Source organism: Scyliorhinus torazame, chromosome 20 (assembly GCF_047496885.1).
Source record: "Scyliorhinus torazame isolate Kashiwa2021f chromosome 20, sScyTor2.1, whole genome shotgun sequence".
Taxonomy (NCBI): Eukaryota; Metazoa; Chordata; class Chondrichthyes; order Carcharhiniformes; family Scyliorhinidae; genus Scyliorhinus; species Scyliorhinus torazame.
This window is the reverse complement of record NC_092726.1, coordinates 108,600,371-108,672,002: the sequence shown is the minus strand read 5'-3', so window position 1 is coordinate 108,672,002 and position 71,632 is coordinate 108,600,371.

Genomic DNA, 71,632 nt, shown 5'->3' with positions numbered 1-71,632 from the left:
GGAATAGATAGGATAGATGCGGGCAGGTTGTTTCCACTGGCGGGTGAAAGTTGAACTTGGGGGGGGGGGGGGGGCATAACCTCAAAATAAGGGGAAGTAGATTAAGGACTGAGTTTTGGAGGAACTTCTTCACCCAAAGGGTTGTGAATCTATGGAATTCCCTGCCCAGTGAAGCAGTTAAGGCTCCTTCATTAAATGTTTTTAAGATATAGATAGTTTTTTGAAGAATAAAGGGATTAAGGGTTATGGAGGTGTTCGGGCCGGAGAGTGGAGCTGAGTCCACAAAAGATCAGCCATGATCTCATTGAATGGTGGAGCAGGCTCGAGGGGCCAGATGGCCTACTCCTGCTCCTCGTTCTTATGTTCTTATGTTGTGATTCGCGTGCTCACATACAATAGGTCCCGAATTGGTCACGTGGACCGTGAGGGGCCGAAAGAGAAAATGCTAGAAAATCTCAGCAAGTCTGGCAGCATCTGTCGGGAGAGAAAAGATGGAGCGTTTTGAGTCCGATGACTCTTTGTCAAAGCTAACAGACAGAGAAAGTGAGAAGTATCTATACTGTAGAGTGACAATGAAAGATGCGTCATAGCCACAGAAACCCAGGGAAACCGGGTGCTAATGGCCACAGAAACCAAGGGGAAAGAGTGCTAATGGCCACAGAAACCAAGGGGAAAGAGCGCTAATGGCCGTCCCCAGAGAGAACAAAAGGTGTGAAAGGTCAAACTGCGGGGAAACTAACATCAGAGGGTGAACTGTAGATGTGGGGGAGGGGGGCGGGGAAGCAAAGAGGACACGGTGAAGGAAAGGTGGATAAGATTTGGTGGGTGGGGGGGGTGGATTAAATGAATATTAGGAAAGAAAGAAGTGGTAAAAGACAGTTAAAATGAAATGAAAACAAATGGGTCGAGGTGGGGCTGATCATCTGAAGTTGTTGAATGCAATGTTGAGACCGGAAAGCTGCAGCGTGCCGAACCGGAAGATAAGATGTTGTTCCTCCAGTTTGCGTTGAGCTTCACTGGAACATTGCAGTACGCCAAGAACAGACATGTGTGCATGGGAGCAGGGTCTTGTAAAATGGCAAGCAACAGAGACGTCAGGGTCCTGAATGCGCACAGATCGAAGGTGCTCAGCAAAGCGACCACCCAGTCTGCGTTTCGTCTCTCCGAGAGAGAAGACCACATTGGGAGCAGCGCACGCAGTAGAACAAATTGGAAGAGATGCAAGTGAAACGGTGCTTAACCTGGAATGAGTGTTTTGGGCCTGGGATGTTAAGCATGGAAGAGCTACAGGGGCAGGTGTTACACCTTCTGCGATTCAATTGGAAGGCGCAATGCTTGATGGGAGAGGTGAGCGGGCTCTGAATCCAGGAGCCCTATTGCCTCAGAAACTATCATTGATTGTTGTAATCATCAATATAGTTTACTGATGTCCTTTAGGGAAGGAAGTCTGCCATCCTTACCCAGTCTGACCTCTGTGTGACTCCATACCCACAGTAATGCCCCTTCATACCACCACCATCATGAGGGTACAATCATTATTTTTGTGCTTCACAGTGTGTATGTATGACTTGGTTAGCTGTTCTTCATCCAATATTGTCAACACCACCGACTGTGTGCAATGGCATGGAGGGTCAAACATTATAAATGTTTAGAATCATAGATTATCATAGAATTTACAGTGCAGAAGGAGGGCATTCGGCCCATGGAGTCTGCACCTGCTCTTGGAAAGAGCACCCTACCCAAGGTCAACACATCCACCATATCCCCATAACCCAGTAGCCCCACCCAACACTAAGGGCAATTCTGGACACTGGGGGCAATTTATCATGGCCAATCCACCAAACCGGCACATCTTTGGACTGTGGGAGGAAACCGGAGCACCCGGAGGAAACACACGCACACACGGGGAGGATGTGCAGACTCCGCACAGACAGTGACCCAAGCCGGAATCGAACTTGGGACCCTGGAGCTGTGAAGCAATTGTGCTAACCACTGTGCTACCGTGCAGCCCTGTATGGTTCAGATGTTACACTTTAGATGTCAGTTTAAGTAGGAGGACACAGGAAGTCTTTGTACTGACCTTACAAAGGGAAGTGGTTCCGATTCTGCGGGATATTAATGTCCAGCGCACGGCTTCGCGAACATGGCGGCAGTGTGGCAAGGCGGTAAATAACTTCAGTTGGGTGGTCAATGTGAGCGAAATCATCGACACATCTCATCTCACACTCAGTAAACAACACACCACTCACATACACAATGTACCAAATCCCAGTCAGTCACCCAGCAAACCACACACCCCTCACATACGCAATGTACCATAGCCCAGCCATTCACCCAGTAAACCACACACCCTTCACATACGCAATGTTCCATTGCACAGGCAGCCACCCAGAAAACCACAGCAGCTTTCACAGGTTCAATGTACATAGCCTTGGAAGCCAACCAGCAAACCATACACCCTTCAGATACGCAATGTCCAGTCAGTCACTCAGTAAATCACACACCCCTCACATAAGCAATGTAATGCACCCCAGACAGCCACACAGAAAACAACACACCACTCACATACGCAATGTGCCATTGCCCAGTCAGCCAGACAATACACCACACACCCTTCACATAATCAATGTACCATAGTCCAATCAGTCACCCAACAAACCACACACACCTCACATACGCAATGCACCACAGCCCAGTCAGCCACTCAGTAACCCACACACCCCTTACATACGCAATGTACCATAGCCCAGTACCCAGTAAACAACACACACCTCACACACGCAATATGCCATAGCCTAGTCAGTCACCCAGTATATCACACACCCCTCACACACGCAATGTACCATAGCCCAATCAGTCACCCAGTAAACTACACCCCCCTTACACACGCAATGTGCCACAGCCCAGTCAGTCACCCAGTACACCACACACCCCTCACATATGCAATGTACCATCACTCAGTTAGCCACTCAATTCACCACACACCCATTACACACGTAATGAACCATAGCCCATTCAGCCACACAATTGACCACACACGCCTCACACACGCAATGTACCTTACCGAGTCAGTCACCCTGTAAACCACGCACCCCTCACATACGCGATGTACTGCAGAACAGTCAGTCACCCAGCACATCAAACACCCCTCACAAACGCAATGTACCATCGCTCAGTTAGCCACACAATACTCCACACACCAGCCACACATGCTATGTAACATAGCCAAGTCAGTCACCCAGTAAACCACACACGCTTCACATACCCTATGTACCATAGCCCAGGAAGCCAACCAGCAAACCATACACCCTTCACATACGCAATGTGCCAGTCAGTCACTCAGTAAATCACACACCCCTCACATAAGCAATATAATACAGCCCAGTCAGCCACACAATACACCACACACCCCTCACATACGCAATGTACCATAGCCCAGTAAGCCACACAATACAGCACACACCCCTCACATACGCAAAGTCCCATTGCCCAGTCAGTCACTCAGTAAACCACACTCCCCTCACATAAGCAATGTACCGCAGCCAAGACAGCCACACAGAAAACACCACACCACTCACATACGCAATGTACCATAGCCCAGTCAGTCATCCAGCAAACCACACACACCTCACATACGCAATGAACCACAGCCCAGTCAGTCACTCAGTAAATCACACAGCCCTCACATACGCAATGTACCATAGCCCAGTCAGTCACCCAGTAAACCACACACCCCTCACACACGCAATGTACCACAGCCCAGTCAGTCACCCAGTACACCACACACCACTCACATATGCAATTTACCATCGCTCAGTTAGGCACACAATTCACCACGCAACCATGACAGATGCAATGAACCATAGCCCAGTCAGCCAAACAATAGACCACACCCCCCTAACACACGCAATGTGCCTTACTGAGTCAGTCACCCTGTAAACCACGCACCCCTCACAAACGCAATGTACCATCGCTCAGTTAGCCACACAATACACCACACACCAGCCAGACATGCTATGAACCATAGCCAAGTCAGTCACCCAGTAAAACACACACCCCTCACATATGCAATGTACCATCGCTCAGTAAGCCACACAATACAGCACACACCCCTCACATACGCAAAGTCCCATTGCCCAGTCAGTCACTCAGGAAACCTCACACACATCACATACGCAATGTACCACAGCACAGTCAGTCACCCATAAACCACACACCCCTCAGATACGCAATGTGCCATAGCCCAGTCAGTCACCCATTAAACCACACACAGCCCTCACGCACGCAATGTACCACGGCCCAGTCAGTCACCCAGTAAACCACACACCCATCACATATGCAATGTGCCATCGTTCAGTTAGCCACACAAATCACCACACACCCATTACAGACGGAATGAACCATAGCCCAGTCAGCCACACAATAGACCACACACCCCTCACACACACAATGTACCTTATCGAGTCAGTCACCCTGTAAACCACGCACCCCTCACATACGCAATGTACTGCAGCACAGTCAGTCACCCAGTAAACCACACACCCATCACATATGCAATGTACCATCGTTCAGTTAGCCACACAATTCACCACACACCCATTACAGACGCAATGAACCAAAGCCCAGTCAGCCACACAATAGACCACACACCCCTCACACACACAATGTACCTTATCGAGTCAGTCACCCTGTAAACCACACACCCCTCACATACGCAATGTACTGCAGCACAGTCAGACACCCAACAAACCACACACCCCTCACACACGCAATGTACCATCGCTCAGTTAGCCACAGAATACACCATACACCACCCACACATGCTATATACCATAGCCAAGTCAGTCACCCAGTAAAACTCACACCCCTCGCATATGCAATGTACCATCGCTCAGTTAGCCACACAATACCATACACCCCTCACATGCGCAAGGTACCATATCCCAATCCGTCACTCATTAAACTACACACTCTTCACGGACGCAATGTGCCATACCCCAGTCAGTCACCCAGTACACCACATACTCCTCACATACGCAATGGACGAAAGCCCAATCAGTCACCCAGTACACCATACACCCCTCACATATGCAATGACCATCGCTCAGTTAGCCACACAATACACCACTCACCACACACACATGCTATGTACCATAGCCCAGTCAGTCACCCAGTAAACCACACAACCTTCACATACGCAATGTACCATTGCCCAGGCAGCCACCCAGAAAACCACAAAAGCCCTCACAGGCTCAATGTCCCATAGCCCAGGAAGCCAACCAGCAAACCAAACACCCTTCACATACGCAATGTGCCAGTCAATCACTCAGTAAATCACACACCCCTCACATAAGCAATATACCACAGCCCAGTCAGCCACACAATACACCACTCACCCCTCACATACGCAATGTAGCATAGCTCAGTAGCCACAAAATACAGCACACACCCCTCACATACGCAAAGTCCCATTGCCCAGTCAGTCACTCAGTAAACCACACTCCCCTCACATAAGCAATGTACCGGAGTCCAGACAGACACACAGAAAACAACACACCACTCACATACGCAATGTACCATAGCGCAGTCAGTCACCCAGTAAACCACACACACCCCTCACGCACGCAATTTACCACAGCCAGTCAGTAACCTAGGAAACCGCACAACCCTCACATACACAATGTGCCATTGCCCAGTCAGCCAGACAATGCACCACACACCCCTCACATAAGCAATGTACCATAGCCCAGACAGCCACACAGAAAACCACGCACCCCTCACTTACGCAATGTGCCATAGCCTAGTCGTTCACCCAGTAAACCGCACACTCCTCACATCGACAATGTACCAAAGGCCAGTCAGTCACCCAGTAAACCACGCACCCCTCACATACACAGTGTACCACAGCCCAGTCAGTCACCCTGGAAACCACAAACCCCTCACATACGCAATGTACCTCAGCACAGTCAGTCACCTAGTACACCACACACCCCTCACATACGCAATGTGTAGGGCAGCACGGTAGCATTGGGAATAGCACAATTGCTTCACAGCACCAGGGTCCCAGGTTCGATTCCTGCTTGGGTCACTGTCTGTGCGGAGTCTGCACATCCTCCCCGTGTGTGCGTGGCTTTCCTCCGGGTGCTCCGGTTTCCTCCCACAGTCCAAAGATGTGCAGGTTAGGTGGATTGGCCATGATAAATTGCCCTTAGTGTCCAAAATTGCCCTTAGTGTTGGGTGGGGTTACTGGGTTATGGGGATAGGGTGGAGGTGTTGACGTTGGGTTGGGTGCTCTTTCCATGAGCCAGTGCAGACTCGATGGGACGAATGGCCTCCTTCTGCGTTGTAAATGTTATGATAATGTAACATTGTCCAGTCAGTCACCCAGAAAACCACACACCCCTTACATACGCAATGTACCATTGCCCAGTTAGCCACACAATACACACACACACCTCACATAAGCAATGGAACATCGACCAGTCAGTCAACCGGTACACCACACACCCCTCGCATGCGCAATGTACTGTAGCCCAGTCTGTCAGCCAGAAAAAAACACAAACCCCTCACACACGCCATGAACCATAGCCCAGACAGTCACCCAGTACACCACACATCCCTCACATACGCAATGCACCATTGCCCTGTCAGTCACCCAGTAAACCACAGACCCCTCACACACGCAATGAACCATAGCCCAGTAAGTCACCCAGTAAATCACTCACACACGCAACGAACGATAGTCACATAGACTAATTGTACTTGGCCCAGTCAGTTACCCAGTAAACCATACACCCCTGACAGACGCAATGTACGATCGCCCAATCAGTCACTCAGTAAACCACTCACCTCTCACGTACGGAATGTACCATAGCACAGTCAGTCACCCAGGAAAGTACACACCCCTCACATACGCAATGTACCGGAGCCCAGCGAGCCACACAATAAACCTAGCACACCTGACATATGCAATGAATCATTGCCCAGTCAGTCATCCAGTAAACCACATACCCCTCACCTACGCAATGTACGATTGCACAGTTAGAGACAATAAACCACACACCACTCACATACGCCATGTATCATCGCCCATTCAGTCATCCTGTACACCCCCCCCCATCAAATGCGCAATGTAAGATCGTCCAATTAGTCACCCATTACGCCACACACCCCTCACATACACAATGGACCATAGACCAGTCAGTCACACAATACACCACACACCCCTCACATACGCATTGTACGATCCCACAATTAGTCAGTCGATACACCACATACCCCTCACATACGCAATGTACCATAGCGCAGACAGTCACCCAGTAAACCACACACCCCTCATATTCGCAATGTACCATTGACCATAGGCTGGTTAACCACACAATACACCACACACCTATCACATACGCATTGTACGATCCCACATTTAGTCAGCCAATACACCACATACCCCTCACATACGCAATGTACCATAACGCAGACAGTCACCCAGTACACCACACACCCCACACATACAAAATGTACCAAAGCCCAGTCAGTCATCCAGTAAACCGCACACTCCTCACATACACAATGTGTCAAAGCCCCGTCAGTCACCCAGCAAACCACGCACCCCTCATATACATAGTGTACCATAGCCCAGTTCGTCACCCAGTAAATCGCACACTCCTCACATACACAATGTGCCAAAGACCCGTCAGTCACCCAGCAAACCACATACCCCTCACATACGCAATGTACCATAGCCCAGTTAGTCACCCAGTAAACCACACAACACTCACATACGCAATGGACCGTAGCCCAGTCAGTCACCCAGCAAACCACACACCCCTCACATACGCAATGTACCATTACCCTGTCAGTCAGCCAGTACACCGCACACCCCTCACATACGCAATGCACCATAGTCCAGTCAGTCACCCAGTAAACCACACACCCCTCTAATACCCAATGTACATTGACCATAGGCTGGTTAACTACACAATACACCACACACCCCTCACATACGCATTGTACGATCCCACAATTATTCAGCCGATACACCACATACCCCTCACATACGCAATGTACCATAGCGCAGTAAGGCTATATTTCGAGTACATTAGATGGTTCCGTTTTTGTCCAATGTGTGCAGGAGGGTTTCCTCGCACAGTATGTAGATAGGCCAACGAGAGGCGAGGCCATATTGGATTTGGGACTGGGTAATGAACCAGGACAGGTGTTAGATTTGGAGGTAGGTGAGCACTTTGCTGATAATGACCACAATTCGATTACGTTTACTTTAGTGATGGAAAGGGATAGGTATATACCGCCGGGCAAGAATTATATCTGGGGGAAAGGCAATTATGATGCGATGAGGCAAGACGTAGGATGCATCGGATGGAGAGGAAAACTGCGGGAGATGGGCACAATGGAAATGTGGAGCTTGTTCAAGGAACAGCTACTGAGTGTCCTTGATAAGTATGTACCTGTCAGGCAGGGAGGAAGTGGTCGAGTGAGGTAACCGTGGTTTACTAAAGCAGTCGAAACACTTGTCAAGAGGAAGAAGGAGACTTATGTAAAGATGAGACATGAAGGTGCAGTTAGGGCGCTCGAGAGTTGCAAGTTAGCTAGGAAGGACCTAAAGAGAGAGCTAAGAAGAGCCAGGAGGGGACATGAGAAGTCTTTGGCAGGTATGAACAAGGATAACACTAAAGCTTTCTATAGATATGTGAGAAATAAAAGAATGACAAGGGTAAGAGTAGGACCAGTCAAGGACAGGAGTGGGAAGTTGTGCTTGGAGTCCGAGGAGATAGAAGAGGTGCTAAATGAATATTTTTCGTCAGTATTCTCACAGGAAACAGACAGTGATGTCGAGGAGAATACCGAGATACAGGCTACTAGACTAGAAGGACTTGAGGTTCATAAGGAGGAGGTGTTAGCAATTCTGGAAAGTGTGACAATAGATAAGTCACCTGGGCCAGTTGGGATTTATCCTAGGATTCTCTGGGATGCTAGGTAGGAGATTGCTGAGCCTTTGGCCTTGATCTTTAACTAATCTTTGTCTACAGGAATAGTCCCAGAAGACTGGAGGATAGCAAATGTTGTCCCCTCGTTCAAGAAGGGGAGCAGAGATAACCCCGGTAACTATAGACCAGTGAGCCTTACTTCTGTTGTGGGAAAAATATTGGAAAGGTTTATAAGAGATAGGATGTATAATCATCTGGAAAGGAATAATTTGATTAGAGATAGTCAACACGGTTTTGTGAAGGGTAGGTCGTGCCTCACAAAACTTATAGAGTTCTTTGAGAAGGTGACCAAACAGGTGGACTCGCCAAACCAAAGGGCATTCAAACGGTCATTGGATAGAAATATGGACAATAAGGGAATAGTGTAGATGGGCTTTAGCGTGGTTTCACAGGTCGGCGCAACATTGAGGGCCGAAGGGCCTGTACTGCGCTGTAATGTTCTATGTTCTATGTTTAAACCTCACACACCTAGCACACGCAATGTACCATAGCCCAGTCTTTCACCCAGTAAACCACACACCTCTCACATACGCAATGTACCACAGCCCAGTCAGCCACCCAGCAAAACACACACACCTCACAGACGCAACTTACCACAGCCCAGTCAGTCACACTGCAAACCACTCATCCCTCACTTACGCAATGAGCCATAGCCCAGTCAGCCATCCAGGAAGCCACAAACCCGTCAGATACGCAATGAACCATAGCCCAGTCAGACACACATTACACGACACACCGCTCACATGCGCAATGTACCATAGCACAGTTAGGCACACAATACACCTCACACGCCTCGCATACGCAATGTACGATAGCCCAGTCACTCACCCAGTAAACCACACACCCTTCACATACGGAATGTACCACAGCCCAACCAGTCATACAATGAACCACATACCCCTCACATACGCAACGGACCATTGCGCAGTCAGTCACCCAGTAAACAACGCACCCCTAACATCGCAATGTACCATATCCGAGCCAGTCACCCGGTAAACGACACACCCCTCACATAGGCAATGTACCATAGCCCAATCAGTCACCCAGTACACCAACACCCCTCACATACGCAACGTACCCTCGCCCTTAGGCACACAATACACCACACACCCCTCAAATATGCTATATACAATAGCCTAGTTGTCCACACATTACACCACATACCCCTCACATACTCAAAGTACCATGGCCCTGCAGACACCCAGCAAACCAGACACCTGCCACATACTCAATGTACCATTGCCCAGTCAGCTACACAATAGAGTACACACCCTTCACATACGTAATGTACCAAAGCCCAGTCAGTCACCCATTAAACCGCACACCTCTCACCTACGCAATGGACCATAGCCCAGTCAGTCACCCAGTAAACTGCACACCTCTCACATACGCAAAGTACCATAGCCCAGTCAGTCACCCAGAGCGCAACACACCCCTCACATACGCAATGTACCATATCACATTCAGTCACCCAGTAAACCACACACCCCTTACATACGCAATGTGCCTTAGCCCAGTCAGCCACACAATTCACCACACACCCCTGACATGCGCAATGTACAATACCCCAGATAGTCACCTGGTATAACACACCTTCATATACGCATTGTACAATAGCCCAGTGAGTCATAGAACATAGAACATAGACAATACAGCACAGAACAGGCCCTTCGGCCCACGATGTTGTGCCGAACCTTTGTCCCAGATTAATCATAGATTATCATTGAATTTACAGTGCAGAAGGAGGCCATTCGGCCCTTTGAGTCGGCACCGGCTCTTGGAAAGAGCACCCTACCAAAACTCAACACCTCCACCCAACACCAAGGGCAATTTGGACATTAAGGGCAATTTATCCTTGGCCAATTCACCTAACCCGCATATCTTTGGACTGTGGGAGGAAACCGGAGCACCCGGAGGAAACCCACGCAGACACGGGGAGGACGTGCAGACTCCGCACAGACAATGACCCAAGCCGGAATCGAACCTGGGACCATGGAGCTGTGAAGCAATTGTGCTATCCACAATGCTACCGTGCTGCCCTTAAGAACAAATAAATCTACACTATATCATTTTACTTAATCCATGTACCTATCCAATAGCTGCTTGAAGGTCCCTAATGTTTCCGACTCAACTACTTCCACAGGCAGTGCATTCCATGCCCCCACTACTCTCTGGGTAAAGAACCTACCTCTGATATCCCTCCTATACCTTCCACCTTTCACCTTAAATTTATGTCCCCTTGTAATGGTTTGTTCCACCCGGGGAAAAGGTCTCTGACTCTCTACTCTATCTATTCCCCTGATCATCTTGTAAAACCTCTATCAAGTCGCTCCTCATCCTTCTCCGCTCTAATGAGAAAAGGCCTAGCGCCCTCAACCTTTCCTCGTAAGACCTACTCTCCATTCCAGGCAACATCCTGGTAAATCTGCTTTGCACCTTTTCCAGAGCTTCCACGCCCTTCCTAAAATGAGGCGACCAGAACTGTACACAGTACTCCAAATGTGGCCTTACCAAAGTTTTGTACAGCTGCATCATCACCTCCCGGCTCTTAAATTCAATCCCTCTTTTAATGAACGCGAGCACACCATAGGCCTTCTTCACAGCTCTATCCACTTGAGTGGCAACTTTCAAAGATGTATGGACATAGACCCCAAGATCTCTCTGCTCCTCCACATTGCCAAGAACTCTACCGTTAACCCTGTATTCCGCATTCATATTTGTCCTTCCAAAATGGACAACCTCACACTTTTCAGGGTTAAACTCCATCTGCCACTTCTCAGCCCAGCTCTGCATCCTATCTATGTCTCTTTGCAGCCGACACCAGCCCTCCTTACTATCCACAATTCCACCAATCTTCGTATCGGCTGCAAATTTACTGACCCACCCTTCAACTCCCTCATCCAAGTCATTAATAAAAATCTCTAACAGCAGAGGACCCAGAACTGATCCCTGCGGTACGCCACTGGTAACTGGGATCCAGGCTGAATATTTGCCATCCACCACCACTCTCTGACTTCTATCAGTTAGCCAGTTCGTTATTCAACTGGCCAAATTTCCCACTATCCCATGCCTCCTTACATTCTGCATAAGCCTATCATGGGGAACTTTATTAAATGCCTTACTAAAATCCATGTACACTATATCCACTGCTTTACCTTCATCCACATGCTTGGTCACCTCCTCAAAGAATTCAATAAGACTTGTAAGGCAAGACCTACCCCTCACAAATCCGTGCTGACTATCCCTAATCAAGCTGTGTCTTTCCAGATGCTCAGAAATCCTATCCTTCAGTAACCTTTCCATTACTTTGCCTACCACCGAAGTAAGACTAACTGGCCTGTAATTCCCAGGGTTATCCCTAGTTCCTTTTTTGAACAGGGGCACGACATTCGCCACTCTCCAATCCCCTGGTACCACCCCTGTTGACAGTGAGGACGAAAAGATCATTGCCAACGGCTCTGCAATTTCATCTCTTGCTTCCCATAGAATCCTTTGATATATCCCGTCAGGCCCGGGGGACTTGTCTATCCTCAAGTTTTTCAAAATGCCCAACACTTCTTCCTTCCAAACAAGTATTTCCTCGAGCTTACCAATCTGTTTCACACTGTCCTCTCCAACAATATTGCCCCTCTCATTTGTAAATACAGAAGAAAAGTACTCGTTCAAGACCTCTCCTATCTCTTCAGACTCAACACACAATCTCCCGCTACTGTCCTTGATCGGACCTACCCTCGCTCTAGTCATTCTCATATTTCTCACATATGTGTAAAAGGCCTTGGGGTTTTCCTTGATCCTACCCGCCAAAGATTGTTCATGCCCTCTCTTAGCTCTCCTAATCCCTTTCTTCAGTTCCCTCCTGGCTATCTTGTATCCCTCCAATGCCCTGTCTGAACCGTGTTTCCTCAGCCTTGCATCAGTCACCTGTTTCCTCTTAACAAGACATTCAACCTCTCTTGTCAACCATGGTTCCCTCACTCGGCCATCTCTTCCCTGCCTGACAGGGACATACATATCAAGGACACGAAGCACCTGTTCCTTGAACAAGTTCCACATTTCACTTATGCCCTTCCCTGCCAGCCTGCGTTCCCAACTTATGCACTTCAATTCTTGTCTGACAACATCGTATTTACCCTTCCACCAATTGTAAACCTTGCCCTGTTGCACGTACGTATCCCTCTCCATTACTAAAGTGAAAGTCACAGAATTGTGGTCACTATCTCCAAAATGCTCCCCCAGTAACAAATCTATCACTTGCCCTGGTTCATTACCCAGTACTAAATCCAATATTGCCCCTCCTCTGGTCGGACAATCTACATACTGTGTTAGAAAAGCTTCCTGGACACACTGCACAAACACCACCCCATCCAAACTATTTCATCTAAAGAGTTTCCACTCAATATTTGGGAAGTTAAAGTCGCCCATGTCTACTATCCTATGACTTCTGCACCGTTCCAAAATCTGTTTCCCAATCTGTTCCTCCACATCTCTGTTACTATTGGGGGGGTGGGCGGGGGGGGGGGGCGGGGGGGGCTATAGAAAACTTCTAACAAGGTGACTGCTCATTTCCAATTTCTTCACCAGGCAAACCATACATCCCTCACATACGCAATGTGCGATCGCCCAATCAGTCACCCATTAACACCACAAAACCCTTACATACGCAATACACCATAGCCCAGTCAGTCACCCACTAAACTACACAGTCCTCACATACGCAATGTTCCATAGCTCAGCCAGTCACTCAGTCAACCACACACCGCTCACATACGCAATGTGCCATAGCCCAGGCAGTCACCCAGCAAACCACACACCCCCACAAACCCAATCTACCATAGCCCGGTAAACCACACAATACAACACATACCCCTCACATATGGAATGAACCATAGCCCACTCAATCACCCAACAAACCTCACACACCTCACATGCGCAATGTACGATCGCCCAATTAGTCACCCAGTGCACCTCTTACATATGCAATGTACCATAGTCATGTCAGCCATACAATACACCACACTGCCCTCAATGCGCAATGTACCATAGCATAGTCAGTCTCTCAGTAAACCAGTCATCTCTCACATACACAATGTACCATAGCCTAGTCAGTCACTCAGTAAACCACAAACCCCTCACACGCGCAATGTATCGGAGCCCAGTAAGCCGCACAATAAACCCAGCACACATCACATATGCAATGAACCATAGCCCAGTTAGCCACACAGTACACCACACACCCCTCACATAAGCAATGTACCATAACCCAGTTAGTCACACTGTACACCACACACCCCTAACATAAGCAATGTACCATAACCCAGTTAGTCACACTGTACATCACACTCCCCTCACATAGGCAATGTACCATATCCCAGGCAGTCAAACAATAAAGCTCTAACCCCTCACTAACGCAATTTACCATAGCACAGTCAGTCACCCTGCAAACCACACAACCTCACACACGTAATGCACCATAACCCGGTTAGACACAATACACCACCCACCCTACGCATACGAAATATACAATCCCACAATCAGTCACCCAATACACCACACACCCCTCACATCTGGAATGTACCATAGCCCAGACAGTCACCTAGTAAACCACTCACCCTCACATATGCAATGTAACATAGCCCAGGCATTCACGTAGTAAACCACACATCCCTCACACACGCTATGTACCATAGCCTTGTCAGGCAGTCAGTAAACCACTCACCCCTCAGGTACGCAATGTACCAGAGCCCAGTCAGCCACCCAGCAAAAGACACACACCGCACATACGCAAAGTACCATAGCACCGTCAGTCAATCTGCAAACCACGCACCCCTTACGTACGCAATGCACCATAGGCCAGTAAGTCACACAATACACCACACACCCTTCACATACGCAATTTGCCAGGGCCCAGTCAGTCACACAATACACCATACTCCTCTCACATCCGCAATGTACCCTAGCCCAGTCAGTCACCCAGTAAACCACACGCCCCTCACATACGCAATGTACCATAGCCCAGTTAGCCGCACAATACACCACACACCCCTCACATACGCAATGTACGATCGCCTAATAAGTCACTCAGAACACCACACACCTATCAGAACGCAATGTACCATAGCCCAGTCAGTCACCCAGTAAACAACACACCCCTCAGACACGCAATGTACCATAGCAAGGTTAACCACAAAATACATTACATATCCCTCACATACGAAATGTACCATAGCTCAGTCAGTCACCAGTACACCAAAACAATTCTCACATACGCAATGTACCATAGCCCAGTCAGTAACCAGTACACCACAACACCTGTCACAAATGTAATGTACCATAGTCGAGTCAGCCACCCAGCAAAACACACACCACTCACATACGCAACGTACGATAGCACCATCAGTCAATCTGCAAACCACACACCCCTCACACAGGCAATGTGCAATAGCCCAGTCAGTCACCCAGTAAGCACACCAGTCACATACGCAATGTACCATCGCCCATTAAGCCATCCAGCAAACCACACACCCCTCACATACGCAATGTACCATATCCCGGTTAACCACACAATACACCACACACAACTGACATACCCAATATACCATTGACCAGTCAGTCACCAAGTAAACCACACCCCTCACAAACGCACTGTACCGTAGCCCAGTCAGTCACCCAATGCAACACACACTACTCACATACACATGGTACCATAGCCCAGTCAGTCACCCCGAAAACCAAACACCCCTCACATACACAATGTACCATCGCCCAGTCAATCACCCTGTAGACCGCAGCACCTCTCACATATGCAATGAACCATAGCCCAATTAGTCACCCAACAAACCACACACCCATCACATGCGCAATGTACGATTGCCCAATCTGTCACCCATTACACCACACACCCCTCACATACACAATGAACCACAGCCCAGTCAGTCACCCAGATCACCACAACACCTCTCATATATGCAATGTACCATAGCCCAGTCAGCCACACAATACACCACACTCCCCTCACATGGGCAGCACGGTAGCATTGTGGATAGCAGAATTGCTTCAAAGCTCCAGGGTCCCAGATTCGATTCCGGATTGGGTCACTGTTTGTACGGAGTCTGCACATCCTCCCCTTGTGTGCGTGTTTTTTTCTCCTTGTGCTCCGGTTTCTATCACAGTCCAAAGATGTGCAGGTTAGGTGGATTGGCCATGATAAACTGCCCTTAGTGTCCAAAAGTGCCCTTAGTGTTGGTTGGGGTTACTGGGTTATGGAGATAGGGTGGAGGTGTTGACCTTGTGTAGGGTGCTCTTTCGAAGAGCCGGAGCAGATTCGATGGGCCGAATGGCCTCCTTCTGCACTGTAAATTCTACGTAAATATGAAATGCACCATATCCTAGTCAGTCACTCAATCAACCCACACCCCTCACACACTCAATGTACCATAGCCCAGTCAGTCACCCAGTAAACCACACACCCCTCACATGCTGAATGTACCTTAGCCCAGTCAGTCAACCAGCAAACCACACACCCATAAGACCATAAGACATAGGAGTGGAAGTAAGGCCATTCGGCCCATCGAGTCCACTCCATATTCAACCATGGCTGATTTCAACTCCATTTACCCGCTCTCTCTCCATAGCCCTTAATTCCTCGAGAAATCAAGAATTTATCAAATTCTGTCTTAAAGAATCTCAACCTCCACCGCCCTCTGTGGCAAAGAATTCCAGAGACCCACCACTCTCTGGCTGAAGAAATATCTCCTCATCTATGTTCTAAAGTGACTCCCTTTTATTCTAAGGCTGTGCCCCCGGGTCCTAGTCTCCCCTGCTAATGGAAACAACTTCCCTACATCCACCCTATCTAAGCCATTCATTATCTTGTAAGTTTCTATTAGATCTCCCCTCAACCTCCAAAACTCCAATGAATATGATCCCAGGATCCTCAGACGTTCATCGTATGTGAGGCCTACCATTCCTGGGATCATCCGTGTGAATGTCCGCTGGACCCGCTCCAGTGCCAGTATGTCCTTCCTGAGGTGTGGGGCCCAAAATTGCTCACAGTATTCTAAATGGGGCCTAACTAATGCTTTATAAAGCTTCAGAAGTACATCCCTGCTTTTATATTCCAAGCCTCTTGAGATGAATGACAACATTGCATTTGCTTTCTTAATTACGGACTCAACCTGCAAGTTTACCATTAGAGAATCCTGGACTAGGACTCCCAAGTCCCTTTGCACTTCAGCATTATGAATTTTGTCACCGTTTAGAAAATAGTCCATGCCACTATTCTTTTTTCCAAAGTGCAAGACCTCGCACTTGCCCACGTTGAATTTCATCAGCCATTTCTTGGACCACTCTCTTAAACTGTCTAACTCTTTCTGCAGCCTCCCCACCTCCCCCATACTACCTGCCCCTCCACCTATCTTTGTATCATCGGCAAACTTAGCCAGAATGCCCCCAGTCCCGTCATCTAGATCGTTAATATATAAAGAGGACAGCTGTGGCCCCAACACTGAACCCTGCGGGGCACCACTCGTCACCGGTTGCCATTCCGAAAAAGAACCTTTTATCCCAACTCTCTGCCTTCTGCCTGACAGCCAATCGTCAATCCATGTTAGTACCTTGCCTCGAATACCATGGGCCCTTATTTTACTCAGCAGTCTCCCGTGGGGCACCTTATCAAAGGCCTTTTAGAAGTCAAGATAGATAACATCCATTAGCTCTCCTTGGTCTAACCTATTTATTATCTCTTCAAAGAACTCTAACAGGTTTGCCAGGCACGACGTCCCCTTACTAAATCCATGTTGACTTGTCCTAATCCGACCCTGCACTTCCAAGAATTTAGAAATCTCATCCTTAACAATGGATTCTAGAATCTTGCCAACAACCGAGGTTAGGCTAATTGGCCTATAATTTTTCATCTTTTTCCTTGTTCCCTTCTTGAACAGGGGGGTTACAACAGCGATTTTCCAATCCTCTGGGACTTTCCCTGACTCCAGTGACTTTGGAAAGATCATAAATAACGCATCCACTATTTCTTCGGCTGTCTCCTTTAGAACTCTGGGATGTAGCCCATCTGGGCCCGGAGATTTATCAATTTTTAGACCTCTTAGTTTATCTAGCACTTTCTCCTTTGTGATAGCTACCATACTCAACTCTGCCCCCTGACTTTCCGTAATTGTTGGGATATTACTCATGTCTTCTACTGTGAAGACTGACGCAAAGTACGTATTCAGTTCCTCAGCTATTTCCTTGCCTCCCATCACAAAATTACCAGTGTCATTTTGGAGCGACCCAATGTCAACTTTTGCCTCCCGTTTGTTTTTAAAGTATTTAAAGAAAATTTTACTATCATTCCTAATGTTACTGGCTAGCCTATCTTCATATTTGGTCCTATTTTTCCTTATTTCTCTCTTTGTTATCCTCTGTTTGTTTTTGTAGCCTTCCCAATCTTCTGACTTCCCACTACTCTTTGCCACATTATAGGCTTCCTCTTTTGCTTTGATGCATTCCCTAACTTCCTTTGTCAGCCATGGCTGCCTAATCCCCCCCTCTGTTAACCCTTCTTTTCTTTGGGATGAACCTCTGTATTGTGTCCTCAATTATTCCCAGAAACTCCTGCCATTGCTGTTCTACTGTCTTTCCCACTAGGCTCTGCTCCCAGTCGATTTTCGTCAGTTCCTCCCTCATGCCCCTGTAGTTACCTATTTTTAACTGTAACATCTTTACATCTGATTCTACCTTCTTTCTTTCAAATTGGAGATTGAATTCTACCATATTATGATCACTGACTCCTAAGTGCTCCCTTACTTTAAGATCTTTAATCAAGTCTGGCTCATTACATAACACTAAGTGCAGAATGGCCTGTTCCCTACTGGGCTCCATCACAAGCTGTCCCAAAAAGCCCTCCTGTAAACATTCAATGAATTCCCTTTACTTGGGTCCACTGGCAGCATTATTTACCCAGTCCACCTGCATATTGAAGTCCCCCATGATCACTGTGACCTTGCCTTTCTGACATGCACTTTCTATTTCGTGGTGCATTTTGTGCCCCCTGTCCTGACCACTGTTAGGAGGTCTGTACATAACTCCCATTATGTTTTTTTTGCCTTTGTGATTCCTCAACTCTACCCACACAGACTCCACATCATCTGACCCTATGTCGTTTAGTGCTAGTGATTTAATTTCATTCCTAATTAACAAGGCAACCCCGCCCCCTCTGCCCACCTCTCTGTCTTTTCGATAGGTTGTGAATCCCTGGATGTTTAAATGCCAGTCCTGAACCCCCTGCAACGATGTCTCTGTAATGCCTACTACATCATGCCTGCCAGTCACAATCTGGGCCACAAGCTCATCTACCTTGTTCCGTACACTGTGCGCATTTCAATATAGCACCTTTAATCCTCTATTGACCGTCCCTTTTTGTTTTCTTAGTGGGGTGGACCTTGGTTTACTGAGCCTTTCCATACACTGTCATATTTTGTGGGATGGGGACAATCGTAACCTCTCCTGAGTTTTGTCTTTTCGTGCTTTTTTGTATTCCTAAGCAGCTACGCTTCCCACTGATTATTTCACCTCTTGATTCCCTGATTTCCCCCTCCAACCCCCCAATCATTAGTTTAAAGTCCTATTGATCACCCTATTTACTCTTTTCGCCAGAACACTAGTTCCAGCTCGGTTCAGGTGGAGACCATCCGAACGGTATAGGTCCCCCCTGTCCCAAAACTGATGCCAGTGTCCCATGAAAAGGAACCCCTCTTTCCCACACCACTCTTTCAGCCACGTGTTAACTTCCCTTATTCTTGCCTCCCTATGCCAATTTGCACGTGGCTCGAGCAGTAATCCGGAGATTATGACCCTTGAGGACCTGTTTTTTAATTTGAATCCTAGCTCTTTATAATCTGTAAACAGGTCCTCTTTCCTAGACTTGCCTATGTTATTGGTACCAACATGGACCACAACAACTGGATCCTCCCCCTCCCTCTCCAGTATCCTTTCAGGCCGGTCAGAGATGTCCCGCACCCTAGCACCAGGCAGGCAACATACCATGCGGGACTCTTTATCCTGCTCACAAAGGATACTATCTATCCCCCAGATAATAGAATCCCCTACAACTACAACTTGTCTATTTACTCCCTCCCCTTGAATGGCCTGCTGAACCATGGTGCCTTGGTCAGCTGACTCATACTTCCTGCAGCCCTGTTCGCCATCCACACAGGGAGCAAGTGCCTCATACCTGTTGGACAGAGACAAGGGCTGAGGCTCCTGAGTTCCTGACTGCTGGTTCCCTTTACCTGCCTGACTTGCAGTCACACCCTGCTGTCCCTGGCCACTAGCAGGATTTAAACTACTTACTCTGACAGGTGTGACTGCCTCCTGAAACACCGTGTCCAGGTAAGTCTCCCCCTCCCGGATGTGCCTCAGTGTATGAATCTCAGACTCCAGCTCATCAACTCTGAGCCAGAGTTCTTCGAGCAGCCAACACTTAATGCAGATGTGGTCGGTGCAGCTCGCAATGGGATCTGCGAGCTCCCACATCAAGCAGCTCAAGCACATCACCTCACCAGACATCACTAATTAATTAATTTAATTTAATTTTATGGTGGGGGCAGATTCAGCCAATCAGACACTACCCTGCACTTTTAACTGAAAAACAACACAATTAGATTAACCACTTACCTTTCCTGGTTACCTTACTGCACCAAACTACCAAATTCTCACTGTCTGTATCTCTCTCACTCAGGCTGTGTCCCTTGACCTGCTCAATGCTAATAATATAATATAATAATGCTAATAATAATAATATAATATGGCACTTGCCTTACACCAATGGGTCTTATTACTTGTTTAGAGGAGGAGGGTGGGTGGGAGACACTACACGTGTAGTGTCTCAGGTTTCCTCTCCACCAGAATTTATTGGCAGGCGGGCGGGGGGGGCTCTTGCCAGAAGTCCGCGGGTCGAAAAAAAATAAAGCAGAAAATAAGTGTTTCTTTTTAAAGGAGAAACTTACCTCCCAGAAATCACTTGCGCACTGCTCACGCTGAAATCAACTCTATCGAATCTGTCAGTGTCCTTGCTGTTGTCTCTCAGTTACCCAGCCGGCCCAGACTGCTCCCACTGTCACTCTGTCAGTGTCCTTGCTGTTGTATCTCAGTTACCCAGCCGGCCCAGACTGCTCCCACTGTCACTCTGTCAGTGTCCTTGCTGTTGTCTCTCAGTTACCCAGCCGGCCCAGACTGCTCCCACTGTCACTCTGTCAGTGTCCTTGCTGTTGTCTCTCAGTTACCCAGCCGGCCCAGACTGCTATCACTGTCACTCTGTCAGCGACCTTGCTGTTGTCTCTCAGTTACCCAGCCGGCCCAGACTGCTCCCACAGTCACTCTGTCAGTGTCCTTGCTGTTGTCTCTCAGTTACCCAGTCGGCCCAGACTGCTCCCACTGTCACTGTGTCAGTGTCCTTGCTGTTGTCTCTCAGTTACCCAGCCGGACCAGACTGCTCCCACTGTCACTCTGTCAGTGTCCTTGCTGTTGTCTCTCAGTTACCCAGCCGGCCCAGACTGCTCCCACTGTCACTCTGTCAGTGTTCTTGCATGTTGTCTCTCAGTTACCCAGCCGGCCCAGACTGCTCTCACTGTCACTCTGTCACTGTCCTTGCTGTTGTCTCTCAGTTACCCAGCCGGCCCAGACTGCTCTCACTGTCACTCTGTCAGTGTTCTTGCATGTTGTCTCTCAGTTACCCAGCCGGCCCAGACTGCTCTCACTGTCACTCTGTCACTGTCCTTGCTGTTGTCTCTCAGTTACCTAGCCGGCCCAGACTGCTCCCACTGTCACTCTGTCAGTGTCCTTGCGGTTTTCTCTGAGTTACCCAGCCAGCCCAGACTGCTCCCACTGTCACTCAGTCAATGTCCTTGCTGTTGTCTCTCTGTTACCCAGCCGGTCCAGACTGCTCCCACTGTCACTCTGTCACTGCCCTTGCTGTTCTCTCTCAGTTACCCATCCGGCCCACACTGCTCCCACTGTCACTCTGTCACTGTCCTTGCTGTTGTCTCTCAGTTGCCCATCCGGCACAGACTGCTCCCACTGTCACTCTGTCAGTGTCCTTGCTGTTGTCTCCCAGTTAGCCATCCGGCCCAGACTGCTCCCACTGTCACTCTGTCAGTGTCCTTGCTGTTGTCTCTCAGTTACCCAGCCGGCCCAGACTGCTCCCACTGTCACTCTCTCACTGTCCTTGCTGGTGTCTCTGAGTTACCCAGCCGGACCAGACTGCTCCCACTGTCACTCTGTTAGTGTCCTTGCTGTTGTCTCTCAGTTGCCCAGACGGCCCAGACTGCTCCCACTGTCACTCTGTCACTGTCCTTGCTGCAGTCTCTCAGTTACCCAGCCGGCCCAGACTGCTCCCACTGTCACTCTGTCAGCGTCCTTGCTGTTGTCCCTCAGTTACCCAGCCGGCCCAGACTGCTCCCACTGTCAATCTGTCAGTGTCCTTGCTGTTGTCTCTCAGTTACCCAGCCGGCCCAGACTGCTCTCACTGTCACTCTGTCAGTGTCCTTGCTATTGTCTCTCAGTTGCCCAGCCGGCCCAGACTGCTCCCACTGTCACTCTGTCAGTGTCCTTGATGTTTTCCCTCAGTTATCCAGCCGGCACAGACAGCTCCCACTGTCACTCTGTCACAGTCATTTATATTGTCTCTCAGTTACCCAGCCGGCCCCTACTGCTCCCGCTGTCACTCTGTCAGTGTCCTTGCTGTTGTCTCTCAGTTACCCAGCCGGCCCCTACTGCTCCCACTGTCACTCTGTCAGTGTCCTTGCTGTTGTCTCTCAGTTACCCAGCCGGCCCACACTGCTCCCACTGTCACTCTGTCAGTGTCCTTGCTGTTGTCTCTCAGTTACCCAGACGGCCCAGACGGATCTCACTGTCACTCTGTCACTGTTCTTGCTGTTGTCTCTCAGGTTCCCAGCCGGCCCAGACTGCTCCCACTGTCACTCTGTCAGTGTCCTTGCTGTTGTTTCTCAGTTACCCAGCCGGTCCAGACTGCTCCTACTGTCACTCCGTCAGTGTCGTTGCTGTTGTCTCAAAGTTACCCAGCCGGCCCAGGCTGCTCCCACTGTCACTCTGTCAGTGTCCTTGCTGTTGTCTCTCAGTTACCCAGCCGGCCCAGACTGCTCCCGCTGTCACTCTGTCAGTGTCCTTGCTGTTGTCTCTCAGTTACCCAGCCGGCCCACAATGCGCCCACTGTCACTCTGTCAGTGTCCTTGCTGTTCTCTCTCAGTTACCCAGCCGATCCAGACTGCTCCCACTGTCACTCTGTCAGTGTCCTTGCTGTTGTCTCTCAGTTACCCAGCCGGCCCAGACTGCTCCCACTGTCACTCTGTCACTGTCCATGCTGTTGTCTCTCAGTTACCCAGCCGGTCCAGACTGCTCCCACTGTCACTCTGTCACTGTCCTTGCTGTTGTCTCTCAGTTACCCAGCCGGTCCAAACTGCTCCCACTGTCACTCTGTCAGTGACTATGCTGTTTTCTCTAATTTATCCAGCCGGCCCAGACTGCTCCCAGCACTGTCCCTCTGTCAGTGTCATGGCTGTTGTCTTTCAGTTACCCAGACAGCCCTGACTGCTCTGACATTCATTCTGTCAGTGTGCCTGCTGTTGTCCCTCAGTTACCTAGTCGATACAGACTGCTCCCACTATCACCCTGTCGCATCTTTGCTGTTGCCCCTCAGTTAAACAGCCGGCCCAGCCTGTTGCCTCTGTCACTCTGTCAATGTCCTTGCTGTTGTTTCTCAGTTACCCATCCGGCCCAGACTGCTCCCACTGTCACTCTGTCAGTGTCCTTGCTGTTGTCTCTCAGTTACCCAGCCGGCCCAGACTGCTCCCACTGTCATTCTGTCAGTGTCCTTGCTGTTGTCTCTCAGTTACACAGCCGGCCCAGACTGCTCCCACTGTCACTCTGTAAGTGTCCTTGCTGTTGTCTCTCAGTTACCCATCCGGCCCAGCCTGTTGCCTCTGTCACACTGTCAGTGTCCTTGCTGTTGTCTCTCAGTTACTCAGCCGGCCCAGACTGCTCCCACTGTCACTCTGTCAGTGTCCTTGCTGTTGCCTATCAGTTGCCCAGACGGCCCAGACTGCTCCCACTGTCACTCTGTCAGTGTCCTTGCTGTTGTCTCTCAGTTACCCAGCCGGCCCACACTGCTCCCACTGTCACTCTGTCACTGTCCTTGCTGTTGTCTCTCAGTTACACAGCCGGCCCCGACTGCTCCCACTGTCTCTCTGTCAGTGTCCTTGCTGTTGTCTCTCAGTTGCCCAGCCGGTCCAGACTGCTCCCACTGTCACTCTGTCTGTGTCCTTGCTGTTGTCTCTCAGTGACCCAGCCGGCCCAGACTGCTCCCTCTGTCCCTCTGTCAGTGCCCTTGCTGTTGTCTCTCAGTTACCCAGCCGGCCCAGACTGCTCCCACTGTCACTCTGTCAGTGTCCTTGCTGTTGTATCTCAGTTACCCAGCCGGCCCAGACTGCTCCCACTATCACTCTGTCAGTGTCCTTGCTGTTGTCTCTCAGTTACCCAGCCGGCCCAGACTGCTCCCACTGTCACTCTGTCACTGTCCTTGCTGTTGTCTCTCAGTTTTTCAGCCGGCCCAGACTGCTCCCACTGTCACTCTGTCAGCGACCTTGCTGTTGTCTCTCAGTTACCCAGCCGGCCCAGACTGCTCCCACAGTCACTCTGTCAGTGTCCTTGCTGTTGTCTCTCAGTTACCCAGCCGGCCCAGACTGCTCCCACTGTCACTCTGTCAGTGTCCTTGCTGTTGTCTCTCAGTTACCCAGCCGGACCAGACTGCTCCCACTGTCACTCTGTCAGTGTCCTTGCTGTTGTCTCTCAGTTACCCAGCCGGCCCAGACTGCTCCCACTGTCACTCTGTCAGTGTCCTTGCTGTTGTCTCTCAGTTACCCAGCCGGTCCAGACTGCTCCCACTGTCGCTCTGTCAGCGTCCTTGCTGTTGTCTCTCAGTTACACAGCCGGCCCAGACTGCTCCCACTGTCACTCTGTCAGTGTTCTTGCATGTTGTCTCTCAGTTACCCAGCCGGCCCACAATGCGCCCACTGTCACTCTGTCAGTGTCCTTGCTGTTCTCTCTCAGTTACCCAGCCGATCCAGACTGCTCCCACTGTCACTCTGTCAGTGTCCTTGCTGTTGTCTCTCAGTTACCCAGCCGGCCCAGACTGCTCCCACTGTCACTCTGTCACTGTCCATGCTGTTGTCTCTCAGTTACCCAGCCGGTCCAGACTGCTCCCACTGTCACTCTGTCACTGTCCTTGCTGTTGTCTCTCAGTTACCCAGCCGGTCCAAACTGCTCCCACTGTCACTCTGTCAGTGACTATGCTGTTTTCTCTAATTTATCCAGCCGGCCCAGACTGCTCCCAGCACTGTCCCTCTGTCAGTGTCATGGCTGTTGTCTTTCAGTTACCCAGACAGCCCTGACTGCTCTGACATTCATTCTGTCAGTGTGCCTGCTGTTGTCCCTCAGTTACCTAGTCGATACAGACTGCTCCCACTATCACCCTGTCGCATCTTTGCTGTTGCCCCTCAGTTAAACAGCCGGCCCAGCCTGTTGCCTCTGTCACTCTGTCAATGTCCTTGCTGTTGTTTCTCAGTTACCCATCCGGCCCAGACTGCTCCCACTGTCACTCTGTCAGTGTCCTTGCTGTTGTCTCTCAGTTACCCAGCCGGCCCAGACTGCTCCCACTGTCATTCTGTCAGTGTCCTTGCTGTTGTCTCTCAGTTACACAGCCGGCCCAGACTGCTCCCACTGTCACTCTGTAAGTGTCCTTGCTGTTGTCTCTCAGTTACCCATCCGGCCCAGCCTGTTGCCTCTGTCACACTGTCAGTGTCCTTGCTGTTGTCTCTCAGTTACTCAGCCGGCCCAGACTGCTCCCACTGTCACTCTGTCAGTGTCCTTGCTGTTGTCTCTCAGTTGCCCAGACGGCCCAGACTGCTCCCACTGTCACTCTGTCACTGTCCTTGCTGTTGCCTATCAGTTGCCCAGACGGCCCAGACTGCTCCCACTGTCACTCTGTCAGTGTCCTTGCTGTTGTCTCTCAGTTACCCAGCCGGCCCACACTGCTCCCACTGTCACTCTGTCACTGTCCTTGCTGTTGTCTCTCAGTTACACAGCCGGCCCCGACTGCTCCCACTGTCTCTCTGTCAGTGTCCTTGCTGTTGTCTCTCAGTTGCCCAGCCGGTCCAGACTGCTCCCACTGTCACTCTGTCTGTGTCCTTGCTGTTGTCTCTCAGTGACCCAGCCGGCCCAGACTGCTCCCTCTGTCCCTCTGTCAGTGCCCTTGCTGTTGTCTCTCAGTTACCCAGCCGGCCCAGACTGTTCCCACTGTCACTCTGTCAGTGTCCTTGCTGTTGTATCTCAGTTACCCAGCCGGCCCAGACTGCTCCCACTATCACTCTGTCAGTGTCCTTGCTGTTGTCTCTCAGTTACCCAGCCGGCCCAGACTGCTCCCACTGTCACTCTGTCACTGTCCTTGCTGTTGTCTCTCAGTTTTTCAGCCGGCCCAGACTGCTCCCACTGTCACTCTGTCAGCGACCTTGCTGTTGTCTCTCAGTTACCCAGCCGGCCCAGACTGCTCCCACAGTCACTCTGTCAGTGTCCTTGCTGTTGTCTCTCAGTTACCCAGCCGGCCCAGACTGCTCCCACTGTCACTCTGTCAGTGTCCTTGCTGTTGTCTCTCAGTTACCCAGCCGGACCAGACTGCTCCCACTGTCACTCTGTCAGTGTCCTTGCTGTTGTCTCTCAGTTACCCAGCCGGCCCAGACTGCTCCCACTGTCACTCTGTCAGTGTCCTTGCTGTTGTCTCTCAGTTACCCAGCCGGTCCAGACTGCTCCCACTGTCGCTCTGTCAGCGTCCTTGCTGTTGTCTCTCAGTTACACAGCCGTCCCAGACTGCTCCCACTGTCACTCTGTCAGTGTTCTTGCATGTTGTCTCTCAGTTACCCAGCCGGCCCAGACTGCTCTCACTGTCACTCTGTCACCGTCCTTGCTGTTGTCTCTCAGTTACCCAGCCGGCCCAGACTGCTCTCACTGTCACTCTGTCACTGTCCTTGCTGTTGTCTCTCAGTTACCTAGACGGCCCAGACTGCTCCCACTGTCACTCTGTCAGTGTCCTTGCTGTTGTCTCTCAGTTACCCAGCCGGCCCAGACTGCTCCCACTGTCATTCTGTCAGTGTCCTTGCTGTTGTCTCTCAGTTACACAGCCGGCCCAGACTGCTCCCACTGTCACTCTGTAAGTGTCCTTGCTGTTGTCTCTCAGTTACCCATCCGGCCCAGCCTGTTGCCTCTGTCACACTGTCAGTGTCCTTGCTGTTGTCTCTCAGTTACTCAGCCGGCCCAGACTGCTCCCACTATCACTCTGTCAGTGTCCTTGCTGTTGTCTCTCAGTTGCCCAGACGGCCCAGACTGCTCCCACTGTCACTCTGTCACTGTCCTTGCTGTTGCCTATCAGTTGCCCATCCGGCCCACACTGCTCCCACTGTCACTCTGTCACTGTCCTAGCTGTTGTCTCTCAGTTGCCCATCCGGCCCAGACTGCTCCCACTGTCACTCTGTCAGTGTCCTTGCTGTTGTCTCTCAGTTACCCATCCGGCCCAGACTGCTCCCACTGTCACTCCGTCAGTGTCCTTGCTGTTGTCTCTCAGTTACCCAGCCGGCCCAGACTGCTCCCACTGTCACTCTGTCACTGTCCTTGCTGTTGTCTCTGAGTTACCCAGCCGGACCAGACTGCTCCCACTGTCACTCTGCCAGTGTCCTTGCTGTTGTCTCTCAGTTGCCCAGACGGCCCAGACTGCTCCCACTGTCACTCTGTCACTGTCCTTGCTGTAGTCTCTCAGTTACCCAGCCGGCCCAGACTGCTCCCACTGTCACTCTGTCAGTGTTCTTGCATGTTGTCTCTCAGTTACCCAGCCGGCCCAGACTGCTCTCACTGTCACTCTGTCACCGTCCTTGCTGTTGTCTCTCAGTTAAACAGCCGGCCCAGCCTGTTGCCTCTGTCACTCTGTCAATGTCCTTGCTGTTGTTTCTCAGTTACCCATCCGGCCCAGACTGCTCCCACTGTCACTCTGTCAGTGTCCTTGCTGTTGTCTCTCAGTTACCCAGCCGGCCCAGACTGCTCCCACTGTCATTCTGTCAGTGTCCTTGCTGTTGTCTCTCAGTTACACAGCCGGCCCAGACTGCTCCCACTGTCACTCTGTAAGTGTCCTTGCTGTTGTCTCTCAGTTACCCATCCGGCCCAGCCTGTTGCCTCTGTCACACTGTCAGTGTCCTTGCTGTTGTCTCTCAGTTACTCAGCCGGCCCAGACTGCTCCCACTGTCACTCTGTCAGTGTCCTTGCTGTTGTCTCTCAGTTGCCCAGACGGCCCAGACTGCTCCCACTGTCACTCTGTCACTGTCCTTGCTGTTGCCTATCAGTTGCCCAGACGGCCCAGACTGCTCCCACTGTCACTCTGTCAGTGTCCTTGCTGTTGTCTCTCAGTTACCCAGCCGGCCCACACTGCTCCCACTGTAACTCTGTCACTGTCCTTGCTGTTGTCTCTCAGTTACACAGCCGGCCCCGACTGCTCCCACTGTCTCTCTGTCAGTGTCCTTGCTGTTGTCTCTCAGTTGCCCAGCCGGTCCAGACTGCTCCCACTGTCACTCTGTCTGTGTCCTTGCTGTTGTCTCTCAGTGACCCAGCCGGCCCAGACTGCTCCCTCTGTCCCTCTGTCAGTGCCCTTGCTGTTGTCTCTCAGTTACCCAGCCGGCCCAGACTGCTCCCACTGTCACTCTGTCAGTGTCCTTGCTGTTGTATCTCAGTTACCCAGCCGGCCCAGACTGCTCCCACTATCACTCTGTCAGTGTCCTTGCTGTTGTCTCTCAGTTACCCAGCCGGCCCAGACTGCTCCCACTGTCACTCTGTCAGTGTCCTTGCTGTTGTCTCTCAGTTACCCAGCCGGTCCAGACTGCTCCCACTGTCACTCTGTCAGCGTCCTTGCTGTTGTCTCTCAGTTACCCAGCCGGCCCAGACTGCTCCCACTGTCACTCTGTCAGTGTTCTTGCATGTTGTCTCTCAGTTACCCAGCCGGCCCAGACTGCTCTCACTGTCACTCTGTCACCGTCCTTGCTGTTGTCTCTCAGTTACCCAGCCGGCCCAGACTGCTCTCACTGTCACTCTGTCACCGTCCTTGCTGTTGTCTCTCAGTTACCCAGCCGGCCCAGACTGCTCTCACTGTCACTCTGTCACTGTCCTTGCTGTTGTCTCTCAGTTACCTAGACGGCCCAGAGTGCTCCCACTGTCACTCTGTCAGTGTCCTTGCGGTTTTCTCTGAGTTACCCAGCCAGCCCAGACTGCTCCCACTGTCACTCTGTCAGTGTTCTTGCATGTTGTCTCTCAGTTACCCAGCCGGCCCAGACTGCTCTCACTGTCACTCTGTCACCGTCCTTGCTGTTGTCTCTCAGTTAAACAGCCGGCCCAGCCTGTTGCCTCTGTCACTCTGTCAATGTCCTTGCTGTTGTTTCTCAGTTACCCATCCGGCCCAGACTGCTCCCACTGTCACTCTGTCAGTGTCCTTGCTGTTGTCTCTCAGTTACCCAGCCGGCCCAGACTGCTCCCACTGTCATTCTGTCAGTGTCCTTGCTGTTGTCTCTCAGTTACACAGCCGGCCCAGACTGCTCCCACTGTCACTCTGTAAGTGTCCTTGCTGTTGTCTCTCAGTTACCCATCCGGCCCAGCCTGTTGCCTCTGTCACACTGTCAGTGTCCTTGCTGTTGTCCCTCAGTTACTCAACCGGCCCAGACTGCTCCCACTGTCACTCTGTCAGTGTCCATTCTGTTGTCTCTCAGTTGCCCAGACGGCCCAGACTGCTCCCACTGTCACTCTGTCACTGTCCTTGCTGTTGCCTATCAGTTGCCCAGACGGCCCAGACTGCTCCCACTGTCACTCTGTCAGTGTCCTTGCTGTTGTCTCTCAGTTACCCAGCCGGCCCACACTGCTCCCACTGTAACTCTGTCACTGTCCTTGCTGTTGTCTCTCAGTTACACAGCCGGCCCCGACTGCTCCCACTGTCTCTCTGTCAGTGTCCTTGCTGTTGTCTCTCAGTTGCCCAGCCGGTCCAGACTGCTCCCACTGTCACTCTGTCTGTGTCCTTGCTGTTGTCTCTCAGTGACCCAGCCGGCCCAGACTGCTCCCTCTGTCCCTCTGTCAGTGCCCTTGCTGTTGTCTCTCAGTTACCCAGCCGGCCCAGACTGCTCCCACTATCACTCTGTCAGTGTCCTTGCTGTTGTCTCTCAGTTACCCAGCCGGCCCAGACTGCTCCCACTGTCACTCTGTCACTGTCCTTGCTGTTGTCTCTCAGTTTTTCAGCCGGCCCAGACTGCTCCCACTGTCACTCTGTCAGCGACCTTGCTGTTGTCTCTCAGTTACCCAGCCGGCCCAGACTGTTCCCACAGTCACTCTGTCAGTGTCCTTGCTGTTGTCTCTCAGTTACCCAGCCGGCCCAGACTGCTCCCACTGTCACTCTGTCAGTGTCCTTGCTGTTGTCTCTCAGTTACCCAGCCGGACCAGACTGCTCCCACTGTCACTCTGTCAGTGTCCTTGCTGTTGTCTCTCAGTTACCCAGCCGGCCCAGACTGCTCCCACTGTCACTCTGTCAGTGTCCTTGCTGTTGTCTCTCAGTTACCCAGCCGGTCCAGACAGCTCCTACTGTCACTCTGTCAGCGTCCTTGCTGTTGTCTCTCAGTTACCCAGCCGGCCCAGACTGCTCCCACTGTCACTCTGCCAGTGTTCTTGCATGTTGTCTCTCAGTTACCCAGCCGGCCCAGACTGCTCTCACTGTCACTCTGTCACCGTCCTTGCTGTTGTCTCTCAGTTACCCAGCCGGCCCAGACTGCTCTCACTGTCACTCTGTCACTGTCCTTGCTGTTGTCTCTCAGTTACCTAGACGGCCCAGAGTGCTCCCACTGTCACTCTGTCAGTGTCCTTGCGGTTTTCTCTGAGTTACCCAGCCAGCCCAGACTGCTCCCACTGTCACTCAGTCAATGTCCTTGCTGTTGTCTCTCTGTTACCCAGCCGGTCCAGACTGCTCCCACTGTCACTCTGTCACTGCCCTTGCTGTTGTCTCTCAGTTACCCATCCGGCCCACACTGCTCCCACTGTCACTCTGTCACTGTCCTAGCTGTTGTCTTTCAGTTGCCCATCCGGCCCAGACTGCTCCCACTGTCACTCTGTCAGTGTCCTTGCTGTTGCCTCTCAGTTACCCATCCGGCCCAGACTGCTCCCACTGTCACTCCGTCAGTGTCCTTGCTGTTGTCTCTCAGTTACCCAGCCGGCCCAGACTGCTCCCACTGTCACTCTGTCACTGTCCTTGCTGTTGTCTCTGAGTTACCCAGCCGTACCAGACTGCTCCCACTGTCACTCTGTCAGTGTCCTTGCTGTTGTCTCTCAGTTGCCCAGACGGCCCAGACTGCTCCCACTGTCACTCTGTCACTGTCCTTGCTGTAGTCTCTCAGTTACCCAGCCGGCCCAGACTGCTCCCACTGTCACTCTGTCAGCGTCCTTGCTGTAGTCTCTCAGTTACCCAGCCGGCCCAGACTGCTCCCACTGTCACTCTGTCAGTGTCTTTGCTGCTGTCTCTCTGTTACCCAGCCGGCCCAGACTGCTCCCACTGTCACTCTGTCAGTGTCCTTGCTGTTGTCTCTCAGTTACCCAGCCGGCCCAGACTGCTCCCACTGTCACTCTGTCAGTGTCCTTGCTGTTGTCTCTCAGTTACCCAGCCGGCCCAGACTGCTCCCACTGTCACTCTGTCAGTGTCCTTGCTGTTGTCTCTCAGTTGCCCAGCCGGCCCAGACTGCTCCCACTGTCACTCTGTCAGTGTCCTTGCTGTTTTCCCTCAGTTATCTAGCCGGCACAGACAGCTCCCACTGTCACTCTGTCACAGTCATTTATATTGTCTCTCAGTTACCCAGCCGGCCCCTACTGCTCCCACTGTCACTCTGTCAGTGTCCTTGCTGTTGTCTCTCAGTTACCCAGCCGGCCCACACTGCTCCCACTGTCACTCTGTCAGTGTCCTTGCTGTTGTCTCTCAGTTAACCAGACGGCCCAGACGGATCCCACTGTCACTCTGTCACTGTCCTTGCTGTTTCTCTCAGGTTCCCAGCCGGCCCAGACTGCTCCCACTGTCACTCTGTCAGTGTCCTTGCTGTTGCCTCTCAGTTACCCAGACGGCCCAGACGGATCCCACTGTCACTCTGTCACTGTCCTTGCTGTTGTCTCTCAGGTTCCCAGCCGGCCCAGACTGCTCCCACTGTCAATCTGTCAGTGTCCTTGCTGTTGTTTCTCAGTTACCCAGCCGGTCCAGACTGCTCACACCACTGTCACTCCGTCAGTGTCGTTGCTGTTGTCTCAAAGTTTCCCAGCAGCCCCAGACTGCTCCCACTGTCACTCTGTCAGCGTCCTTGCTGTTGTCTCTCAGTTAACCAGCCGTCCCAGACTGCTCCCACTATCACTCTGTCTGTGTCCTTGCTGTTGTCTCAAAGTTACACAGCCGGCCCAGACTGCTCCCACTGTCAACTGTCAGTGTCCTTGCTGTTGTCTCTCAGTTATCCAGACGGACCATGCTGCTCCCACTGTCACTCTGTCAGTATCTTTGCTGTTGTCTCTCAGTTACCCAGCTGGCCCAGACTGCTCCCACTGTCACTCTGTCAGTGTCCTTGCTGTTGTCTCTCAGTTACCGAGCCGGCCCAGACTGCTCCCGCTGTCACTCTGTCAGTGTCCTTGCTGTTGTCTCTCAGTTACCCAGCCGATCCAGACTGCTCCCACTGTCACTCTGTCAGTGTCCTTGCTGTTGTCTCTCAGTTACCCAGCCGGCCCAGACTGCTCCCACAGTCACTCTGTCAGTGTCCTTGCTGTTGTCTCTCAGTTACCCAGCCGGCCCAGACTGCTCCCACTGTCACTCTGTCAGTGTCCTTGCTGTTGTCTCTCAGTTACCCAGCCGGACCAGACTGCTCCCACTGTCACTCTGTCAGTGTCCTTGCTGTTGTCTCTCAGTTACCCAGCCGGACCAGACTGCTCCCGCTGTCACTCTGTCACTGTCCTTGCTGTTGTCTCTCAAATACCCAGCCGGCCCAGACTGCTCCCACTGTCACTCTGTCAGTGTTCTTGCATGTTGTCTCATAGTTACCCAGCCGGCCCAGACTGCTCTCACTGTCACTCTGTAACTGTCCTTGCTGTTGTCTCTCAGTTACCCAGCCGGCCCAGACTGCTCTCACTGTCACTCTGTCAGTGTTCTTGCATGTTGTCTCTCAGTTACCCAGCCGGCCCGACTGCTCTCACTGTCACTCTGTCACTGTCCTTGCTGTTGTCTCTCAGTTACCTAGCCGGCCCAGACTGCTCCCACTGTCACTCTGTCAGTGTCCTTGCGGTTTTCTCTGAGTTACCCAGCCGGCCCAGACTGCTCTCACTGTCACTCTGTCACTGTCCTTGCTGTTGTCTCTCAGTTACCCAGCCAGCCCAGACTGCTCCCACTGTCACTCAGTCAATGTCCTTGCTGTTGTCTCTCTGTTACCCAGCCGGTCCAGACTGCTCCCACTGTCACTCTGTCAGTGTCTTTGCTGCTGTCTCTCTGTTACCCAGCCGGCCCAGACTGCTCCCACTGTCACTCTGTCACTGCCCTTGCTGTTCTCTCTCAGTTACCCATCCGGCCCACACTGCTCCCACTGTCACTCTGTCACTGTCCTTGCTGTTGTCTCTCAGTTGCCCATCCGGCACAGACTGCTCCCACTGTCACTCTGTCAGTGTCCTTGCTGTTGTCTCTCAGTTAGCCATCCGGCCCAGACTGCTCCCACTGTCACTCTGTCAGTGTCCTTGCTGTTGTCTCTCAGTTACCCAGCCGGCCCAGACTGCTCCCACTGTCACTCTCTCACTGTCCTTGCTGGTGTCTCTGAGTTACCTAGCCGGACCAGACTGCTCCCACTGTCACTCTGTCAGTGTCCTTGCTGTTGTCTCTCAGTTGCCCAGACGGCCCAGACTGCTCCCACTGTCACTCTGTCACTGTCCTTGCTGTAGTCTCTCAGTTACCCAGCCGGCCCAGACTGCTCCCACTGTCACTCTGTCAGCGTCCTTGCTGTTGTCCCTCAGTTAACCAGCCGGCCCAGACTGCTCCCACTGTCAATCTGTCAGTGTCCTTGCTGTTGTCTCTCAGTTACCCAGCCGGCCCAGACTGCTCTCACTGTCACTCTGTCAGTGTCCTTGCTATTGTCTCTCAGTTGCCCAGCCGGCCCAGACTGCTCCCACTGTCATTCTGTCAGTGTCCTTGCTGTTTTCCCTCAGTTATCCAGCCGGCACAGACAGCTCCCACTGTCACTCTGTCACAGTCATTTATATTGTCTCTCAGTTACCCTGCCGGCCCCTACTGCTCCCGCTGACACTCTGTCAGTGTCCTTGCTGTTGTCTCTCAGTTACCCAGCCGGCCCCTACTGCTGCCACTGTCACTCTGTCAGTGTCCTTGCTGTTGTCTCTCAGTTACCCAGCCGGCCCACACTGCTCCCACTGTCACTCTGTCAGTGTCCTTGCTGTTGTCTCTCAGTTACCCAGACGGCCCAGACGGATCCCACTGTCACTCTGGCACTGTTCTTGCTGTTGTCTCTCAGGTTCCCAGCCGGCCCAGACTGCTCCCACTGTCACTCTGTCAGTGTCCTTGCTGTTGTTTCTCAGTTACCCAGCCGGTCCAGACTGCTCCCACTGTCACTCCGTCAGTGTCGTTGCTGTTGTCTCAAAGTTACCCAGCCGGCCCAGGCTGCTCCCACTGTCACTCTGTCAGTGTCCTTGCTGTTGTCTCTCAGTTATCCAGCCGGCCCAGACTGCTCCCGCTGTCACTCTGTCAGTGTCCTTGCTGTTGTCTCTCAGTTACCCAGCCGGCCCACAATGCTCCCACTGTCACTCTGTCAGTGTCCTTGCTGTTGTCTCTCAGTTACCCAACCGGTCCAGACTGCTCCCACTGTCACTCTGTCAGTGTCCTTGCTGTTGTCTCTCAGTTACCCAGCCGGCCCAGACTGCTCCCACTGTCACTCTGTCACTGTCCATGCTGTTGTCTCTCAGTTACCCAGCCGGTCCAGACTGCTCCCACTGTCACTCTGTCACTGTCCTTGCTGTTGTATCTCAGTTACCCAGCCGGTCCAAACTGCTCCCACTGTCACTCTGTAAGTGTCCTTGCTGTTGTCTCTCAGTCCCCTGCCGACCCAGACTGCTCCGACTGTCACTCTGTCAGTGTCCTTGCTGTTGTCTCTCAGTTACCCAGCCGGCCCAGACTGCTCCCACTGTCACTCTGTCAGTGCCCTTGCTGTTGTCTCTCAGGTTCCCAGCCGGCCCAGACTGCTCCCACTGTGAATCTGTCAGTGTCCTTGCTGTTGTTTCTCAGTTACCCAGCCGGTCCAGACTGCTCACACCACTGTCACTCCGTCAGTGTCGTTGCTGTTGTCTCAAAGTTACCCAGCAGCCCCAGACTGCTCCCACTGTCACTCTGTCAGCGTCCTTGCTGTTGTCTCTCAGTTAACCAGCCGTCCCAGACTGATCCCACTATCACTCTGTCTGTGTCCTTGCTGTTGTCTCAAAGTTACCCAGCCGGCCCAGACTGCTCCCACTGTCACTCTGTCAGTGTCCTTGCTGTTGTCTCTCAGTTATCCAGACGGACCATGCTGCTCCCACTGTCACTCTGTCAGTATCTTTGCTGTTGTCTCTCAGTTACCCAGCCGCCCCAGACTGCTCCCACTGTCACTCTGTCATTGTCCTTGCTGTTGTCTCTCAGTTACCCAGCCGCCCCAGACTGCTCCCACTGTCACTCTTTCAGTGTCCTTGCTGTTGACTCTCAGTTACCCAGCCCGCCCAGACTGCTCCCACCATTGTCACTCTGTCAGTGTCCTTGCTGTTGTCTCTCAGTTACCCAGCCGGTCCAGACTGCTCCCACTGTAACTCTGTCAGTGTCCTTGCTGTTGTCTCTCAGTTACCCACCCGGCCCAGACTGCTCCCACTGTCACTCTGTCACTGTCCTTGCTGTTGTCTCTCAGTTACCAATCCGGCTCAGACTGCTCCCACTGTCACTCTGTCAGTGTCCTTGCTGTTGTCTCTCAGTTACCCGGCCGGCCCAGACTGCTCCCACTGTCACTCTGTCAGTGTCCTTGCTGTTGTCTCTCAGTTACCCAGCCGGCCCAGACTGCTCCCACTGTCACTCTGTCAGTGACTATGCTGTTTTCTCTAATTTATCCAGCCGGCCCAGACTGCTCCCAGCACTGTCCCTCTGTCAGTGTCATGGCTGTTGTCTTTCAGTTACCCAGACAGCCCTGACTGCTCTGACATTCATTCTGTCAGTGTGCCTGCTGTTGTCCCTCAGTTACCTAGTCGATACAGACTGCTCCCACTATCACCCTGTCGCATCTTTGCTGTTGCCCCTCAGTTAAACAGCCGGCCCAGCCTGTTGCCTCTGTCACTCTGTCAGTGTCCTTGCTGTTGTTTCTCAGTTACCCATCCGGCCCAGACTGCTCCCACTGTCACTCTGTCAGTGTCCTTGCTGTTGTCTCTCAGTTATCCAGCCGGCCCAGACTGCTCCCACTGTCATTCTGTCAGTGTCCTTACTGTTGTCTCTCAGTTACCCATACGGCCCAGCCTGTTGCCTCTGTCACACTGTCAGTGTCCTTGCTGTTGTCTCTCAGTTACTCAGCCGGCCCAGACTGCTCCCACTGTCACTCTGTCAGTGTCCTTGCTGTTGTCTCTCAGTTACCCAGCCGGCCCACACTGCTCCCACTGTCACTCTGTCACTGTCCTTGCTGTTGTCTCTCAGTTACACAGCCGGCCCACACTGCTCCCACTGTCACTCTGTCACTGTCCTTGCTGTTGTCTCTCAGTTACCCAGCCGGCCCAGACTGCTCCCACTGTCACTCTGTCACTGTCCTTGCTGTTGTCTCCCAGTTACCCAGCCGGCCCAGACTGCTCCCACTGTCACTCTGTCTGTGTCCTTGCTGTTGTCTCTCAGTTACCCAGCCGGCCCAGACTGCTCCCACTGTCACTCTGTCAGTGTCCTTGCTGTTGTCTCTCAGTTACCATGCCGGCCCAGACTGCTCCCACTGTCTCTCTGTCAGTGTCCTTGCTGTTGTCTCTCAGTTGCCCAGCCGGCACAGACTGCTCCCACTGTCACTCTGTCTGTGTGCTTGCTGTTGTCTCTCAGTGACCCAGCCGGCCCAGACTGCTCCCTCTGTCACTCTGTCAGTGTCCTTGCTGTTGTCTCTCAGTCCCCTGCCGACCCAGACTGCTCCGACTGTCACTCTGTCAGTGTCCTTGCTGTTGTCTCTCAGTTACCCAGCCGGACCAGACTGCTCCCACTGTCACTCTATCAGTGTCCTTGCTGTTGTCTCTCAGTTACCCAGCCGGCCCAGACTGCTCCCACTGTCACTCTGTCAGTGTCCTTGCTGTTGTCTCTCAGTTACCTAGCCGGCCCAGACTGCTCCCACTGTCACTCTGTCAGTGCCCTTGCTGTTGTCTCTCAGTTACCCAGCCAGCCCAGACTGCTCCCACTGTCACTCTGTCAGTGTCCTTGCTGTTGTCTCTCAGTTACCCAGACGGCCCAGACGGATCCCACTGTCACTCTGTCACTGTCCTTGCTGTTGTCTCTCAGGTTCCCAGCCGGCCCAGACTGCTCCCACTGTCAATCTGTCAGTGTCCTTGCTGTTGTTTCTCAGTTACCCAGCCGGTCCAGACTGCTCACACCACTGTCACTCCGTCAGTGTCGTTGCTGTTGTCTCAAAGTAACCCAGCAGCCCCAGACTGCTCCCACTGTCACTCTGTCAGCGTCCTTGCTGTTGTCTCTCAGTTAACCAGCCGTCCCAGACTGCTCCCACTATCACTCTGTCTGTGTCCTTGCTGTTGTCTCAAAGTTACCCAGCCGGCCCAGACTGCTCCCACAGTCACTCTGTCAGTGTCCTTGCTGTTGTCTCTCAGTTATCCAGACGGACCATGCTGCTCCCACTGTCACTCTGTCAGTGTCCTTGCTGTTGTCTCTCAGTTACCCAGCCGGCCCAGACTGCTCCCACTGTCACTCTGTCAGTGTTCTTGCTGTTGTCTCTCAGTTACCCAGCCGGCCCACACTGCTCCCACTGTCACTCTGTCACTGTCCTTGCTGTTGTCTCTCAGTTACACAGCCGGCCCAGACTGCTCCCACTGTCACTCTGTCAGTGTCCTTGCTGTTGTCTCTCAGTTGCCCAGCCGGCCCAGACTGCTCCCACTGTCACTCTGTCAGTGTCCTTGCTGTTGTCTCTCAGTCCCCTGCCGACCCAGACTGCTCCGACTGTCACTCTGTCAGTGCCTTGCTGTTGTCTCTCAGTTACCCAGCCGGCCCACACTGCTCCCACTGTCACTCTGTCTTACCCAGACGGCCCAGACGGATCCCACTGTCACTCTGTCACTGTCCTTGCTGTTGTCTCTCAGGTTCCCAGCCGGCCCAGACTGCTCCCACTGTCAATCTGTCAGTGTCCTTGCTGTTGTTTCTCAGTTACCCAGCCGGTCCAGACTGCTCACACCACTGTCACTCCGTCAGTGTCGTTTCTGTTGTCTCAAAGTTACCCAGCATCCCCAGACTGCTCCCACTGTCACTCTGTCAGCGTCCTTGCTGTTGTCTCTCAGTTAACCAGCCGTCCCAGACTGCTCCCACTATCACTCTGTCTGTGTCCTTGCTGTTGTCTCAAAGTTACCCAGCCGGCCCAGACTGCTCCCACTGTCACTCTGTCAGTGCCCTTGCTGTTGTCTCTCAGTTACCCAGCCAGCCCAGCCTGCTCCCACTGTCACTCTGTCAGTGTCCTTGCTGTTGTCTCTCAGTTATCCAGCCGGCCCAGACTGCTCCCACTGTCACTCTGTCAGTGTCCTTGCTGTTGTCTCTCAGTTACCCAGCCGGCCCAGACTGCTCCCACTGTCACTCTGTCAGTGTCCTTGCTGTTGTCTCTCAGTTACCCAGCCGGCCCAGACTGCTCCCACTGTCACTCTGTCAGTGTCCTTGCTGTTGTCTCTCAGTTGCCCAGCCGGCCCAGACTGCTCCCACTGTCACTCTGTCAGTGTCCTTGCTGTTTTACCTCAGTTATCCAGCCGGCACAGACAGCTCCCACTGTCACTCTGTCACAGTCATTTATATTGTCTCTCAGTTACCCAGCCGGCCCCTACTGCTCCCGCTGTCACTCTGTCACTGTCCTTGCTGTTGTCTCTCAGTTACCCAGCCGGCCCCTACTGCTCCCACTGTCACTCTGTCAGTGTCCTTGCTGTTGTCTCTCAGTTACCCAGCCGGCCCACACTGCTCCCACTGTCACTCTGTCAGTGTCCTTGCTGTTGTCTCTCAGTTAACCAGACGGCCCAGACGGATCCCACTGTCACTCTGTCCCTGTCCTTGCTGTTGACTCTCAGGTTCCCAGCCGGCCCAGACTGCTCCCACTGTCACTCTGTCAGTGTCCTTGCTGTTGTCTCTCAGTTACCCAGACGGCCCAGACGGATCCCACTGTCACTCTGTCACTGTCCTTGCTGTTGTTTCTCAGTTACCCAGCCGGTCCAGACTGCTCACACTACTGTCACTCCGTCAGTGTCGTTGCTGTTGTCGCAAAGTTACCCAGCAGCCCCAGACTGCTCCCACTGTCACTCTGTCAGCGTCCTTGCTGTTGTCTCTCAGTTAACCAGCCGTCCCAGACTGCTCCCACTGTCACTCTGTCTGTGTCCTTGCTGTTGTCTCTCAGTTACCCAGCCGGCCCAGACTGCTCCCACCATTGTCACTCTGTCAGTGTCTTTGCTGTTGTCTCTCAGTTACCCAGCCGGTCCAGACTGCTCCCACTGTAACTCTGTCAGTGTCCTTGCTGTTGTCTCTCAGTTACCCAGCCGGCCCAGACTGCTCCCACTGTCACTCAGTCAGTGTCCTTGCTGTTGTCTCTCAGTTACCCAGCCGGCTCAGACTGCTCCCACTGTTACGCTGTCACTGTCCTTGCTGTTGTCTATCAGTTCCCAATCCGGCTCAGACTGCTCCCACTGTCACTCTGTCACTGTCCTTGCTGTTGTCTCTCAGTTACCAATCCGGCTCAGACTGCTCCCACTGTCACTCTGTCACTGTCCTTGCTGTTGTCTCTCAGTTACCCAGCCGGCCCAGACTGCTCCCACTGTCACTCTGTCACTGTCCTTGCTGTTGTCTCTCAGTTACCAATCCGGCTCAGACTGCTCCCACTGTCACTCTGTCACTGTCCTTGCTGTGGTCTCTCAGTTACCAATCCGGCTCAGACTGCTCCCACTGTCACTCTGTCAGTGCCCTTGCTGTTGTCTCTCAGTTACCCAGCCAGCCCAGCCTGCTCCCACTGTCACTCTGTCAGTGTCCTTGCTGTTGTCTCTCAGTTATCCAGCCGGCCCAGACTGCTCCCACTGTCACTCTGTCAGTGTCCTTGCTGTTGTCTCTCAGTTACCCAGCCGGCCCAGACTGCTCCCACTGTCACTCTGTCAGTGTCCTTGCTGTTGTCTCTCAGTTACCCAGCCGGCCCAGACTGCTCCCACTGTCACTCTGTCAGTGTCCTTGCTGTTGTCTCTCAGTTGCCCAGCCGGCCCAGACTGCTCCCACTGTCACTCTGTCAGTGTCCTTGCTGTTTTACCTCAGTTATCCAGCCGGCACAGACAGCTCCCACTGTCACTCTGTCACAGTCATTTATATTGTCTCTCAGTTACCCAGCCGGCCCCTACTGCTCCCGCTGTCACTCTGTCACTGTCCTTGCTGTTGTCTCTCAGTTACCCAGCCGGCCCCTACTGCTCCCACTGTCACTCTGTCAGTGTCCTTGCTGTTGTCTCTCAGTTACCCAGCCGGCCCACACTGCTCCCACTGTCACTCTGTCAGTGTCCTTGCTGTTGTCTCTCAGTTAACCAGACGGCCCAGACGGATCCCACTGTCACTCTGTCCCTGTCCTTGCTGTTGACTCTCAGGTTCCCAGCCGGCCCAGACTGCTCCCACTGTCACTCTGTCAGTGTCCTTGCTGTTGTCTCTCAGTTACCCAGACGGCCCAGACGGATCCCACTGTCACTCTGTCACTGTCCTTGCTGTTGTTTCTCAGTTACCCAGCCGGTCCAGACTGCTCACACTACTGTCACTCCGTCAGTGTCGTTGCTGTTGTCTCAAAGTTACCCAGCAGCCCCAGACTGCTCCCACTGTCACTCTGTCAGCGTCCTTGCTGTTGTCTCTCAGTTAACCAGCCGTCCCAGACTGATCCCACTATCACTCTGTCTGTGTCCTTGCTGTTGTCTCAAAGTTACCCAGCCGGCCCAGACTGCTCCCACTGTCACTCTGTCAGTGTCCTTGCTGTTGTCTCTCAGTTATCCAGACGGACCATGCTGCTCCCACTGTCACTCTGTCATTGTCCTTGCTGTTGTCTCTCAGTTACCCAGCCGCCCCAGACTGCTCCCACTGTCACTCTTTCAGTGTCCTTGCTGTTGTCTCTCAGTTACCCAGCCGGCCCAGACTGCTCCCACCATTGTCACTCTGTCAGTGTCTTTGCTGTTGTCTCTCAGTTACCCAGCCGGTCCAGACTGCTCCCACTGTGACTCTGTCAGTGTCCTTGCTGTTGTCTCTCAGTTACCCAGCCGGCCCAGACTGCTCCCACTGTCACTCAGTCAGTGTCCTTGCTGTTGTCTCTCAGTTACCCAGCCGGCTCAGACTGCTCCCACTGTTACGCTGTCACTGTCCTTGCTGTTGTCTATCAGTTCCCAATCCGGCTCAGACTGCTCCCACTGTCACTCTGTCACTGTCCTTGCTGTTGTCTCTCAGTTACCAATCCGGCTCAGACTGCTCCCACTGTCACTCTGCCACTGTCCTTGCTGTTGTCTCTCAGTTACCCAGCCGGCCCAGACTGCTCCCACTGTCACTCTGTCACTGTCCTTGCTGTTGTCTCTCAGTTACCAATCCGGCTCAGACTGCTCCCACTGTCACTCTGTCACTGTCCTTGCTGTGGTCTCTCAGTTACCAATCCGGCTCAGACTGCTCTAACTGTCACTCTGTTAGTGTTCTTGCTGTTGTATCTCAGTTACCCAGCCGGCCCAGACTGCTCCCACTGTCACTCTGTCAGTGTCCTTGCTGTTGTCTCTCAGTTACCCGGCCGGCCCAGACTGCTCCCACTGTCACTCTGTCAGTGTCCTTGCTGTTGTCTCTCAGTTACCCAGCCGGCCCAGACTGCTCCCACTGTCACTCTGTCAGTGACTATGCTGTTTTATCTAATTTATCCAGCCGGCCCAGACTGCTCCCAGCACTGTCCCTCTGTCAGTGTCATGGCTGTTGTCTTTCAGTTACCCAGACAGCCCTGGCTGCTCTGACATTCATTCTGTCAGTGTGCCTGCTGTTGTCCCTCAGTTACCTAGTCGATACAGACTGCTCCCACTATCACCCTGTCGCATCTTTGCTGTTGCCCCTCAGTTAAACAGCCGGCCCAGCCTGTTGCCTCTGTCACTCTGTCAGTGTCCTTGCTGTTGTTTCTCAGTTACCCATCCGACCCAGACTGCTCCCACTGTCACTCTGTCAGTGTCCTTGCTGTTGTCTCTCAGTTATCCAGCCGGCCCAGACTGCTCCCACTGTCATTCTGTCAGTGTCCTTACTGTTGTCTCTCAGTTACCCATCCGGCCCAGCCTGTTGCCTCTGTCACACTGTCAGTGTCCTTGCTGTTGTCTCTCAGTTACTCAGCCGGCCCAGACTGCTCCCACTGTCACTCTGTCAGTGTCCTTGCTGTTGTCTCTCAGTTACCCAGCCGGCCCACACTGCTCCCACTGTCACTCTGTCACTGTCCTTGTTGTTGTCTCTCAGTTACACAGCCGGCCCACACTGCTCCCACTGTCACTCTGTCACTGTCCTTGCTGTTGTCTCTCAGTTACCCAGCCGGCCCAGACTGCTCCCACTGTCACTCTGTCACTGTCCTTGCTGTTGTCTCTCAGTTACCCAGCCGGCCCAGACTGCTCCCACTGTCACTCTGTCTGTGTCCTTGCTGTTGTCTCTCAGTTACCCAGCCGGCCCAGACTGCTCCCACTGTCACTCTGTCAGTGTCCTTGCTGTTGTCTCTCAGTTACCATGCCGGCCCAGACTGCTCCCACTGTCTCTCTGTCAGTGTCCTTGCTGTTGTCTCTCAGTTGCCCAGCCGGCACAGACTGCTCCCACTGTCACTCTGTCTGTGTCCTTGCTGTTGTCTCTCAGTGACCCAGCCGGCCCAGACTGCTCCCTCTGTCACTCTGTCAGTGTCCTTGCTGTTGTCTCTCAGTCCCCTGCCGACCCAGACTGCTCCGACTGTCACTCTATCAGTGTCCTTGCTGTTGTCTCTCAGTTACCCAGCCGGACCAGACTGCTCCCACTGTCACTCTGTCAGTGTCCTTGCTGTTGTCTCTCAGTTACCTAGCCGGCCCAGACTGCTCCCACTGTCACTCTGTCAGTGCCCTTGCTGTTGTCTCTCAGTTACCCAGCCGGCCCAGACTGCTCCCACTGTCACTCTGTCAGTGTCCTTGCTGTTGTCTCTCAGTTACCCAGACGGCCCAGACGGATCCCACTGTCACTCTGTCACTGTCCTTGCTGTTGTCTCTCAGGTTTCCAGCCGGCCCAGACTGCTCCCACTGTCAATCTGTCAGTGTCCTTGCTGTTGTTTCTCAGTTACCCAGCCGGTCCAGACTGCTCACACCACTGTCACTCCGTCAGTGTCGTTGCTGTTGTCTCAAAGTAACCCAGCAGCCCCAGACTGCTCCCACTGTCACTCTGTCAGCGTCCTTGCTGTTGTCTCTCAGTTAACCAGCCGTCCCAGACTGCTCCCACTATCACTCTGTCTGTGTCCTTGCTGTTGTCTCAAAGTTACCCAGCCGGCCCAGACTGCTCCCACTGTCACTCTGTCAGTGTCCTTGCTGTTGTCTCTCAGTTATCCAGACGGACCATGCTGCTCCCACTGTCACTCTGTCAGTGTCCTTGCTGTTGTCTCTCAGTTACCCAGCCGGCCCAGACTGCTCCCACTGTCACTCTGTCAGTTTTCTTGCTGTTGTCTCTCAGTTACCCAGCCGGCCCACACTGCTCCCACTGTCACTCTGTCACTGTCCTTGCTGTTGTCTCTCAGTTACACAGCCGGCCCAGACTGCTCCCACTGTCACTCTGTCAGTGTCCTTGCTGTTGTCTCTCAGTTGCCCAGCCGGCCCAGACTGCTCCCACTGTCACTCTGTCAGTGTCCTTGCTGTTGTCTCTCAGTCCCCTGCCGACCCAGACTGCTCCGACTGTCACTCTGTCAGTGCCTTGCTGTTGTCTCTCAGTTACCCAGCCGGCCCACACTTCTCCCACTGTCACTCTGTCTTACCCAGACTGCCCAGACGGATCCCACTGTCACTCTGTCACTGTCCTTGCTGTTGTCTCTCAGGTTCCCAGCTGGCCCAGACTGCTCCCACTGTCAATCTGTCAGTGTCCTTGCTGTTGTTTCTCAGTTACCCAGCCGGTCCAGACTGCTCACACCACTGTCACTCCGTCAGTGTCGTTTCTGTTGTCTCAAAGTTACCCAGCAGCCCCAGACTGCTCCCACTGTCACTCTGTCAGCGTCCTTGCTGTTGTCTCTCAGTTAACCAGCCGTCCCAGACTGCTCCCACTATCACTCTGTCTGTGTCCTTGCTGTTGTCTCAAAGTTACCCAGCCGGCCCAGACTGCTCCCACTGTCACTCTGTCAGTGTCCTTGCTGTTGTCTCTCAGTTGCCCAGCCGGCCCAGACTGCTCCCACTGTCACTCTGTCAGTGTCCTTGCTGTTTTACCTCAGTTATCCAGCCGGCACAGACAGCTCCCACTGTCACTCTGTCACAGTCATTTATATTGTCTCTCAGTTACCCAGCCGGCCCCTACTGCTCCCGCTGTCACTCTGTCACTGTCCTTGCTGTTGTCTCTCAGTTACCCAGCCGGCCCCTACTGCTCCCACTGTCACTCTGTCAGTGTCCTTGCTGTTGTCTCTCAGTTACCCAGCCGGCCCACACTGCTCCCACTGTCACTCTGTCAGTGTCCTTGCTGTTGTCTCTCAGTTAACCAGACGGCCCAGACGGATCCCACTGTCACTCTGTCCCTGTCCTTGCTGTTGACTCTCAGGTTCCCAGCCGGCCCAGACTGCTCCCACTGTCACTCTGTCAGTGTCCTTGCTGTTGTCTCTCAGTTACCCAGACGGCCCAGACGGATCCCACTGTCACTCTGTCACTGTCCTTGCTGTTGTTTCTCAGTTACCCAGCCGGTCCAGACTGCTCACACTACTGTCACTCCGTCAGTGTCGTTGCTGTTGTCGCAAAGTTACCCAGCAGCCCCAGACTGCTCCCACTGTCACTCTGTCAGCGTCCTTGCTGTTGTCTCTCAGTTAACCAGCCGTCCCAGACTGCTCCCACTGTCACTCTGTCTGTGTCCTTGCTGTTGTCTCTCAGTTACCCAGCCGGCCCAGACTGCTCCCACCATTGTCACTCTGTCAGTGTCTTTGCTGTTGTCTCTCAGTTACCCAGCCGGTCCAGACTGCTCCCACTGTAACTCTGTCAGTGTCCTTGCTGTTGTCTCTCAGTTACCCAGCCGGCCCAGACTGCTCCCACTGTCACTCAGTCAGTGTCCTTGCTGTTGTCTCTCAGTTACCCAGCCGGCTCAGACTGCTCCCACTGTTACGCTGTCACTGTCCTTGCTGTTGTCTATCAGTTCCCAATCCGGCTCAGACTGCTCCCACTGTCACTCTGTCACTGTCCTTGCTGTTGTCTCTCAGTTACCAATCCGGCTCAGACTGCTCCCACTGTCACTCTGTCACTGTCCTTGCTGTTGTCTCTCAGTTACCCAGCCGGCCCAGACTGCTCCCACTGTCACTCTGTCACTGTCCTTGCTGTTGTCTCTCAGTTACCAATCCGGCTCAGACTGCTCCCACTGTCACTCTGTCACTGTCCTTGCTGTGGTCTCTCAGTTACCAATCCGGCTCAGACTGCTCCCACTGTCACTCTGTCAGTGCCCTTGCTGTTGTCTCTCAGTTACCCAGCCAGCCCAGCCTGCTCCCACTGTCACTCTGTCAGTGTCCTTGCTGTTGTCTCTCAGTTATCCAGCCGGCCCAGACTGCTCCCACTGTCACTCTGTCAGTGTCCTTGCTGTTGTCTCTCAGTTACCCAGCCGGCCCAGACTGCTCCCACTGTCACTCTGTCAGTGTCCTTGCTGTTGTCTCTCAGTTACCCAGCCGGCCCAGACTGCTCCCACTGTCACTCTGTCAGTGTCCTTGCTGTTGTCTCTCAGTTGCCCAGCCGGCCCAGACTGCTCCCACTGTCACTCTGTCAGTGTCCTTGCTGTTTTACCTCAGTTATCCAGCCGGCACAGACAGCTCCCACTGTCACTCTGTCACAGTCATTTATATTGTCTCTCAGTTACCCAGCCGGCCCCTACTGCTCCCGCTGTCACTCTGTCACTGTCCTTGCTGTTGTCTCTCAGTTACCCAGCCGGCCCCTACTGCTCCCACTGTCACTCTGTCAGTGTCCTTGCTGTTGTCTCTCAGTTACCCAGCCGGCCCACACTGCTCCCACTGTCACTCTGTCAGTGTCCTTGCTGTTGTCTCTCAGTTAACCAGACGGCCCAGACGGATCCCACTGTCACTCTGTCCCTGTCCTTGCTGTTGACTCTCAGGTTCCCAGCCGGCCCAGACTGCTCCCACTGTCACTCTGTCAGTGTCCTTGCTGTTGTCTCTCAGTTACCCAGACGGCCCAGACGGATCCCACTGTCACTCTGTCACTGTCCTTGCTGTTGTTTCTCAGTTACCCAGCCGGTCCAGACTGCTCACACTACTGTCACTCCGTCAGTGTCGTTGCTGTTGTCTCAAAGTTACCCAGCAGCCCCAGACTGCTCCCACTGTCACTCTGTCAGCGTCCTTGCTGTTGTCTCTCAGTTAACCAGCCGTCCCAGACTGATCCCACTATCACTCTGTCTGTGTCCTTGCTGTTGTCTCAAAGTTACCCAGCCGGCCCAGACTGCTCCCACTGTCACTCTGTCAGTGTCCTTGCTGTTGTCTCTCAGTTATCCAGACGGACCATGCTGCTCCCACTGTCACTCTGTCATTGTCCTTGCTGTTGTCTCTCAGTTACCCAGCCGCCCCAGACTGCTCCCACTGTCACTCTTTCAGTGTCCTTGCTGTTGTCTCTCAGTTACCCAGCCGGCCCAGACTGCTCCCACCATTGTCACTCTGTCAGTGTCTTTGCTGTTGTCTCTCAGTTACCCAGCCGGTCCAGACTGCTCCCACTGTGACTCTGTCAGTGTCCTTGCTGTTGTCTCTCAGTTACCCAGCCGGCCCAGACTGCTCCCACTGTCACTCAGTCAGTGTCCTTGCTGTTGTCTCTCAGTTACCCAGCCGGCTCAGACTGCTCCCACTGTTACGCTGTCACTGTCCTTGCTGTTGTCTATCAGTTCCCAATCCGGCTCAGACTGCTCCCACTGTCACTCTGTCACTGTCCTTGCTGTTGTCTCTCAGTTACCAATCCGGCTCAGACTGCTCCCACTGTCACTCTGCCACTGTCCTTGCTGTTGTCTCTCAGTTACCCAGCCGGCCCAGACTGCTCCCACTGTCACTCTGTCACTGTCCTTGCTGTTGTCTCTCAGTTACCAATCCGGCTCAGACTGCTCCCACTGTCACTCTGTCACTGTCCTTGCTGTGGTCTCTCAGTTACCAATCCGGCTCAGACTGCTCTAACTGTCACTCTGTTAGTGTTCTTGCTGTTGTATCTCAGTTACCCAGCCGGCCCAGACTGCTCCCACTGTCACTCTGTCAGTGTCCTTGCTGTTGTCTCTCAGTTACCCGGCCGGCCCAGACTGCTCCCACTGTCACTCTGTCAGTGTCCTTGCTGTTGTCTCTCAGTTACCCAGCCGGCCCAGACTGCTCCCACTGTCACTCTGTCAGTGACTATGCTGTTTTATCTAATTTATCCAGCCGGCCCAGACTGCTCCCAGCACTGTCCCTCTGTCAGTGTCATGGCTGTTGTCTTTCAGTTACCCAGACAGCCCTGGCTGCTCTGACATTCATTCTGTCAGTGTGCCTGCTGTTGTCCCTCAGTTACCTAGTCGATACAGACTGCTCCCACTATCACCCTGTCGCATCTTTGCTGTTGCCCCTCAGTTAAACAGCCGGCCCAGCCTGTTGCCTCTGTCACTCTGTCAGTGTCCTTGCTGTTGTTTCTCAGTTACCCATCCGACCCAGACTGCTCCCACTGTCACTCTGTCAGTGTCCTTGCTGTTGTCTCTCAGTTATCCAGCCGGCCCAGACTGCTCCCACTGTCATTCTGTCAGTGTCCTTACTGTTGTCTCTCAGTTACCCATCCGGCCCAGCCTGTTGCCTCTGTCACACTGTCAGTGTCCTTGCTGTTGTCTCTCAGTTACTCAGCCGGCCCAGACTGCTCCCACTGTCACTCTGTCAGTGTCCTTGCTGTTGTCTCTCAGTTACCCAGCCGGCCCACACTGCTCCCACTGTCACTCTGTCACTGTCCTTGTTGTTGTCTCTCAGTTACACAGCCGGCCCACACTGCTCCCACTGTCACTCTGTCACTGTCCTTGCTGTTGTCTCTCAGTTACCCAGCCGGCCCAGACTGCTCCCACTGTCACTCTGTCACTGTCCTTGCTGTTGTCTCTCAGTTACCCAGCCGGCCCAGACTGCTCCCACTGTCACTCTGTCTGTGTCCTTGCTGTTGTCTCTCAGTTACCCAGCCGGCCCAGACTGCTCCCACTGTCACTCTGTCAGTGTCCTTGCTGTTGTCTCTCAGTTACCATGCCGGCCCAGACTGCTCCCACTGTCTCTCTGTCAGTGTCCTTGCTGTTGTCTCTCAGTTGCCCAGCCGGCACAGACTGCTCCCACTGTCACTCTGTCTGTGTCCTTGCTGTTGTCTCTCAGTGACCCAGCCGGCCCAGACTGCTCCCTCTGTCACTCTGTCAGTGTCCTTGCTGTTGTCTCTCAGTCCCCTGCCGACCCAGACTGCTCCGACTGTCACTCTATCAGTGTCCTTGCTGTTGTCTCTCAGTTACCCAGCCGGACCAGACTGCTCCCACTGTCACTCTGTCAGTGTCCTTGCTGTTGTCTCTCAGTTACCTAGCCGGCCCAGACTGCTCCCACTGTCACTCTGTCAGTGCCCTTGCTGTTGTCTCTCAGTTACCCAGCCGGCCCAGACTGCTCCCACTGTCACTCTGTCAGTGTCCTTGCTGTTGTCTCTCAGTTACCCAGACGGCCCAGACGGATCCCACTGTCACTCTGTCACTGTCCTTGCTGTTGTCTCTCAGGTTTCCAGCCGGCCCAGACTGCTCCCACTGTCAATCTGTCAGTGTCCTTGCTGTTGTTTCTCAGTTACCCAGCCGGTCCAGACTGCTCACACCACTGTCACTCCGTCAGTGTCGTTGCTGTTGTCTCAAAGTAACCCAGCAGCCCCAGACTGCTCCCACTGTCACTCTGTCAGCGTCCTTGCTGTTGTCTCTCAGTTAACCAGCCGTCCCAGACTGCTCCCACTATCACTCTGTCTGTGTCCTTGCTGTTGTCTCAAAGTTACCCAGCCGGCCCAGACTGCTCCCACTGTCACTCTGTCAGTGTCCTTGCTGTTGTCTCTCAGTTATCCAGACGGACCATGCTGCTCCCACTGTCACTCTGTCAGTGTCCTTGCTGTTGTCTCTCAGTTACCCAGCCGGCCCAGACTGCTCCCACTGTCACTCTGTCAGTTTTCTTGCTGTTGTCTCTCAGTTACCCAGCCGGCCCACACTGCTCCCACTGTCACTCTGTCACTGTCCTTGCTGTTGTCTCTCAGTTACACAGCCGGCCCAGACTGCTCCCACTGTCACTCTGTCAGTGTCCTTGCTGTTGTCTCTCAGTTGCCCAGCCGGCCCAGACTGCTCCCACTGTCACTCTGTCAGTGTCCTTGCTGTTGTCTCTCAGTCCCCTGCCGACCCAGACTGCTCCGACTGTCACTCTGTCAGTGCCTTGCTGTTGTCTCTCAGTTACCCAGCCGGCCCACACTTCTCCCACTGTCACTCTGTCTTACCCAGACTGCCCAGACGGATCCCACTGTCACTCTGTCACTGTCCTTGCTGTTGTCTCTCAGGTTCCCAGCTGGCCCAGACTGCTCCCACTGTCAATCTGTCAGTGTCCTTGCTGTTGTTTCTCAGTTACCCAGCCGGTCCAGACTGCTCACACCACTGTCACTCCGTCAGTGTCGTTTCTGTTGTCTCAAAGTTACCCAGCAGCCCCAGACTGCTCCCACTGTCACTCTGTCAGCGTCCTTGCTGTTGTCTCTCAGTTAACCAGCCGTCCCAGACTGCTCCCACTATCACTCTGTCTGTGTCCTTGCTGTTGTCTCAAAGTTACCCAGCCGGCCCAGACGGCTCCCACTGTCACTCTGTCAGTGCCCTTGCTGTTGTCTCTCAGTTACCCAGCCAGCCCAGCCTGCTCCCACTGTCACTCTGTCAGTGTCCTTGCTGTTGTCTCTCAGTTATCCAGCCGGCCCAGACTGCTCCCACTGTCACTCTGTCAGTGTTCTTGCATGTTGTCTCTCAGTTACCCAACCGGCCCAGAATGCTCTCACTGTCACTCTGTCACTGTCCTTGCTGTTGTCTCTCAGTTACCCAGCCGGCCCAGACTGCTCCCACTGTCACTCTGTCAGTGTCCTTGCGGTTTTCTCTGAGTTACCCAGCCAGCCCAGACTGCGCCCACTGTCACTCAGTCAATGTCCTTGCTGTTGTCTCTCTGTTACCCAGCCGGTCCAGACTGCTCCCACTGTCACTGCCCTTGCTGTTGTCTCTCAGTTACCCATCCGGCCCACACTGCTCCCACTGTCACTCTGTCACTGTCCTTGCTGTTGTCTCTCAGTTGCCCTTCCGGCCCAGACTGCTCCCACTGTCACTCTGTCAGTGTCCTTGCTGTTGTCTCTCAGTTACCCATCCGGCCCAGACTGCTCCCACTGTCACTCTGTCAGTGTCTTTGCTGCTGTCTCTCTGTTACCCAGCCGGCCCACACTGCTCCCACTGTCACTCTGTCACTGTCCTTGCTGTTGTCTCTCAGTTGCCCTTCCGGCCCAGACTGCTCCCACTGTCACTCTGTCAGTGTCCTTGCTGTTGTCTCTCAGTTACCCATCCGGCCCAGACTGCTCCCACTGTCACTCTGTCAGTGTGCCTGCTGTTGTCCCTCAGTTACCTAGTCGATACAGACTGCTCCCACTATCACCCTGTCGCATCTTTGCTGTTGCCCCTCAGTTAAACAGCCGGCCCAGCCTGTTGCCTCTGTCACTCTGTCAGTGTCCTTGCTGTTGTTTCTCAGTTACCCATCCGGCCCAGACTGCTCCCACTGTCACTCTGTCAGTGTCCTTGCTGTTGTCTCTCAGTTATCCAGCCGGCCCAGACTGCTCCCACTGTCATTCTGTCAGTGTCCTTACTGTTGTCTCTCAGTTACCCATCCGGCCCAGCCTGTTGCCTCTGTCACACTGTCAGTGTCCTTGCTGTTGTCTCTCAGTTACTCAGCCGGCCCAGACTGCTCCCACTGTCACTCTGTCAGTGTCCTTGCTGTTGTCTCTCAGTTACCCAGCCGGCCCACACTGCTCCCACTGTCACTCTGTCACTGTCCTTGCTGTTGTCTCTCAGTTACACAGCCGGCCCACACTGCTCCCACTGTCACTCTGTCACTGTCCTTGCTGTTGTCTCTCAGTTACCCAGCCGGCCCAGACTGCTCCCACTGTCACTCTGTCACTGTCCTTGCTGTTGTCTCTCAGTTACCCAGCCGGCCCAGACTGCTCCCACTGTCACTCTGTCTGTGTCCTTGCTGTTGCCTCTCAGTTACCCAGCCGGCCCAGACTGCTCCCACTGTCACTCTGTCAGTGTCCTTGCTGTTGTCTCTCAGTTACCATGCCGGCCCAGACTGCTCCCACTGTCTCTCTGTCAGTGTCCTTGCTGTTGTCTCTCAGTTGCCCAGCCGGCACAGACTGCTCCCACTGTCACTCTGTCTGTGTCCTTGCTGTTGTCTCTCAGTGACCCAGCCGGCCCAGACTGCTCCCTCTGTCACTCTGTCAGTGTCCTTGCTGTTGTCTCTCAGTCCCCTGCCGACCCAGACTGCTCCGACTGTCACTCTATCAGTGTCCTTGCTGTTGTCTCTCAGTTACCCAGCCGGACCAGACTGCTCCCACTGTCACTCTATCAGTGTCCTTGCTGTTGTCTCTCAGTTACCCAGCCGGCCCAGACTGCTCCCACTGTCACTCTGTCAGTGTCCTTGCTGTTGTCTCTCAGTTACCTAGCCGGCCCAGACTGCTCCCACTGTCACTCTGTCAGTGCCCTTGCTGTTGTCTCTCAGTTACCCAGCCGGCCCAGACTGCTCCCACTGTCACTCTGTCAGTGTCCTTGCTATTGTCTCTCAGTTACCCAGACGGCCCAGACGGATCCCACTGTCACTCTGTCACTGTCCTTGCTGTTGTCTCTCAGGTTTCCAGCCGGCCCAGACTGCTCCCACTGTCAATCTGTCAGTGTCCTTGCTGTTGTTTCTCAGTTACCCAGCCGGTCCAGACTGCTCACACCACTGTCACTCCGTCAGTGTCGTTGCTGTTGTCTCAAAGTAACCCAGCAGCCCCAGACTGCTCCCACTGTCACTCTGTCAGCGTCCTTGCTGTTGTCTCTCAGTTAACCAGCCGTCCCAGACTGCTCCCACTATCACTCTGTCTGTGTCCTTGCTGTTGTCTCAAAGTTACCCAGCCGGCCCAGACTGCTCCCACTGTCACTCTGTCAGTGTCCTTGCTGTTGTCTCTCAGTTATCCAGACGGACCATGCTGCTCCCACTGTCACTCTGTCAGTGTCCTTGCTGTTGTCTCTCAGTTACCCAGCCGGCCCAGACTGCTCCCACTGTCACTCTGTCAGTGTTCTTGCTGTTGTCTCTCAGTTACCCAGCCGGCCCACACTCCTCCCACTGTCACTCTGTCACTGTCCTTGCTGTTGTCTCTCAGTTACACAGCCGGCCCAGACTGCTCCCACTGTCACTCTGTCAGTGTCCTTGCTGTTGTCTCTCAGTTGCCCAGCCGGCCCAGACTGCTCCCACTGTCACTCTGTCAGTGTCCTTGCTGTTGTCTCTCAGTCCCCTGCCGACCCAGACTGCTCCGACTGTCACTCTGTCAGTGCCTTGCTGTTGTCTCTCAGTTACCCAGCCGGCCCACACTGCTCCCACTGTCACTCTGTCTTACCCAGACTGCCCAGACGGATCCCACTGTCACTCTGTCACTGTCCTTGCTGTTGTCTCTCAGGTTCCCAGCCGGCCCAGACTGCTCCCACTGTCAATCTGTCAGTGTCCTTGCTGTTGTTTCTCAGTTACCCAGCCGGTCCAGACTGCTCACACCACTGTCACTCCGTCAGTGTCGTTTCTGTTGTCTCAAAGTTACCCAGCAGCCCCAGACTGCTCCCACTGTCACTCTGTCAGCGTCCTTGCTGTTGTCTCTCAGTTAACCAGCCGTCCCAGACTGCTCCCACTATCACTCTGTCTGTGTCCTTGCTGTTGTCTCAAAGTTACCCAGCCGGCCCAGACGGCTCCCACTGTCACTCTGTCAGTGCCCTTGCTGTTGTCTCTCAGTTACCCAGCCAGCCCAGCCTGCTCCCACTGTCACTCTGTCAGTGTCCTTGCTGTTGTCTCTCAGTTATCCAGCCGGCCCAGACTGCTCCCACTGTCACTCTGTCAGTGTTCTTGCATGTTGTCTCTCAGTTACCCAACCGGCCCAGAATGCTCTCACTGTCATTCTGTCACTGTCCTTGCTGTTGTCTCTCAGTTACCCAGCCGGCCCAGACTGCTCCCACTGTCACTCTGTCAGTGTCCTTGCGGTTTTCTCTGAGTTACCCAGCCAGCCCAGACTGCTCCCACTGTCACTCAGTCAATGTCCTTGCTGTTGTCTCTCTGTTACCCAGCCGGTCCAGACTGCTCCCACTGTCACTGCCCTTGCTGTTGTCTCTCAGTTACCCATCCGGCCCACACTGCTCCCACTGTCACTCTGTCACTGTCCTTGCTGTTGTCTCTCAGTTGCCCTTCCGGCCCAGCCTGCTCCCACTGTCACTCTGTCAGTGTCCTTGCTGTTGTCTCTCAGTTACCCATCCGGCCCAGACTGCTCCCACTGTCACTCTGTCAGTGTCTTTGCTGCTGTCTCTCTGTTACCCAGCCGGCCCAGACTGCTCCCACTGTCACTCTGTCAGTGTCCTTGCTGTTGTCTCTCAGTTACCCAGCCGGCCCAGACTGCTCTGACATTCATTCTGTCAGTGTGCCTGCTGTTGTCCCTCAGTTACCTAGTCGATACAGACTGCTCCCACTATCACCCTGTCGCATCTTTGCTGTTGCCCCTCAGTTAAACAGCCGGCCCAGCCTGTTGCCTCTGTCACTCTGTCAGTGTCCTTGCTGTTGTTTCTCAGTTACCCATCCGGCCCAGACTGCTCCCACTGTCACTCTGTCAGTGTCCTTGCTGTTGTCTCTCAGTTATCCAGCCGGCCCAGACTGCTCCCACTGTCATTCTGTCAGTGTCCTTACTGTTGTCTCTCAGTTACCCATCCGGCCCAGCCTGTTGCCTCTGTCACACTGTCAGTGTCCTTGCTGTTGTCTCTCAGTTACTCAGCCGGCCCAGACTGCTCCCACTGTCACTCTGTCAGTGTCCTTGCTGTTGTCTCTCAGTTACCCAGCCGGCCCACACTGCTCCCACTGTCACTCTGTCACTGTCCTTGCTGTTGTCTCTCAGTTACACAGCCGGCCCACACTGCTCCTACTGTCACTCTGTCACTGTCCTTGCTGTTGTCTCTCAGTTACCCAGCCGGCCCAGACTGCTCCCACTGTCACTCTGTCACTGTCCTTGCTGTTGTCTCTCAGTTACCCAGCCGGCCCAGACTGCTCCCACTGTCACTCTGTCTGTGTCCTTGCTGTTGTCTCTCAGTTACCCAGCCGGCCCAGACTGCTCCCACTGTCACTCTGTCAGTGTCCTTGCTGTTGTCTCTCAGTTACCATGCCGGCCCAGACTGCTCCCACTGTCTCTCTGTCAGTGTCCTTGCTGTTGTCTCTCAGTTGCCCAGCCGGCACAGACTGCTCCCACTGTCACTCTGTCTGTGTCCTTGCTGTTGTCTCTCAGTGACCCAGCCGGCCCAGACTGCTCCCTCTGTCACTCTGTCAGTGCCCTTGCTGTTGTCTCTCAGTCCCCTGCCGACCCAGACTGCTCCGACTGTCACTCTATCAGTGTCCTTGCTGTTGTCTCTCAGTTACCCAGCCGGACCAGACTGCTCCCACTGTCACTCTATCAGTGTCCTTGCTGTTGTCTCTCAGTTACCCAGCCGGCCCAGACTGCTCCCACTGTCACTCTGTCAGTGTCCTTGCTGTTGTCTCTCAGTTACCTAGCCGGCCCAGACTGCTCCCACTGTCACTCTGTCAGTGCCCTTGCTGTTGTCTCTCAGTTACCCAGCCGGCCCAGACTGCTCCCACTGTCACTCTGTCAGTGTCCTTGCTATTGTCTCTCAGTTACCCAGACGGCCCAGACGGATCCCACTGTCACTCTGTCACTGTCCTTGCTGTTGTCTCTCAGGTTTCCAGCCGGCCCAGACTGCTCCCACTGTCAATCTGTCAGTGTCCTTGCTGTTGTTTCTCAGTTACCCAGCCGGTCCAGACTGCTCACACCACTGTCACTCCGTCAGTGTCGTTGCTGTTGTCTCAAAGTAACCCAGCAGCCCCAGACTGCTCCCACTGTCACTCTGTCAGCGTCCTTGCTGTTGTCTCTCAGTTAACCAGCCGTCCCAGACTGCTCCCACTATCACTCTGTCTGTGTCCTTGCTGTTGTCTCAAAGTTACCCAGCCGGCCCAGACTGCTCCCACTGTCACTCTGTCAGTGTCCTTGCTGTTGTCTCTCAGTTATCCAGACGGACCATGCTGCTCCCACTGTCACTCTGTCAGTGTCCTTGCTGTTGTCTCTCAGTTACCCAGCCGGCCCAGACTGCTCACACTGTCACTCTGTCAGTGTTCTTGCTGTTGTCTCTCAGTTACCCAGCCGGCCCACACTCCTCCCACTGTCACTCTGTCACTGTCCTTGCTGTTGTCTCTCAGTTACACAGCCGGCCCAGACTGCTCCCACTGTCACTCTGTCAGTGTCCTTGCTGTTGTCTCTCAGTTGCCCAGCCGGCCCAGACTGCTCCCACTGTCACTCTGTCAGTGTCCTTGCTGTTGTCTCTCAGTCCCCTGCCGACCCAGACTGCTCCGACTGTCACTCTGTCAGTGCCTTGCTGTTGTCTCTCAGTTACCCAGCCGGCCCACACTGCTCCCACTGTCACTCTGTCTTACCCAGACTGCCCAGACGGATCCCACTGTCACTCTGTCACTGTCCTTGCTGTTGTCTCTCAGGTTCCCAGCCGGCCCAGACTGCTCCCACTGTCAATCTGTCAGTGTCCTTGCTGTTGTTTCTCAGTTACCCAGCCGGTCCAGACTGCTCACACCACTGTCACTCCGTCAGTGTCGTTTCTGTTGTCTCAAAGTTACCCAGCAGCCCCAGACTGCTCCCACTGTCACTCTGTCAGCGTCCTTGCTGTTGTCTCTCAGTTAACCAGCCGTCCCAGACTGCTCCCACTATCACTCTGTCTGTGTCCTTGCTGTTGTCTCAAAGTTACCCAGCCGGCCCAGACTGCTCCCACTGTCACTCTGTCAGTGCCCTTGCTGTTGTCTCTCAGTTACCCAGCCAGCCCAGCCTGCTCCCACTGTCACTCTGTCAGTGTCCTTGCTGTTGTCTCTCAGTTATCCAGCCGGCCCAGACTGCTCCCACTGTCACTCTGTCAGTGTTCTTGCATGTTGTCTCTCAGTTACCCAACCGGCCCAGACTGCTCTCACTGTCACTCTGTCACTGTCCTTGCTGTTGTCTCTCAGTTACCCAGCCGGCCCAGACTGCTCCCACTGTCACTCTGTCAGTGTCCTTGCGGTTTTCTCTGAGTTACCCAGCCAGCCCAGACTGCTCCCACTGTCACTCAGTCAATGTCCTTGCTGTTGTCTCTCTGTTACCCAGCCGGTCCAGACTGCTCCCACTGTCACTGCCCTTGCTGTTGTCTCTCAGTTACCCATCCGGCCCACACTGCTCCCACTGTCACTCTGTCACTGTCCTTGCTGTTGTCTCTCAGTTGCCCTTCCGGCCCAGACTGCTCCCACTGTCACTCTGTCAGTGTCCTTGCTGTTGTCTCTCAGTTACCCATCCGGCCCAGACTGCTCCCACTGTCACTCTGTCAGTGTCTTTGCTGCTGTCTCTCTGTTACCCAGCCGGCCCAGACTGCTCCCACTGTCACTCTGTCAGTGTCCTTGCTGTTGTCTCTCAGTTACCCAGCCGGCCCAGACTGCTCCCACTGTCACTCTGTCAGTGTCCTTGCTGTTGTCTCTCAGTTACCCAGCCGGCCCAGACTGCTCCCACTGTCACTCTGTCATTGTCCTTGCTGTTGTCTCTCAGTTACCCAGCCGGCCCAGACTGCTCCCACTGTCACTCTGTCAGTGTCCTTGCTGTTGTCTCTCAGTTGCCCAGCCAGCCCAGACTGCTCCCACTATCACTCTGTCTGTGTCCTTGCTGTTGTCTCAAAGTTACCCAGCCGGCCCAGACTGCTCCCACTGTCACTCTGTCAGTGTCCTTGCTGTTGTCTCTCAGTTATCCAGACGGACCATGCTGCTCCCACTGTCACTCTGTCAGTGTCCTTGCTGTTGTCTCTCAGTTACCCAGCCGGCCCAGACTGCTCCCACTGTCACTCTGTCACTGTCCTTGCTGTTGTCTCTCAGTTACACAGCCGGCCCAGACTGCTCCCACTGTCACTCTGTCAGTGTCCTTGCTGTTGTCTCTCAGTCCCCTGCCGACCCAGACTGCTCCCACTGTCACTCTGTCAGTGTCCTTGCTGTTGTCTCTCAGTTACCCAGCCGGCCCACACTGCTCCCACTGTCACTCTGTCTTACCCAGACGGCCCAGACGGATCCCACTGTCACTCTGTCACTGTCCTTGCTGTTGTCTCTCAGGTTACCAGCCGGCCCAGACTGCTCCCACTGTCAATCTGTCAGTGTCCTTGCTGTTGTTTCTCAGTTACCCAGCCGGTCCAGACTGCTCACACCACTGTCACTCCGTCAGTGTCGTTGCTGTTGTCTCAAAGTTACCCAGCAGCCCCGGACTGCTCCCAATATCACTCTGTCTGCGTCCTTGCTTTTGTCTCAAAGTTACCCAGCCTACCCAGACTGCTCCCACTGTCACTCTGTCAGTGTCCTTGCTGTTGTCTCTCAGTTACCCATCCGGCCCAGACTGCTCCCACTGTCACTCTGTCAGTGTCTTTGCTGCTGTCTCTCTGTTACCCAGCCGGCCCAGACTGCTCCCACTGTCACTCTGTCAGTGTCCTTGCTGTTGTCTCTCAGTTACCCAGCCGGCCCAGACTGCTCCCACTGTCACTCTGTCAGTGTCCTTGCTGTTGTCTCTCAGTTACCCAGCCGGCCCAGACTGCTCCCACTGTCACTCTGTCAGTGTCCTTGCTGTTGTCTCTCAGTTACCCAGCCGGCCCAGACTGCTCCCACTGTCACTCTGTCAGTGTCCTTGCTGTTGTCTCTCAGTTGACCAGCCAGCCCAGACTGCTCCCACTATCACTCTGTCTGTGTCCTTGCTGTTGTCTCAAAGTTACCCAGCCGGCCCAGACTGCTCCCACTGTCACTCTGTCAGTGTCCTTGCTGTTGTCTCTCAGTTATCCAGACGGACCATGCTGCTCCCACTGTCACTCTGTCAGTGTCCTTGCTGTTGTCTCTCAGTTACCCAGCCGGCCCAGACTGCTCCCACTGTCACTCTGTCAGTGTTCTTGCTGTTGTCTCTCAGTTACCCAGCCGGCCCACACTGCTCCCACTGTCACTCTGTCACTGTCCTTGCTGTTGTCTCTCAGTTACACAGCCGGCCCAGACTGCTCCCACTGTCACTCTGTCAGTGTCCTTGCTGTTGTCTCTCAGTCCCCTGCCGACCCAGACTGCTCCCACTGTCACTCTGTCAGTGTCCTTGCTGTTGTCTCTCAGTTACCCAGCCGGCCCACACTGCTCCCACTGTCACTCTGTCTTACCCAGACGGCCCAGACGGATCCCACTGTCACTCTGTCACTGTCCTTGCTGTTGTCTCTCAGGTTACCAGCCGGCCCAGACTGCTCCCACTGTCAATCTGTCAGTGTCCTTGCTGTTGTTTCTCAGTTACCCAGCCGGTCCAGACTGCTCACACCACTGTCACTCCGTCAGTGTCGTTGCTGTTGTCTCAAAGTTACCCAGCAGCCCCGGACTGCTCCCACTATCACTCTGTCTGCGTCCTTGCTGTTGTCTCAAAGTTACCCAGCCTACCCAGACTGCTCCCACTGTCACTCTGTCAGTGTCCTTGCTGTTGTCTCTCAGTTACCCAGCCGGCCCAGACTGCTCCCACTGTCACTCTGTCAGTGTCCTTGCTGTTGTCTCTCAGTTACCCAGCCGGCCCAGACTTCTCCCACTGTCACTCTGTCAGTGTTCTTGCTGTTGTCTCTCAGTTACCCAGCCGGCCCACACTGCTCCCACTGTCACTCTGTCAGTGTCCTTGCTGTTGTCTCTCAGTTGCCCAGCCGGCCCAGACTGCTCCCACTGTCACTCTGTCAGTGTCCTTGCTGTTGTCTCTCAGTTATCCAGACGGACCATGCTGCTCCCACTGTCACTCTGTCAGTGTCCTTGCTGTTGTCTCTCAGTTACCCAGCCGGCCCACACTGCTCCCACTGTCACTCTGTCAGTGTCCTTGCTGTTGTCTCTCAGTTGCCCAGCCGGCCCAGACTGCTCCCACTGTCACTCTGTCAGTGTCCTTGCTGTTGTCTCTCAGTCCCCTGCCGACCCTGACTGCTCCCACTGTCACTCTGTCACTGTCCTTGCTGTTGTCTCTCAGTTACACAGCCGGCCCAGACTGCTCCCACTGTCACTCTGTCAGTGTCCTTGCTGTTGTCTCTCAGTTGCCCAGCCGGCCCAGACTGCTCCCACTGTCACTCTGTCAGTGTCCTTGCTGTTGTCTCTCAGTTATCCAGACGGACCATGCTGCTCCCACTGTCACTCTGTCAGTGTCCTTGCTGTTTCTCAGTTACCCAGCCGGCCCAGACTGCTCCCACTGTCACTCTGTCAGTGTCCTTGCTGTTGTCTCTCAGTTGCCCAGCCGGCCCAGACTGCTCCCACTGTCACTCAGTCAATGTCCTTGCTGTTGTCTCTCTGTTACCCAGCCGGCCCAGACTGATCTCACTGTCACTCTGTCAGTGTCCTTGCTGTAGTCTCTCATTTACCCAGCCGGCCCAGACTGCTCTCACTGTCACTCTACCGGTGTCGTTGCTGTTGTCTCTCAGTTGCCCAGCCGGCCCAGACTGCTCCCACTGTCACTCTGTCAGTGTCCTTGCTGTTGTCTCTCAGTTACCCAGTCGGCCCAGACTGCTCCCACAGTCACTCTGTCAGTGTCCTTGCTGTTGTCTCTCAGTTACCCGGCCGGCCCAGACTGCTCCCACTGTCAATCTGTCAGTGTCCTTGCTGTTGTTTCTCAGTTACCCAGCCGGTCCAGACTGCTCACACCACTGTCACTCTGTCAGTTTCCTTGCTGTTGTCTCTCAGTTAGCCAGCCGGTCCAGACTGCTCTCAATGTCACTCTGTCAGTGTCCTTGCTGTTGTCTCTCAGTTACCCAGCCGGTCCAGACTGCTCCCACTGTCAATCTGTCAGTGTCCTTGCTGTTGTCTCTCAGTTACCCAGCCGGTCCAGACTGCTCCCACTGTCACTCTGTCAGTGTCCTTGCTGTTGTCTCTCAGTTACCCAGCCGGCCCAGACTGCTCCCACTGTCACTCTATCAGTGTCGTTGCTGTTGTCTCTCAGTTGCCCAGCCGGCCCAGACTGCTCCCACTGTCACTCTGTCAGTGTCCTTGCTGTTGTCTCTCAGTTACCCAGTCGGCCCAGACTGCTCCCACAGTCACTCTGTCAGTGTCCTTGCTGTTGTCTCTCAGTTACCCGGCCGGCCCAGACTGCTCCCACTGTCAATCTGTCAGTGTCCTTGCTGTTGTTTCTCAGTTACCCAGCCGGTCCAGACTGCTCACACCACTGTCACTCTGTCAGTTTCCTTGCTGTTGTCTCTCAGTTACCCAGCCGGTCCAGACTGCTCTCAATGTCACTCTGTCAGTGTCCTTGCTGTTGTCTCTCAGTTACCCAGCCGGTCCAGACTGCTCCCACTGTCACTCTGTCAGTGTCCTTGCTGTTGTCTCTCAGTTACCCAGCCGGCCCAGATTGCTCCCACTGTCAATCTGTCAGTGTCCTTGCTGTTGTCTCTCAGTTACCCGGCCGGCCCAGACTGCTCCCACTGTCAATCTGTCAGTGTCCTTGCTGTTGTTTCTCAGTTACCCAGCCGGTCCAGACTGCTCACACCACTGTCACTCTGTCAGTTTCCTTGCTGTTGTCTCTCAGTTAGCCAGCCGGTCCAGACTGCTCTCAATGTCACTCTGTCAGTGTCCTTGCTGTTGTCTCTCAGTTACCCAGCCGGTCCAGACTGCTCCCACTGTCAATCTGTCAGTGTCCTTGCTGTTGTCTCTCAGTTACCCAGCCGGTCCAGACTGCTCCCACTGTCACTCTGTCAGTGTCCTTGCTGTTGTCTCTCAGTTACCCAGCCGGCCCAGACTGCTCCCACTGTCACTCTATCAGTGTCGTTGCTGTTGTCTCTCAGTTGCCCAGCCGGCCCAGACTGCTCCCACTGTCACTCTGTCAGTGTCCTTGCTGTTGTCTCTCAGTTACCCAGTCGGCCCAGACTGCTCCCACAGTCACTCTGTCAGTGTCCTTGCTGTTGTCTCTCAGTTACCCGGCCGGCCCAGACTGCTCCCACTGTCAATCTGTCAGTGTCCTTGCTGTTGTTTCTCAGTTACCCAGCCGGTCCAGACTGCTCACACCACTGTCACTCTGTCAGTTTCCTTGCTGTTGTCTCTCAGTTACCCAGCCGGTCCAGACTGCTCTCAATGTCACTCTGTCAGTGTCCTTGCTGTTGTCTCTCAGTTACCCAGCCGGTCCAGACTGCTCCCACTGTCACTCTGTCAGTGTCCTTGCTGTTGTCTCTCAGTTACCCAGCCGGCCCAGATTGCTCCCACTGTCAATCTGTCAGTGTCCTTGCTGTTGTCTCTCAGTTACCCAGCCGGTCCAGACTGCTCCCACTGTCACTCTGTCAGTGTCCTTGCTGTTGTCTCTCAGTTACCCAGCCGGTCCAGACTGCTCCCACTGTCACTCTGTCAGTGTCCTTGCTGTTGTCTCTCAGTTACCCAGCCGGCCCAGATTGCTCCCACTGTCAATCTGTCAGTGTCCTTGCTGTTGTCTCTCAGTTACCCAGCCGGTCCAGACTGCTCCCACTGTCACTCTGTCAGTGTCCTTGCTGTTGTCTCTCAGTTACCCAGCCGGCCCAGACTGCTCCCACTGTCACTCTGTCAGTGTCCTTGCTGTTGTCTCTCAGTTACCCAGTCGGCTCAGACTGCTCCCACTGTCACTCTGTCAGTGTCCTTGCTGTTGTCTCAAAGTTACCCAGCCGGCCCAGACTGCTCCCACTGTCACTCTGTCAGTGTTCTTGCATATTGTCTCTCAGTTACCCAGCCGGCCCAGACTGCTCTCACTGTCACTCTGTCACTGTCCTTGCTGTTGTCTCTCAGTTACCCAGCCGGCCCAGACTGCTCCCACTGTCACTCTGTCAGTGTCCTTGCGGTTTTCTCTGAGTTAGCCAGCCAGCCCAGACTGCTCCCACTGTCACTCAGTCAATGTCCTTGCTGTTGTCTCTCTGTTACCCAGCCGGTCCAGACTGCTCCCATTGTCACTCTGTCAGTGCCCTTGCTGTTGCCTCTCAGTTACCCAGCCGGCCCAGACTGCTCTCACTGTCACTCTGTCAGTGTCCTTGCTGTTGTCTCTCAGTTGCCCATCCGGCCCAGACTGCTCCCACTGTCACTCTGTCAGTGTCCTTGCTGTTGTTTCTCAGATACCCATCCACCCAGACTGCTCCCACTGTCACTCTGTCAGTGTCCTTGCTGTTGTCTCTCAGTTACCCAGCCGGCCCAGACTGCTCCCACTGTCACTCTGTCACTGTCCTTGCTGTAGTCTCTCAGTTACCCAGCCGGCCCAGACTGCTCCCACTGTCACTCTGTCAGTGTCTTTGCTGCTGTCTCTCAGTTACCCGGCCGGCCCAGACTGCTCTCACTGTCACTCTGTCAGAGTCCTTGCTGTTGTCTCTCAGTAACCCAGCCGGCCCTGACTTCTCCCACTGTCACGCTGTCAGTGTCCTTGCTGTTGTCCCTCAGTTACCCAGCCGGCCCCTACTGCTCCCGCTGTCACTCTGTCACTGTCCTTGCTGTTGTCTCTCAGTTACCCAGCCGGCCCCTACTGCTCCCACTGTCACTCTGTCAGTGTCCTTGCTGTTGTCTCTCAGTTACCCAGCCGGCCCACACTGCTCCCACTGAAACTCTGTCAGTGTCCTTGCTGTTGTCTCTCAGTTACCCAGCCGGCCCAGACTGCTCCCACTGTCACTCTGTCAGTGTCCTTGCTGTTGTCTCTCAGTTACCCAGCCGGGCCAGACGGATCCCACTGTCAATCTGTCAGTGTCCTTGCTGTTGTTTCTCAGTTACCCAGCCGGTCCAGACTGCACACACCACTGTCACTCTGTCAGTGTCGTTGCTGTTGTCTCAAAGTTACCTAGCAGCCCCAGACTGCTCCCACTGTCACTCTGTCAGCGTCCTTGCTGTTGTCTCTCAGTTAACCAGCCGTCCCAGACTGCTCCCACTATCACTCTGTCTGTGTCCTTGCTGTTGTCTCAAAGTTACCCAGCCGGCCCAGACTGCTCCCACTGTCACTCTGTCAGTGTCCTTGCTGTTGTCTCTCAGTTATGCAGACGGACCATGCTGCTCCCACTGTCACTCTGTCACTGTCCTTGCTGTTGTCTCTCAGTTGCCCAGCCGGCCCAGACTGCTCCCACTGTCACTCTGTCAGTGTCCTTGCTGTTGTCTCTCAGTTACACATCCGGCCCAGACTGCTCTCACTGTCACTCTGTCAGTGTCCTTGCTGTTGTCTCTCAGTTAACCAGCCGGTCCAGACTGCTCCCACTGTCACTCTGTCAGTGCCCTTGCTGTTGTCTCTCAGTTACCCAGCCGCCCCAGACTACTCCCACTGTCACTCTTTCAGTGTCCTTGCTGTTGTCTCTCAGTTACCCAGCCGGTCCAGACTGCTCCCACTGTCACTCTGTCAGTGCCCTTGCTGTTGTCTCTCAGTTACCCAGCCGGCCCAGACTGCTCTCACTGTCACTCTGTCAGTGTCCTTGCTGTTGTCTGTCAGTTACCCATCCACCCAGACTGCTCCCACTGTCACTCTGTCAGTGTCCTTGCTGTTGTCTCTCAGTTACCCAGCCGGCCCAGACTGCTCCCACTGTCACTCTGTCACTGTCCTTGCTGTTGTCTCTCAGTTACCCAGCCGGAGTAGACTGCTCCCACTGTCACTCTGTCACTGTCCTTGCTGTAGTCTCTCAGTTACCCAGCCGGCCCAGACTGCTCCCACTTTCACTCTGTCAGTGACCTTGCTGTTGTCCCTCAGTTACCCAGCCGGCCCAGACTGCTCCCACTGTCACTCTGTCACTGTCCTTGCTGTAGTCTCTCAGTTACCCAGCCGGCCCAGACTGCTCCCACTGTCACTCTGTCAGTGTCTTTGCTGCTGTCTTTCTGTTACCCAGCCGGCCCAGACTGCTCCCACTGTCACTCTGTCAGTGTCCTTGCTGTTGTCTCTCAGTTATCCAGCCGGCCCAGACTGCTCCCACTGTCACTCTGTCAGTGTCCTTGCTGTTGTTTCTCAGTTACCCATCCACCCAGACTGCTCCCACTGTCACTCTGTCAGTGTCCTTGCTGTTGTCTCTCAGTTACCCAGCCGGCCCAGACTGCTCCCACTGTCACTCTGTCACTGTCCTTGCTGTTGTCTCTCAGTTGCCCAGACGGCCCAGACTGTTCCCACTATCACTCTGTCAGTGTCCTTGCTGTTGTCCCTCTGTTACCCAGCCGGCCCCGACTGCTCCCACTGTCACTCTGTCAGTGTCCTTGCTGTTGTTTCTCAGTTACCCAGTCGGCTCAGACTGCTCCCACTGTCACTCTGTCAGTGTCCTTGCTGTTGTCTCAAAGTTACCCAGCCGGCCCAGACTGCTCCCACTGTCACTCTGTCAGTGTTCTTGCATATTGTCTCTCAGTTACCCAGCCGGCCCAGACTGCTCTCACTGTCACTCTGTCACTGTCCTTGCTGTTGTCTCTCAGTTACCCAGCCGGCCCAGACTGCTCCCACTGTCACTCTGTCAGTGTCCTTGCGGTTTTCTCTGAGTTAGCCAGCCAGCCCAGACTGCTCCCACTGTCACTCAGTCAATGTCCTTGCTGTTGTCTCTCTGTTACCCAGCCGGTCCAGACTGCTCCCACTGTCACTCTGTCAGTGCCCTTGCTGTTGCCTCTCAGTTACCCAGCCGGCCCAGACTGCTCCCACTGTCACTCTGTCAGTGTCCTTGCTGTTGTCTCTCAGTTACCCAGCCGGCCCAGACTGCTCCCACTGTCACTCTGTCAGTGTCCTTGCTGTTGTCTCTCAGTTACCCAGCCGGCCCTGACTGCTCCCACTGTCACTCTGTCAGTGTCCTTGCTGTTGTCTCTCAGTTAACCAGCCGGCCCAGACTGCTCCAACTGTCACTCTGTCACTGCCCTTGCTGTTGTCTCTCAGTTACCCGGCCGGCCCAGACTGCTCTCACTGTCACTCTGTCAGAGTCCTTGCTGTTGTCTCTCAGTAACCCAGCCGGCCCTGACTTCTCCCACTGTCACGCTGTCAGTGTCCTTGCTGTTGTCCCTCAGTTACCCAGCCGGCCCCTACTGCTCCCGCTGTCACTCTGTCACTGTCCTTGCTGTTGTCTCTCAGTTACCCAGCCGGCCCCTACTGCTCCCACTGTCACTCTGTCAGTGTCCTTGCTGTTGTCTCTCAGTTACCCAGCCGGCCCACACTGCTCCCACTGAAACTCTGTCAGTGTCCTTGCTGTTGTCTCTCAGTTACCCAGCCGGCCCAGACTGCTCCCACTGTCACTCTGTCAGTGTCCTTGCTGTTGTCTCTCAGTTACCCAGCCGGGCCAGACGGATCCCACTGTCAATCTGTCAGTGTCCTTGCTGTTGTTTCTCAGTTACCCAGCCGGTCCAGACTGCACACACCACTGTCACTCTGTCAGTGTCGTTGCTGTTGTCTCAAAGTTACCTAGCAGCCCCAGACTGCTCCCACTGTCACTCTGTCAGCGTCCTTGCTGTTGTCTCTCAGTTAACCAGCCGTCCCAGACTGCTCCCACTATCACTCTGTCTGTGTCCTTGCTGTTGTCTCAAAGTTACCCAGCCGGCCCAGACTGCTCCCACTGTCACTCTGTCAGTGTCCTTGCTGTTGTCTCTCAGTTATGCAGACGGACCATGCTGCTCCCACTGTCACTCTGTCACTGTCCTTGCTGTTGTCTCTCAGTTGCCCAGCCGGCCCAGACTGCTCCCACTGTCACTCTGTCAGTGTCCTTGCTGTTGTCTCTCAGTTACACATCCGGCCCAGACTGCTCTCACTGTCACTCTGTCAGTGTCCTTGCTGTTGTCTCTCAGTTAACCAGCCGGTCCAGACTGCTCCCACTGTCACTCTGTCAGTGCCCTTGCTGTTGTCTCTCAGTTACCCAGCCGCCCCAGACTACTCCCACTGTCACTCTTTCAGTGTCCTTGCTGTTGTCTCTCAGTTACCCAGCCGGTCCAGACTGCTCCCACTGTCACTCTGTCAGTGCCCTTGCTGTTGTCTCTCAGTTACCCAGCCGGCCCAGACTGCTCTCACTGTCACTCTGTCAGTGTCCTTGCTGTTGTCTGTCAGTTACCCATCCACCCAGACTGCTCCCACTGTCACTCTGTCAGTGTCCTTGCTGTTGTCTCTCAGTTACCCAGCCGGCCCAGACTGCTCCCACTGTCACTCTGTCACTGTCCTTGCTGTTGTCTCTCAGTTGCCCAGACGGCCCAGACTGTTCCCACTATCACTCTGTCAGTGTCCTTGCTGTTGTCCCTCTGTTACCCAGCCGGCCCAGACTGCTCCCACTGTCACTCTGTCAGTGTCCTTGCTGTTGTCTCTCAGTTACCCAGCCGGCCCAGACTGCTCCCACTGTCACTCTGTCAGTGTCCTTGCTGTTGTCTCTCAGTTACCCAGCCGGCCCTGACTGCTCCAACTGTCACTCTGTCAGTGTCCTTGCTGTTGTCTCTCAGTTACCCAGCCGGCCCAGACTGCTCCCACTGTCACTCTGTCACTGTCCTTGCTGTTGTCTCTCAGTTACCCAGCCGGCCCAGACAGCTCCCACTGTCACTCTGTCAGTGTCCTTGCTGTTGTCTCTCAGTTACCCAGCCGGCCCAGACTGCTCCCACTGTCACTCTGTCACTGTCCTTGCTGTTGTCTCTCAGTTACCCAGCCGGGCCAGACTGCTCCCACTGTCACTCTGTCACTGTCCATGCTGTTGTCTCTCAGTTACCCAGCCGGCCCAGACTGCTCCCACTGTCACTCTGTCAGTGACCTTGCTGTTGTCTCTCAGTTACCCGGCCGGCCCAGACTGCTCTCACTGTCCCTCTGTCAGAGTCCTTGCTGTTGTCCCTCAGTTACCCAGCCGGCCCAGACTGCTCCCACTGTCACTGTGTCACTGTCTTTGCTGTTGTCTCTCAGTTACCCAGCCGGCCCACACTGCTCCCACTGTCACTCTGTCAGTGTCCTTGCTGTTGTCTCTCAGTTACCCAGCCGGCCCAGACTGCTCCCACTGTCACTCTGTCAGTGTCCTTGCTGTTGTCTCTCAGTTACCCAGCCGGCCCAGACTGCTCCCACTGTCACTCTGTCACTGTCCTTGCTGTTGTTTCTCAGTTACCCAGCCGGTCCAGACTGCTCCCACCACTGTCACTCTGTCAGTGTCGTTGCTGTTGTCTCAAAGTTACCCAGCAGCCCCAGACTGCTCCCACTGTCACTCTGTCAGCGTCCTTGCTGTTGTCTCTCAGTTAACCAGCCGTCCCAGACTGCTCCCACTATCACTCTGTCAGTGCCCTTGCTGTTGTCTCTCAGTTACGCAGCCGGCCCACACTGCTCCCACTGTCACTCTGTCCGTGTCCTTGCTGTTGTCTCTCAGTTACCCAGCCGGCCCAGACTGCTCTCACTGTCACTCTGTCAGTGTCCTTGCTGTTGTCTCTCAGTTACCCAGCCGGCCCAGACTGCTCCCACTGTCACTCTGTCAGTGCCCTTGCTGTTGTCTCTCAGTTACCCAGCCGCCCCAGACTACTCCCACTGTCACTCTTTCAGTGTCCTTGCTGTTGTCTCTCAGTTACCCAGCCGGTCCAGACTGCTCCCACTGTCACTCTGTCAGTGTCCTTGCTGTTGTCTCTCAGTTACCCATCCGGCTCAGACTGCTCCCACTGTCAGTCTGTCAGTGTCCTTGCTGTTGTCTCTCAGTTACCCAGCCGGCCCAGACTGCTCCCACTGTCACTCTGTCAGTGTTCTTGCATGTTGTCTCTCAGTTACCCAGCCGGCCCAGACTGCTCCCACTGTCACTCTGTCAGTGTCCTTGCTGTTGTTTCTCAGTTACCCATCCACCCAGACTGCTCCCACTGTCACTCTGTCAGTGACCTTGCTGTTGTCTCTCAGTTACCCAGCCGGCCCAGACTGCTCCCACTGTCACTCTGTCACTGTCCTTGCTGTAGTCTCTCAGTTTCCCAGCCGGCCCAGACTGCTCCCACTGTCACTCTGTCAGTGTCTTTGCTGCTGTCTCTCTGTTACCCAGCCGGCCCAGACTGCTCCCACTGTCACTCTGTCAGTGTCCTTGCTGTTGTTTCTCAGTTATCCAGCCGGCCCAGACTGCTCCCACTGTCACTCTGTCAGTGTCCTTGCTGTTGTTTCTCAGTTACCCATCCACCCAGACTGCTCCCACTGTCACTCTGTCAGTGTCCTTGCTGTTGTCTGTCAGTTACCCAGCCGGCCCAGACTGCTCCCACTGTCACTCTGTCACTGTCCTTGCTGTTGTCTCTCAGTTGCCCAGACGGCCCAGACTGTTCCCACTATCACCCTGTCACTGTCCTTGCTGTAGTCTCTCAGTTACCCAGCCGGCCCAGACTGCTCCCACTGTCACTCTGTCAGTGTCTTTGCTGCTGTCTCTCTGTTACCCAGCCGGCCCAGACTGCTCCCACTGTCACTCTGTCAGTGTCCTTGCTGTTGTCTCTCAGTTATCCAGCCGGCCCAGACTGCTCCCACTGTCACTCTGTCAGTGTCCTTGCTGTTGTCTCTCAGTTACCCAGCCGGCCCAGACTGCTCCCACTGTCACTCTGTCAGTGTCCTTGCTGTTGTCTCTCAGTTACCCAGCCGTCCCTGACTGCTCCCTCTGTCACTCTGTCAGTGTCCTTGCTGTTGTCTCTCAGTTACCCAGCCGGCCCAGACTGCTCCCACTGTCACTCTGTCACTGCCCTTGCTGTTGTCTCTCAGTTACCCGGCCGGCCCAGACTGCTCTCACTGTCACTCTGTCAGAGTCCTTGCTGTTGCCCCTCAGTTACCCAGCCGGCCCCTACTGCTCCCGCTGTCACTCTGTCACTGTCTTTGCTGTTGTCGCTCAGTTACCCAGCCGGCCCAGACTGCTCCCACTGTCACTCTGTCAGTGTCCTTGCTGTTGTCTCTCAGTTACCCAGCCGGCCCCTACTGCTCGCACTGTCACTCTGTCAGTGTCCTTGCTGTTGTCTCTCAGTTACCCAGCCGGCCCAGACTGCTCCCACTGTCACTCTGTCAGAGTCCTTGCTGTTGTCTCTCAGTTACCCAGCCGGTCCAGAATGCTCACACCACTGTCACTCTGTCAGTGTCGTTGCTGTTGTCTCAAAGTTACCCAGCCGGCCCAGACTGCTCCCACTGTCACTCTGTCAGCGTCCTTGCTGTTGTCTCTCAGTTAACCAGCCGTCCCAGACTGCTCCCACTGTCACTCTGTCAGTGTCCTTGCTGTTGTCTCTCAGTTATCCAGACGGACCTTGCTGCTCCCACTGTCACTCTGTCAGTGTCCTTGCTGTTGTCTATCAGTTACCCAGCCGGCCCAGACTGCTCCCACTGTCACTCTGTCAGTGTCCTTGCTGTTGTCTCTCAGTTACCCAGCCGGCCCAGACAGCTCCCACTGTCACTCTGTCAGTGTCCTTGCTGTTGTCTCTCAGTTACCCAGCCGGCCCAGACTGCTCCCACTGTCACTCTGTCAGAGTCCTTGCTGTTGTCCCTCAGTTACCCAGCCGACCCAGACTGCTCCCACTGTCACTCTGTCACTGTCTTTGCTGTTGTCTCTCAGTTACCCAGCCGGCCCACACTGCTCCCACTGTCACTCTGTCAGTGTCCTTGCTGTTGTCTCTCAGTTACCCAGCCGGCCCAGACTGCTCCCACTGTCACTCTGTCAGTGTCCTTGCTGTTGTCTCTCAGTTACCCAGCCGGCCCAGACTGCTCCCATTGTCACTCTGTCACTGTCCTTGCTGATGTTTCTCAGTTACCCAGCCGGTCCAGACTGCTCACACCACTGTCACTCTGTCAGTGTCGTTGCTGTTGTCTCAAAGTTACCCAGCAGCCCCAGACTGCTCCCACTGTCACTCTGTCAGCGTCCTTGCTGTTGTCTCTCAGTTAACCAGCCGTCCCAGACTGCTCCCACTGTCACTCTGTCAGTGTCCTTGCTGTTGTCTCTCAGTTACCCAGCCGGCCCAGACTGCTCTCACTGTCACTCTGTCAGTGTCCTTGCTGTTGTCTCTCAGTTACCCAGCCGGCCCAGACTGCTCCCACTGTCACTCTGTCAGTGCCCTTGCTGTTGTCTCTCAGTTACCCAGCCGCCCCAGACTACTCCCACTGTCACTCTTTCAGTGTCCTTGCTGTTGTCTCTCAGTTACCCAGCCGGTCCAGACTGCTCCCACTGTCACTCTGTCAGTGTCCTTGCTGTTGTCTCTCAGTTACCCATCCGGCTCAGACTGCTCCCACTGTCAGTCTGTCAGTGTCCTTGCTGTTGTCTCTCAGTTACCCAGCCGGCCCAGACTGCTCCCACTGTCACTCTGTCAGTGTTCTTGCATGTTGTCTCTCAGTTACCCAGCCGGCCCAGACTGCTCCCACTGTCACTCTGTCAGTGTCCTTGCTGTTGTTTCTCAGTTACCCATCCACCCAGACTGCTCCCACTGTCACTCTGTCAGTGTCCTTGCTGTTGTCTCTCAGTTACCCAGCCGGCCCAGACTGCTCCCACTGTCACTCTGTCACTGTCCTTGCTGTTATCTCTCAGTTACCCAGCCGGACCAGACTGCTCCCACTGTCACTCTGTCACTGTCCTTGCTGTAGTCTCTCAGTTACCCAGCCGGCCCAGACTGCTCCCACTTTCACTCTGTCAGTGACCTTGCTGTTGTCCCTCAGTTACCCAGCCGGCCCAGAATGCTCCCACTGTCACTCTGTCACTGTCCTTGCTGTAGTCTCTCAGTTTCCCAGCCGGCCCAGACTGCTCCCACTGTCACTCTGTCAGTGTCTTTGCTGCTGTCTCTCTGTTACCCAGCCGGCCCAGACTGCTC